The 70,440-nt window shown below is 41.9% G+C and overlaps 4 protein-coding genes, 2 long non-coding RNA genes and 1 pseudogene across 12 annotated transcripts in view; 5 read left to right on the top strand and 2 right to left on the bottom strand.

Moving 5' to 3' along the window:
- wdr4 (WD repeat domain 4) overlaps nt 1-8,829 on the bottom strand; it is a 17,454-nt gene extending 8,625 nt beyond the window's left edge. Inside the window, exons 1-7 of the mRNA XM_028591024.1 lie at nt 8,664-8,829; nt 7,396-7,464; nt 6,888-7,034; nt 6,548-6,704; nt 4,775-4,887; nt 4,259-4,319; nt 1,006-1,110 (exon numbers count right to left, since the gene is read on the bottom strand). Of these exons, the coding sequence (XP_028446825.1) occupies nt 1,006-1,110; nt 4,259-4,319; nt 4,775-4,887; nt 6,548-6,704; nt 6,888-7,034; nt 7,396-7,464; nt 8,664-8,746 (735 nt within the window). The 5' untranslated portion in view covers nt 8,747-8,829. The remainder of the gene's footprint in view (nt 1-1,005; nt 1,111-4,258; nt 4,320-4,774; nt 4,888-6,547; nt 6,705-6,887; nt 7,035-7,395; nt 7,465-8,663) is intronic.
- A 529-nt stretch (nt 8,830-9,358) lies between these two features.
- Nucleotides 9,359-22,635, top strand: si:ch211-140m22.7 (calphotin). The gene is made up of 7 exons (XM_028591022.1): nt 9,359-9,507; nt 9,751-9,812; nt 11,698-11,803; nt 14,268-15,545; nt 16,871-16,934; nt 20,990-21,114; nt 22,314-22,635. The coding sequence occupies exons 2-7, from the start codon at nt 9,765-9,767 to the stop codon at nt 22,343-22,345; spliced, it is 1,653 nt and encodes a 550-aa protein (XP_028446823.1). The 5' UTR covers nt 9,359-9,507; nt 9,751-9,764; the 3' UTR covers nt 22,346-22,635.
- A 1,689-nt stretch (nt 22,636-24,324) lies between these two features.
- Nucleotides 24,325-26,219, top strand: LOC114564564 (uncharacterized). The gene is made up of 2 exons (XR_003693770.1): nt 24,325-24,413; nt 25,898-26,219. It is a non-coding gene; the product is annotated as an uncharacterized LOC114564564 (long non-coding RNA).
- Nucleotides 26,220-32,683: 6,464 nt separating this feature from the next.
- LOC114564139 (uncharacterized) lies at nt 32,684-35,898 on the top strand. The gene is made up of 3 exons (XR_003693728.1): nt 32,684-32,844; nt 33,802-33,844; nt 34,869-35,898. It is a non-coding gene; the product is annotated as an uncharacterized LOC114564139 (long non-coding RNA).
- A 2,685-nt stretch (nt 35,899-38,583) lies between these two features.
- Nucleotides 38,584-42,094, bottom strand: LOC114563697 (uncharacterized; annotated as a pseudogene).
- Nucleotides 42,095-49,937: 7,843 nt separating this feature from the next.
- On the top strand, nt 49,938-56,803 carry ndufv3 (NADH:ubiquinone oxidoreductase subunit V3). Of its 2 annotated transcripts, none has more exons than XM_028591341.1 (4): nt 49,938-50,015; nt 50,914-51,025; nt 53,182-54,564; nt 56,493-56,803. In XM_028591341.1, the coding sequence occupies exons 1-4, from the start codon at nt 49,971-49,973 to the stop codon at nt 56,648-56,650; spliced, it is 1,698 nt and encodes a 565-aa protein (XP_028447142.1). In that variant the 5' UTR covers nt 49,938-49,970; the 3' UTR covers nt 56,651-56,803. The 2 variants fall into 2 exon arrangements, with proteins under 2 accessions (XP_028447142.1, XP_028447141.1); XM_028591340.1 differs by having other exon boundaries at nt 53,179-54,564.
- Nucleotides 56,804-57,289: 486 nt separating this feature from the next.
- Nucleotides 57,290-68,212, top strand: pknox1.1 (pbx/knotted 1 homeobox 1.1). Of its 6 annotated transcripts, none has more exons than XM_028591125.1 (11): nt 57,290-57,359; nt 58,964-59,076; nt 60,428-60,564; nt 61,093-61,264; nt 63,338-63,538; nt 64,501-64,618; nt 64,766-64,863; nt 65,060-65,188; nt 65,673-65,749; nt 66,176-66,342; nt 67,686-68,212. In XM_028591125.1, the coding sequence occupies exons 2-11, from the start codon at nt 59,026-59,028 to the stop codon at nt 67,865-67,867; spliced, it is 1,332 nt and encodes a 443-aa protein (XP_028446926.1). In that variant the 5' UTR covers nt 57,290-57,359; nt 58,964-59,025; the 3' UTR covers nt 67,868-68,212. The 6 variants fall into 6 exon arrangements, with proteins under 6 accessions (XP_028446926.1, XP_028446924.1, XP_028446925.1 ...); XM_028591123.1 differs by having other exon boundaries at nt 64,501-64,651; XM_028591124.1 differs by having other exon boundaries at nt 63,338-63,547.
- Nucleotides 68,213-70,440: the final 2,228 nt, after the last annotated feature.

The raw sequence follows: 70,440 nt of genomic DNA, 5'->3' as shown, positions 1-70,440 counted from the left end.
CGCCGCAGCTTCAGCAATGGAAACTTTGAACATTGTCCACTCGGGTTCAATGCCCCCAGCCTCCCACAGGGATGCAGCTCCGCTCCCGGAGGTGTGAGTTGAAAGTCTGTCGGACAGGGGCCTCCTCCAGGCGTTCCCAATTTACCCGCACTACACGTTTGGGCTTACCAGGTCTGTCCAGAGTCTTCCCCACCCCCTGACCCAACTCACCACCAGATGGTGATCGGTTGACAGCTCTGCCCCTCTCTTCACCCCCGAAAGTGTCCAAAACATACGGCCTCAGATCAGATGAAACGATTATGAAATCGATCATTGACCTTGGCCCTAGGGTGCTCTGGTACCAGGTACACTTATGAGCATCCCTATGTTCGAACATGGTGTTCGTTATAGACAATCCATGACTAGCACAGAAGTCCAACAACAAACAACCACTCTGGTTTAGATCAGGGAGGCCGTTCCTCCCAATCACGCCTCTCAGGTGTCTCCATCATTGCCCACGTGTGCGTTGAAGTCCCCCAGCATAACAATGGAGTCCCCACTGGAGCCCCATGCAGGACTCCAGTCAAGGTCTCCAAGAAGGCCGAATACTCCGAACTCCTGTTTGGTGCATATGCACAAACAACAGTCAGAGTTTTCCCCCACAACCCGCAGGCGTGAGGAGGACCCTCTGGTCCACCGGGTAAACTCCAACACAGCGGGCGCTCAGCCGGGGCTTGTGAGTATCCCCACACCCGCCCGCGCCTCACACCCTGGGCAACTCCGGAGAAGAAAAGAGTCCAACCCCTATCCAGGAGTATGGTTCCAGAACCGAGACTGTGCGTAGAGTAAGCCCCACCAGATCCAACCGGTGGCGCCACCTCCCGCGGCTGAACCGTCGAGACATTTTCACTCAAATGTCAACCTCACTGTGGAACTAGATAGAAAGTCAAGGGATCACCAAAGTCATCAGGGTATGCTAAAGCCTTATTGTTGTAAGTTAAAACATGCCGTGGTTGCCGTGGTTACCTTCGGTTTGTCAGCTTCAGAGCTCTGTGCCTCTGCAAGCTCTTTAAGGTCCCAGCTCTGCAGCTTACGGCCGGACTCATACTCCCACAGCTTCATGGTCCCGTCCTGACAAACACAAAACACACATTACACTCAAACTCAGCTGCACATTGGTTTGGCTTCATTTTCTCTGATGGAGCCTCTGGGTCAGTTTTGATATTATGCTGTGAAACGTTTCAATGTACAGTAGATCTTTGCTGTATTAAAATGCATCTAAAGTAGGCAGGGGCGTAGCATAAAATTCTGGGCCCTGTAGAAAGGCATTTTCTATGGGCCCCTCCCCACATCCACAGCTATTCATTATAGCATCTTTTTGGGCCCTCCTTACAAGAGGGCCCTGGGTAGTCCTAGAGCTGATGGGTTCGGTCTTAATTTCTATCATTTTGCTCGGGCTCGCGCTCCGGGTTGCACGGTAAATGAGCGGTCAGGTGACGCGTTTCAATTAGCGTGAAAACGGATGCTGAGGAGGTGAAACGGAGGCTGGCGATTATATTTTGGTTGCACTGGCAAAGAAAGCAAAGAAAACTTTTGACCACGTGCATAATGAGAAATGACTCATTCTTGACAAAAGGCAAAAGAGCTGTGTGTCGGGCTCGGGCCTTGTCGGGCCGAACTTTTAAGGCCCAATTACAGCTCTACTCAGTCCCCTTTGCACCCCCACTCTGACACCCCTGAAAGTAGGCTGGAACAATGGTAGACAATTAACAAAGGGTTAAGTTTGACTTTCACTGCACCTGGCGCTCTCCTCTTCAGAAAGAGAAATACTGAATGGTATGTATATTCCAACAGCACTCCGAATTAACGAATGGTCCAGTTTTTGCACGCTTTGCTGCTCGAAGTGACTGTTTACGAACACGCCCAATGTGTTTGTGAGAGAGAGACAGAGCAAGAGAGAGTGAGAGAGGGGCGTGAAGCTCCAAAAATGGATAATCAATATGTGGCAGCAAATGGTGATATTGTGGTGGGTCAGCAGAAACACTGGATTGCCTATGAAGAGCTTCCTAAAAATGATGGCTAAATATACAGTAGCACCATGAAAAAAATAATAACATTGCTTACCAATTCTGTATCTTGTTCTGTCACGCAACATTAAACTAGTAGAGGAACATTTTCCTTATTATTCTCACTTATTTAAACCTACACAGTGTCATTTTTTGAGTTTATTCTTAGCAAAAAAACATTTGTTCTTTCACAAATATGTGCTCATTCATGTGTAATTACTTCCTCCAACTAATCAAAGTAATCTCGTAAGCGTAGAATCTGACATTCAGAATCATTCAGAATACATAGCAACTCGCTCCTATGTATTACCATGTTGCGCCTCCATCTTTAAAATCCATTAGCCAAAGAGGGACATACCTCGGAGTTTCGCGCTTTTACACTCAGTGGCACCGTGCCGAATGCCAGGGAGGGAGGGGGAGAAGATTAGTTGTGACTGCCGGCAGATTTGCAAGCCTGTTGAAGATGGAGGATCACGCCTATTCTCGAGGACATGTAACGGAGTCGCCAAGGAAGTTAAAAAGAGAATTAAAACGACAACGCGACAGGCAAAGACCAAAGTTAATATTGGAGTGGCTTTCCAAGATGGAAAGAGCTCATGAGGAGCAAGATTTTAAAAAGGACGCCAAAGTTGTCTGCTTTCTTCCCAGCATATCTGTGTAAATTCTAAGTTCTATAGTTGCTTGGCTAACTATAGCATGGTTGTGTATAATGCTAGAACAACGTTTAGGATACTTTTCCTCGCGTCAGTGATGAAAAAGGATTGTCTACGTTGTAACATAAATGTAATCATATGTGTCGTGATTTCCCTGACAGACAACTCACGTCGTTAGAAAGTAATATTCAGTTGGTTGTCATATACAATATTCATCACTAGATGGGAGAAATTCTTGGTGGTGTAGTTTGGTATATAAATGATGTAGACAGATATTCTGCAAGATTTCTTTTCAAGTTTAAATATACCAAACATGTTAAGATCAAGACAATAACCCTCTCAATAAAAACAAATAAAAAAATTGATAAATTGTCTCCGTATGATCTCTTGTTAAAAAGTGTTTCAGCAGAAATCCAAGAATGGCATAAAGATGGCCACCAAATGGACAATGAGACAATATTTTGAGTAGGGAACTTCAAAATGTGTTCAATAGACACACCTTGCAGGATAATGAAAAAGCCAGTTAGAACAATATATGAATGGGTTGCATGGGGACTCTATCTTCCTAACTCACGAACCCAGCTATACTACAAAATGTAATTGTTTGAAGGTGTACATGACCACATGCTAGTATAGCTTTTAAGGCTCTTGAGAAGAAAATAAAAACATGCATTCAGACACAAACAGCGCTAAGCACAAAAGTTTGGCACAACATACAGATCTTTTCCAAAGTCTGTTGATTCTTTGTTGCATTTTTTTGATTAGATTTAGGGCTGGGCGATATGGACCAAAAGTCATATCCCGATATATTTTGGCTGAATATCGATATACGATATATATCCCGATATTTTTTCCGCAAAGTGAGAGCAAATGTTCAGTCAAAGTCAAAGCCAAATATGACATGTCACAAGTGGTTTCATAGCAACCAGCTATTTCAGTGAACAGTTACAAAAAATAATGAATAAATATTTAACAGGTTTCTTCACCTGGTTCATGGTTAAATGCTCAGCTGTTCAAATAACAATAAAATGTAAACTGTATAACATATAAATACTGTATAACAACAGGAGTACCTTTATTGAAATCAAAGCTCCATATGGTGCACATTTAAATAAAAAAATATCTTAAATAAAAAGCCTATAAAATAAAAGAGGCCAATCCAAAAGGATCAGCAGCTTGCTTGCTTGCTTGGAGCAAGGATCAAATTTGAACTATAATCGATATATGCGATATGGTCTAATTCCATATCTCATTTAAAAATATATCGATATATTTTTTATATCGATATATCGCCCAGCCCTAATTAGATTTAGTGACAAAGTAACAGCTACATGCTCTTTCACATCTGATTGGGAAATCCTAGGTGTTGGACTTAAGAACCATAACAGTTGTAGCTCAAAATCATCTAGCAAGTGGAAATCCAAGAGACATCTCCACCTGAATGTTAATGGACTATAGACTAAAATGGAGAATATGAAGCACTTAATAGTGATAAGTGGCCTGTGTGCATGATGTGCATGCATGTGTGTGTTACAGTAACTTTGCGAAATGCACACATACCCCTGATCCAGACAGCAGCCAGTTTGGATGACCCGATGGGACCAGCAGAGCACTGACAAACCTGAGAGAAAGCAGGACAAAACAGAATAACAGGAACAGTTTTGATCAAATCACACTTTTCTAAATCTCAATGAGGAAACATATAAAAAATATGGCGATACTTTGCTGTGTGGATGTTCCCGCTGCTGTAGTATTGGTTTGAAATAATGAGGACTCAACCAGAAATGCTGCACTTTAAATTTCGTATGCATGTCATGTATGCAACAGAAGTGGGTTTCTTTTTTTGTGCATAAAAGTGACAAAACAATCTCCTTTGGCTCTTTTGTCCTTACTCCTTTCCGACCCTTCCAGTTTCAAGTAAACTGATGGACAAATGTTGTCCACAAAGTTTAAAAGGCGACTGAATGTGATTTAGAGCCTAATGTTCAATCAGAATTACAACACAGCTATCAATGTGAGGAATATTGAAGTTTAACATAACACAGGGATTTGTCCCCTTTGGGTTGAGTTACTCACTGTTGATGTCCCAGGCAGAAGGACTGGATGTTGTACGGAGACCTGAGGTGGCTTACTCTAATCTTCTCATCACGGTCGGCTGTGATGATGTACTTGTCGTCCGGCGACATGCTCTGAAAGACAGCAGTAGGATGCAATCATTCAGTCAAACAACTCACTCTGAGACAACGGTACCTCAATAAGGCTACGTTCACACTGCAGGCAAAAGTGGCCCAAATCTGATTTTTCAAGTGACCAGGTCAGACTTCTTCAGAAGTTGTGTGAACACTCAAATCTTGCCCAGATCTCATTTTTTCTAATCAGATTTAGACCACTTCCATATGTGGTCCTGAATCAATTTTTCAATGCGGCTGCAGTGTGAACAACCAAGGAGGATTTGATGTGACTTTTACCTCAATCTACATCGACATTTGTCACAATGATGCGCCAGCGGGAGTTAGTCCTAGACACAGACAGTAACATTAAAAACTTGACTAGGCCTACAAAATGGAGAACAGTGATGGAGCAAGTCAATGGAGGGAGAGGGAGGTGTTAGACCTGATTGGTGTATGCTCATTGATGTTAGGGCTGCCATTACACAAACATTTTGAAATAAAAGCGACAATGCTGACTTCCTCCATAACCTCCCTAACTTTAGTGCAACAGCATGCTGCGTCTGATGTCATTGTTCTTTTGCGCATGTGGGTCAGTTTCGAAACCGCAAACAGTTCACACTGGAATCTGATATAGGCCACATTTAAAAAAAGGGTCATGTGAACAAGCAAACAAAAAAATCGGATCTGAGCAAAAAAAATCTGAATTAAGCATTAAGACTTGCGGTGTTAACGTAGCCTAAGTGGTCAGGATAAGACGGTACAGTTGCTACATTAACAAACACTAAATCACCAAATACAACTCTGGCCTAGTAATACCTGAGCATTTAACCCTTTTTGGTATTTGACATCACATATAGCAGATTTTTAGATGGAAGATACCGTTAGCAGGTCATTCTAAACCAAAACGGGCTAAACGTGTTGGCCTGAATATGTCTGAATAAGCATCGGGGTCAATTTTACAGAAAAGCCACGACGTCAATCTTACTAGAAGTGTTACTTTTCCGTATCCCCATCAACACAGCAGAGGCCTGAACTGAAAGCAGTCAGATAAATGTAAAGACTAGAGCACCACGAGGTTTGACATGCACAAGACAGAGAAAAAGGTGTCTTGTTCCGCCTTCTCAAACCATTTTATTGTAACTTATGCACACAAAGAAAACCATTACAACTGCATGGATATATAAATGAATATCCCTCAAAATGCTTTACACAAAGCATGTGAGAAAATAGGAATTAAACAAGAGATTGTCTTCTGTCCTAACTGACCAATTGAACCGCATCAAGTCCTAACTTAACATCCGGTCATTCAATTCCTGTGCACTGTTGGAAGTTTTAATCCATCACTGTACAGACACAGAAACACACATCTTCATCATAACACTTTTTACTCACAGCCTTATCCCTCTCTCTCTTTTTCTCACCGGGTGCCAGGTATTGCGTAAGCGTGCAGTCATATATCTGAATAACAAAAAGCCACTATTTTAACAGCTGCATGAAGGCAGCAATGCTACGTGTTCCATGTCTGAAAGAGGCCTATGACGGCAGGCTATTTTTTAAGATTATTTTTTGGGGCTTTTCCGCACTTAAATCGACAGGACAGCTAGGTGAGAGAGAGGGGGAAGACATGCAGGTCATATATATATATATAAAATTTGAATGTGAATCTTTTAACACTTACTAAAGCTAGCAACATGGACAGGTGGCCCATCTTCAGCTCTCCGTCCCTCTGCGGCTCCACCACTGAGAAGGAGTACACGTCTCCTGATTTGTCAGTCGCCAGCAGCTTGTCCTCCGCCTGGCTGAACATCAGGGAGGTGCACCTCCTCACTACCCACCTGGGACACAAACACACACGACATATCACATTCAGTTGTCTTGGTGACAGCTCATGTTCTCGTCGATCGCGAGGTTAGTGGAAAATGCACTGTTTACCTGTTCATACAAAACTGTACACGCACACGCACACAGACACACATCTGTACAGTACATAAAGCTGCAGGACAGAGTTGGAGTTGTACCTGATGCTGATACACTGCCATGAGGGCTCACAGCGAAACAGGACCAGTCTCTTGCTGTCATCAGTCAGCGCCACCAACTTTCCAGATGGCGATACGGCGAAGGCAAGGACTTTGTCACTTCCTGTTTCCTCTGAGGCACCGCCATCACTGAGGACAGAGGAGACAAAGCTTAAATTACAAAATTACAAGTAAACTTTATTAAGCTTTCCAATTTTTAATTGTGTTCTTTTTATCTTATTTCATTTTTTTTTTTACTTTTGCAGGTCATCTTTCCCTTTTCATATGCATTTTTCTTGGACGTGCCTTTCTTTTTGTTTATTTATGCGCAATAGTGAGGCATGTTTTTAGATGCATAAATGCTACAAAAATGAATGTTAAAATTAAGACTTCATTCATCAGAGATAACCTCACATAGCTCCTCACCAACAATCCATTAGGTCGCCTCCTTTGCTATACACTCAGGCTTTACCACTTACTTGACAACCATGAGTCACATGCTTGTTCTTACCTGTTGTTATCCTCCTTCGCATTCTTTGGCTTCTTCTCAGCAGTGCCGCAGTCAAACACAAACGATTCTCTGCAACAAAGTACACAAGAGCTAATGTTTTCAGTTTGGATTAGTTCCTGCACAATGCAAGTTTCATAATGTCATCTAGTTTGATATGAGCTCTGTACAGTTTACCTATGTCTTGTAATTACATGAAAATTAAAATCACTTAATTCCAATTGAGGTCCCTGTTGCAGCAGCAGTGGCAGCAAAAACTGTCCTGTCCTGTTAGTAGTGTCGTGTGACTCCCATGACTGTCCCGGGACAGTCAGACACTGTCCTGCACACTGTACTGTGACTCGCAGACACTGTCCGAGTAACAGGACAGTGTCTGGGAGTCACAGGACAGTGTCTGACTGTCCCGGGACAGTCAGAAACTGTCCCGTCAGTCAGACACTGGGACACTCCTCAAGACACCACTAACAGACTGCCACTGCTTCTCCCCTGTAGGTGTAGATTTAGTTCCTGGTTTGTATAACTTCACAGAGATCATTCTATTTTCATTTAGTAGATTATTAAGGAAAAACTTAAGAGAACGTTTGGTGACTGCGATTGAAAAAGGACTTAAATGCCTAATTAGTTATCAAAATAGTTACAGTTTACTTTCCTGCCATCAACAAATCAATCAATAGCACTAATTCAGATCCATGATTTCAATCCTAACTCTGCCAATTTGAAGCTTTATTTTATTTAGTCAAAGTTCTTGCACAGCTACTTGTTCACATTTAAGAACTGGCTTCTTTTGTAAATTAAAAGAAGGGTTTGTAAAACCTAATGTTTATATTTCTCTAGGTAAGATATAGACTGAAGTATTGTGCTGAAAAGTATACAGCCCTTCATACTAGCTGTCAATACAATTAATCTTTATCAACTTATACTGACATCTAAAGACCGTACTTTTGCAGGAGGATGATATTAGAAATACCCTACTCTTTCTACCCTGTGCAACTTACAATGATAATATTACTTTATGAAAACACGGCATCAAGCATGAGATGATAATGATGATAAGTGTCAAACCTTCACACACGTTTCCAAACGTATGTGCAATTTCATAACTTATAAAACCTGAAAATGAACCTAGACATTCCCCATGCCTTTCCAAACGTGTATTTAGGATGACCAACGACTGCCAGCTAGCTAACATGTGCTAGCCAGCAAAGATAACCTGATGCACAGGCAAATCATATAAATTTAATTATGAGGAAAACGCGGAAAGTCATTCAAACCTGGCCTGTTTGGAGTGAATTGCTACGAGTTTCTTGTCGCATGTGAAAATAAACCACTCTCCACAGAAACCGACAGCAGTCATGGCTGTTGTGTGTACATGCGACGGTGGCCCACGCGGAGGCGATTTCCTTGGATGGCAAAGGCATTTCCCGCCCCACTCTGCCTTTGATTGGCTATTCCTGCAATTCTTACCTAACCCTAGCCAATCACTCCTCTTGGCTAACCCTAACCAACCAACCAAACAACCATATACGTATATTTATGCGACCAACCATCCAACGAAGGCAACGAGTACTAGCCAATCAGAGGGAGGGCAGGGCGGGCAATTGGTATTTTGTCGCGTGCGAATTACGACACCAGCCACACACAACACACGCCCCCTCGGAAAAAGTACAGAATGTACACAAGAGAGCTGTTGATATGCCTGTTAGTGGAGAAAGGGTTTCCTATAGAAAATACCTACATATATATGTCCATATAATATATAAAACGAAAGTAGCATATTACTATAGCTCTCATTCATGACGCTAAATCACTTGAAAATATCAAATTTAGGACGAAAAGGATACAAGTGAGCAACAGCGTCCAAACACAGATGTATCTAAACAAAATGGACAATGGCAGAAATATAACCACATATAAGATAATCACAGACTGTAAAAATAAACAGATAAATTCACAACGGTCAACACATGCAGGGCTTTTGTCAGGAAGGGGGCGTCTCTCGCATTCTTGCGTTACATAAAAGGTGAAAGACTGCTCCATGTCCATGCTGCTGCTGTGAGCTACTTCTGGAGCACTGACCACCAGAAAAGAAGCATAAAATAGCCATTTTTTCAAAAGGTAACAACCAATACCTTTAATTGATAACAGTTAACGTTAATTGCACCCCAGGCTGTTTTATTTTATTTATTTATTTTTTTATATCTCACTGAGACTAGGTTGGAAGAGTTCATCGACGCTGGTTTTTCATTGTGGTTCTGTTTTCTTGCACGATGCTAATGCAAACAACTCCGGTTACACGATGATGTGTTGACGTCTTTATTAATGCCTTGTTTAATAGTGTGTTTATTATGGTTATCACAGGAAGGCTGCACGGAATGATGGCGGCTTCTTTGTTGAGGATAGGGAGACTGGGCTGTGTCAAGGTAACATCATTTCTAGCATTAACAACATGAATGTTTTATTTAATTTTTGGTGAAAGTCGGTCAGTAGACTTGATGTTTTGGTATGCCCCATGCTGCTTTAAATGTGTGGTTTTCAAAATAAAAGTGTGCATTTAATTTAATTTAAACCTGTGATTTATGAAACCTTGAAGCACAAACTTCAACCAGTAATTGCAGACCGTTTAGTTAGCTGACTGCACGCCTCAATGGAGCAGGCTTATACCAGACACACAGGCCTGGCAGCTCTACTCAACTCTGACGGTGACACTTGGCATTGGGGCGGGGGGGTGTGATTAATTGTCATTCGAAGATTGGTTGTATGAGCATAGACCTCTTTGTGTAAGGTTATAGTGAGCTTTCACTAGTATAGGGTCAGGGATTCCACTGGAAAGTGACCTTGCATAAAAATGGTAGGCTACTGTACATACCTTTTTTACACCCCACTGACCTACCAATGACACAACTCACGCTGTTCAGTCAGCCCGTTCTAGAGCCCTTATACTCAAAAAGGGAAAAATCCAATAAAGCAAAATAGGGACATTTTAAGAGCTTATGATTCCGTCCACACTGACAGTGTGGAATAAGCCCCTTCTTAAAAAAATAAATAAAGGGAGAAGTGTGTTCTAGTGTAACCTCGTAGTTAATATTAAGAGTAAGACATGTAGCTAGAATAGAATTAATGCTTTTATGGATCTATCGGTAACTATTCTAGCTACATGAACAGAGCCTTGCTTGCTTTCTCAGCATGTGCTCCATTATTCCTGATGTATGTAGGTAGGGCTGTGTATTGGTGAGAATCTGGCGATACCATACGTATCACGATACATGGGTCACGATTCAATATATTACAATATATTTCAATACTGTGCGTAAGGCGATATATTGGGATTTATTTTAAAGTATCATTTTAGAAAAACTAATATTTAAAAAAAAAAAGACATGAAGTTCATAAAAGTCAAAGATTACTTGAGGTAAACAATTCAGTACACAGAAAATCAAACTGCCAGTTTGGGATTGTAGTTCACAGGTTCTTAGTGAGCTAATGTTTATATGCTAAAGTAGGCCAAAGTTCAGCCATAGCTACATTGTTAGCTTCTAGCAAAAAGTCAGGCACTGCTAGGCACTGTTGGACAAGGACACTAGTGGTGGGTCTCAGCATAGCCATCTAGCAGTAGGGGGTTTAAACATAAACTTAAACCACTGTCTTGCATGAATATTTTTTAACGTAAACATTTTTTATAAAAAAAATCGATATTGTCTTTTTGAAAATCGATACAGTATTGCAAAATAAAATCTTGCGTTATTCAAGTGTATATTTATTTATTTATTTATTTATTTTTCTTACACCCCTATATGTATGTAACATCAGCCAAGTACACTGCCAAAGACGGATCTTGGACGTTTCATATGATGATGATATGATGGTGGGAACCTATGAGAAGCCTCAAAGACTTTGCAAAAATGAATACATTATTTCCACCCAAAAGCATAGTCAAAAGTGCACAGTCCCTCTTGGACTAATGTGAATGGATTACAAACTATATTAAAACAGAGATCCAACAGATATACCAGGGGCTGCTGCTCTGTTATTAGCTTAGCAGTAGTTTAAGACCAGTTTGTGTCATTTGGAACAAAATCTAATACTGTCTTAAACCCAGATGAGGTGTCCTGTAGACAGATCACCTTAATGTCACTAGAGGTTAAACCTGCTTTAAGGTTGTATACATAATCATGTTATCAACATACTGTCAGGGCACTCCCTCATACTCTGCTTCTGACTGGCTAGTAGTCCTTACGTGTGTGTGTGTGTGTGCCTCTGTGTGTGCCTCTGTGTGTGTCTGTGTGTGTGTGTGTGTGTGTCTGTCAGTGTTTGCAGGCTGAGAGCTGGAATACTCTGAGTAGAGCACCTGCAGCTGTATGCTTTAGCTCAAAATCTGGTGGTTCCAAGAAGTCGTCAAAAAAGAACAACTCAGGTAGGTTTCAGAGAGTAACTGCTTACTGTCACATCTGGCGCAGCCTTTATCAGCTCTTGAATAAAGCTTGCTCCGTTCAATTTCAATGTAGGTAAAACCTGTAGTTTAACGCAAGTAAAGTTATTTACCGCAACAGTACAAAAACCTTAGCCTTGCTGACTGCACATTACTGCCCATTGCTAATGCTTTTACCCCGTTCTGTGTTATTTTGAAATAGCTGATTGCCAAAGGCATAAAACTTTGATAAGATTAATCTAGTTCCATCAATCTTTTTATGGTATCTTTTTGCCTATTGGGTTCTTATCTGCCTCCTACTGGCAGTTATTAGGCATTAGATGACACTAGTAGGATCATTCATTCGTCTCCAGTCGACAGCAAATGTCAGCTCCGTTGTTTTCTGAAATGAAGTTTGCTTCGATCAGGGCTATGCTAACATTGTAGCTGCGCCGTCGACACAACAACCGGGGCATAATGGTGCGTTCTTTTTGTCTTGTAATCGCGACTAGTAGCTCGATTGTGACGTCACATCCGTGTCGAAAAACGAATAACCGCGGGTAGGCTACTGCTCTGCTTTCTGCTCAAGACTCGGCCATTGTCATATAGCAACCGAGCGTCTCTAGCCAATTTCAGCTGCACAAGCTACAAAATAACTAATTAGACGGTATTTAACTCCTAATAAGACTGTAGAGACATGCCTATGGGTAGCAGTATACAGCACTATGTGTACGACTTCTTCATTTGGTTACAACAAAGACAAAAGTGCTTAAAATTGTAGAAAACCACAATGTTTACTACGTGTGATGCACGACGTAGCCATCTTTGAAAGTGAACTCGGGGTCCTCTGAGTTCAGACGACTTGACAAGTCGTATATATACGACCTTGGTGGCGTTCTTTTTGCAACTTCCGGTTCGTAACTCCGGAAAACGACTCGTAGATCGACTTCGAAAGAACGCACCATAATTACAGAACTTACCAAGTAGTCCAACTTCACCGCATACTTTTTCCCCAAGAAGCTCCTTTTTCTTCTGGTCTCTGTAGTAATAATAATAATAATAATAATAATAATAATAATAATAATGAGGTACTACAGACTACTACCTTTTTTTTAAAGTAATGTTTCCAAAATCGTTTCAGTGGTTCATCAACTCGTAACTGAGTGAACGGCACTTCTGCATTCGCTTAAAAGTTTATAAAGACAGTACTGTTCACATATACACGTATCTCGTATACAGGCGGGCGCCATCTTGGGAAAGCAGTCATGACCAGTCGAACGCCGTGCAACCAGTAGCCAGTAACCCAGCTCAAGCACGTTTGTCTCTTTAATAAACGGTCTGTACACTTACAAAGTTCTCAATGCTTCAGTTTCCATGTAGGGACCCTCATTATGCTACTGTGGAAGTGTGGTGCTAGTTTGAGCCTTGTTAGTGGTATAGAGATAGCAATTTCTTTTTACTTTACCGTCTACCCTGACGACTAGCGTTACAAGCTAATTAGCGGTTTGGGATAAAACTGGTCACATTTGATTAGCATGAAAACATATCCCAGAGAACGGTCGACTCGGTACACATGTTATAACCCCTAGAAACCATGTAACAAATCAGAACATTGTTCAGTATAAAGGTGGTTTTCACCTTTTGTGTCTTTGACATTAGTTATGTAGGTTGGCGCACTGCTGGGGCACATGTAAAAGGAAAGGTCAGAAGGGAGATTCCAGCCCACATGGCTCATGTCATGGTAAAAACATGCAGCAGCTCCTTAGCCATGGCTGCAGTGTACGAGAGCAGTTGTGTAAATAAACGTCTATTAAACCAGCAACTACCAGCTGCTTTTGCAAACTTTTGAATATAATAATGGCAGATTTGTTGTATGCTCCGGTGGTGGAAACCATTGGTATTGGATAACTGAAACAAATTGTCCTTTCCGTTCAGGTTCTATATTGATGAATAATTTTACACTAGATGGCCTCTGTTTTCTTAAATAATGTATTTAATTAGTACTGCCAGGCAGTGATGATACACATGCGAAATACAGAATATTGTCCATTTACAAACCAATCAAACACGGTCAAAAATGGCATGGGTCTTCTTTGCTATCTAGACTAAACTACAGAATCATATGTCCACTTCTGGATTTCCTTCCACAGGTTTAGAAGATCATCACTTATTTCTGTGTGTAGAACATTTTGAATTATCTCAATATAAACTGTTGTGGTCAAGGTTACAATTGTTCTTTTCTGTTGAGTTTTCTTGAAACTTTTTGCTGTATCCCTTCGGCTTGTGATATTTTTCCTGTTTTCTTAGTTTTCCTGTAAACTGGTACATATAAAACCTTCCAGTATATCTTTGTACAAAAAAATGCATTTTGTTAAATGTGGGTTTATAGTGAAATTTTGATCTTTAACCATATACGTATGTTTAAAGAAAATAATGCATCTTATCTGCTTCCCCTCCACCTTTGTCCTAGACAAAGACCAGGCCAAAACATATTTCGATATAGAGAAACTTGTCCAGCACAAGTCCTATGAGTTTCCCAAGAAAGGCATGTCTCCGGCAGCAACCGCTGCAGCAGCAGAAGCTGCAGCTAAACCAGCTGCAGAGCCTGCGCCCTCTGCTGCTGCACCCGAGGCTGTTGCAACCAGCCCTGTGGTAGAAGCTGCCACTCCCACGGTCGAAGCGGTCTCGGAATCTGCCTCAGCAGTTGAAGCCACACCTGTGGTGGAGGCTGTGCCTGAAGCTGTGGTTGAAGCTGTCGCAGAAGCTGCACCTGTGGTCGAGGCTGTGGTTGAAGCTGTCGCAGAAGCTGCACCTGTGGTTGAGGCTGTTGCTGAAGCTGTCCCTGAAGCTGCACCTGTGGTTGAGGCTGTTGCTGAAGCAGTCCCAGAAGCTGCACCTGTGGTTGAGGCTGTCGCTGAAGCTGTCCCTGAAGCTGCACCTGTGGTTGAGGCTGTTGCTGAAGCTGTCCCTGAAGCTGCACCTGTGGTTGAGGCTGTTGCTGAAGCTGTCCCTGAAGCTGCACCTGTGGTTGAGGCTGTCGCTAAAGCTGTCCCTGAAGCTGCACCTGTGGTTGAGGCTGTTGCTGAAGCTGTCGTTGAGGCTGTCCCTGAAGTTGCACCTGTGGTTGAGGCTGTTGTTGAAGCTGTCGTTGAGGCTGTCCCTGAAGCTGCACCTGTGGTTGAGGCTGTTGCTGAAGCTGTCGTTGAGGCTGTCCCTGAAGCTGCACCTGTGGTTGAGGCTGTCGCTCAAGCTGTCCCTGAAGCCGCACCTGTTGTTGAGGCTGTTGCAGAAGCAGTTGCAGAAGCTGCGGCATCTATAGCTGAAGCCGCTGCCCCAGCAGCTGAAGCTGCCACCGCAGTCGCTGAAGCTCCTGTTGAAGCTGCAGCTGAAGCCCCGGCTGTTGAAGCAGCAGCAACACCCGAAGCTGCTCCAGCAGAACCTGCTGCCGAAGTTCCTGTAGAAGCTGCTCAAGAAGCCCTTGCTGCGGAAGCTGCACCAGTTTTGGAAGTTGCCCCTGAAGTTGCCCCTGCTGAAGCCCCAGAGCCTGCAGCTGCTGAAGCTGCCCCTGTAGAAGCTGCTGCAGAGCCTGTAGAAGCTGAAGTTGCCCCCATTGAAGAGGCTGCAGCTGAAGTTTTGGCCCCCGCAGAGAGCAGCGAGGAGCTGGTGGACCCTGCTCCAGTCGTAGCTGAAGCTGCGGGAGAGGAGGTGCAGGCGGACATCCCAGCTGAACCAGTTGAACCAATTGAGGGTACACACCACAACCTCCTCCCCCACAATCCTTCTCTTTTCCTCTGTGGACCCTGCAGTCTACCAGCAGTCATTTTCATCACCATTTTCTTTGAATTTACAGTAGTTGTTTGTGATGAGCGTAAGGATAAAGTGTAAAGATACCTGACATCACAAAGACACTTTTTTTTGTTCTAGCCCTGCGCAGGTTGTTCCTGATAGTCCCTAAATGATCCATTTTAGCCCATAACCCTACAACAATAGTTTCCCTTCTTCACGTCCTATTACACCCTGCCCCATGTGGTCAGAGTCATCTTTCACGTAGTTGCAGTTCAACTCATTGCTAATGTGTTTGGGCTTCATCTTGCATCCATCTTGCATATGATGCATGTCCTTAACTGCACAGCATTTCGGCATAGTTTATTTCTTTCCACTTTTTTTTTTTTTTTTTTTTTTTTTTTTTCAAGTTTTTGTCTTTCACTTACTAATGTCTGCCTGCTTGCTGCACTCATTTCTTTAGTTTTTCTAGAATTTCTTTCCACCTTTCTTCATGAGTCACTAGGATATGTTCTTGACACCTTTTTTTTTCTTTCTTTTTATTCCTGTCAAAATAACATATGCTTTCTTTGGTTTTGAGATCCCACTCTTCTTTCCTAACATGTTCCAACGTGATAGAAAGTCTTACTTCTATCATGTGTTTTATGTTGTGGTTTTATGGAGCTGTTCTGCTTGATTTTTGTATCAGTGTTGGATTAAAAAAAACTAAAGATAATGTTAAAGGTACTGTTTCCACTGGTGAAGGAGAAGATTGCATCCGTCACCTTATTTTTTATTTTAATTTTTTACCTTAACCTTCTCCTCCTTTTCTTGCATTCCTTACACCTTTCCCACTTATTTGGGAGTCTCATGGTAAAAGTAAAATGTAATCCATCTCTTCATGTTGGATCCTATTGTTAGGTGTATTTTCTTAATGGATAATGTGTAAATGGAAACTTTCTTTCACGGTAAAAGCACTTGATGAGGTCGCACGGAATTTTGGTTTGACTACTAGACTGTTGGCAACCCATACCTTCCAGCAGTGCTATACATGTGTTGCCTAGCATGACCTGTCACAGCAACCTTTTTAACCTGTCAACTGACCTCTCACACGTTCTTTCCTGTCTCTCTACCGTCCCAGGTGCTGTTCTGTGCATGAGGGTTACGGTTAAAATCGGGATTGGTTGTTCTTTATTTGTTCTAAGCAAATGGGCAGATGCTATCCAAATGGATGGTCCTGGTTTAGGAGTTTGTCTTTTTTTAAAGAGAAATTTATTTGAGTTTTGTTTCCCCCCCCTCTGTGACTCTTAGCTCAAATGGACCCAATTCAGAAGCTCTTCTTGGACTCCATACGCGAGTACTCCACAAAAAGCCAGTAAGTAAAACCACCTCCACCAAGCACATTAGAATTCCATCCCAGGTTGTGTGTTGCTGTTACTCTGTCATTGGCTTAGCTGTGTCAAAGAATTTCTAATAAGGGAAGAAGTTCCACTCCCTCGTTACTTCCGGCTTCTGAACTGGTTGCAGTTCCACTCTTTGTTCATTAGAGGGCACTCACGGGCGAGTGCAGAATGAATGGGACTCTATGGAGCTATACCCCTCAAAAAGTTTTGTCTAGTAATTTGAATGTTGCATTTGAAAGGGGAGGCAAAGAAAATACACACTGCTGGGTGTTTTTTAAAGTCGCTTCTTTTTCTAAAAGGCCTTGAAAAATGTTAATGAGGTCCTACACATCGTACAGCCAGAGATACTGCTTTACAGCAAGCTCAGAGTCCCTTCCTTCGTTCCCTCGAGGTATCGACAACACAGCTGACAGGTTAGACTCTCCCTGTCAATACACGTGCTAGAAAGAGGTTTGCTAATGTTTTAAAGAACACGCCGAAATATTCACTCTGACATTCTGGTTCTGCTTCAGATGCCATCAAGCGGGATCTCCGGTCGTAATCAGTCCTTCACTGACCAATCAGCATTCATTAGCAGAATGCTAGCGTGTTATGGGCAACAACGACTCAACCTGTAAGAAATCGAAAGGACACAAGTACTCGTTCATTCAACTTTCGACCTATAATCCATGTTGAATTTACAAAAACTACAATCAAACGACAATCGGGCGAATGAGACAAATGTAGCTGTCTAGCTCCATAGAGTCCCATTCATTTTGTTCTCTCCTGCGATCACCCCCAGAGGAACTCTGGTGGAACTGCAACCAAATTTGGTTCAATGGGGCTGAAGAAGGAGTGAACCTGCTCTCCGTAGACTGGCTTTGGCTGTGTGTTCGAACAAGCACAGGATTAGTTAGAGCTTGCACACTGCCTGCGCATCTCAGGCTCATGCCTGCTAGAAATAGAACTGACGCCTATTTTTCACACGACACGCAAGCGTGTTGGAAGCGTTTCCAGGCAAAATAGGATACGAAAAGATGTTTATATGTCGTTTACACACAAATACATATTAATAAATGACATTTTGATGTTTGAAAGTCTCTAGGTTTTGATATAAATGTAATTTAAAGGGGTGATAGAATGCAAAACCGATTTTACCTTGTCATAGTTGAATAATGACAGTTTAGTGGGTAACTAGGACATACATAGAACCTCTAAATCCCAATTACACCTCTTTCCTCAGCAAATCTCACAATTTGAAACTGCCTCTGAAAGCGGGCAAATCTCCTCCTCATTTGGCTCTAGTCTGTTTGTCACGCCCCAACATTTGCATAGGCTACACAACTGATCTGAGGTCAGCTTAGTCTTCTGAATAGGTCACGCAGATCTCAAGGAGTTCAGCGGCCGGTGCTGCCTGTGTAGCTGCCTCGCCGCCTGGCCTGCCTTCCTTCACACACCCCGGCCTGCTGTGAGGTAGATAGAGCTCTGTTACGTCTGGCAGCCCACGGCACTCCATACCCGCGCAAAGACACCGTCTTTTGGGCTAATGGGCTAATACCAAACGCCGCTGCTCTGACAGAGCTCCAGGGCCTGCAGCTCCCCTCTTCCTGCTAGCTAAATGGCCTGTGTGTGTGCGTGAGAGCGCGGTCAGCGAGCTTGTTACGCCAGCAATCTCTTACCACAGGTTCCAGTTAATCTTATAATGTGTGTAATTATAATGTGTTGAGTTATTTAAACAAACAATTTGGGAAATAAACGCCTCTTGCCCGCGAGTCTCATTGATAGAGCCTGCGGCTAGATGGAGCTCTATCAATGAGAGCTAGCTAGCCTCCTCTTAGAATTCCTCTGAAATTCACAAAAATTCTTTAAATTGAAATCAAACAGCGTTAGATTTGTAAGACCTTTAGGTAGATGTTGTCATAAGTGGCGTGACGAAGTTCAAACTATAAATATACTCGAATTACGCAGAAAATGAAACGAACTATCCTTGATTTGTAGCTACACATAACTAGGATTGAAGGGACAGTCGCAGTTAACGAAACCCCTAATCTTCACAAATATTCATTAACTTGAAATCGGACACCGTTGTTGTATAAGTGGCGTGACATGTGTGTAACCTGTGGTAAGAGATTGCTGGTGTAACAAGCTCGCTGACCGTGCTCTCACTCTCACACACCGGCCATTTAGCTAGCAGGAAGAGGGGAGCTACAGGCCCTGGAGCTCTGTCAGGGCAGCGGCATTTGGTAGGCCATTAGCCCAAAAACCGGCCGGGGTCTGTGAAGGAAGGCAGGCCGGGCGGCCAGGCAGCACCGGCCGCTGAATTCCGACACACAGTCTTAGCAAATTTGCAATTAGCCATCAATTTTCGTAAAACGGCCCATATTTGAGCTTTATATAGTTGATTTCTCGCTTAATTTAAAACAAAATAGCCCGACAAACAATGTATAACTTTGCAGTGTCTGAAATATGAGACCTGCTGTCGAGTCTCCCATGTGTTTCTAGTTTGCTCAAACCAATCAGCTCATTCTAAATATTCATGAGCATACCCTATTTGGAAGAAAAGCTCTTGTTCCAAATAGAGCCATATTCACAGGGTAGTTAAGGGTAATAAAATAGCATTTGGGCAATTTTCAGGCCAACCAATGTTACATACCCCATTAGAAGACCTTAAGGGACAGTGTAAAATACCCTATATAATCATTCTATCACCCCTTTTAAAAAAAAAAAAAAAAAAAAAAAAAAAAAAATCAATTTTCTAATATTGCACCTGTCAATACAGAACAAAATAGTCTGTAGCCTATTTTGCCGTCAATACTGCCGACGTTGTCTTTGAAGTAATCAAATCAGTATATATTTATGTTTAACATGGTATTTCATTTTATCAATGGGAAACATACATTGGTCCAGTAGGGCTGTCCTCGACTAAAGAAATTCTTAGTCAACTAACACTTATACGATTTTGTCGACTAATCGATTAGTTGATTTAATTGACAGAGCTGTGCGCTTTGAGAGGTGGTTAAGACTAGAAAAGCACAATATAAATGTAGTTAATTAATCATCTGTAAAACTGAGTTTCTCCACAATTAATCCTGCAAAAGCACCACTTTAAATCTTGTGTTTACCATAAATGTGCTCAGAAGTTTCTTGGAAATAAGTAATTAAGCATGAATAAGCATAAAAAATGACTAATCGCTAATCGTCAGACACGTTTCTGGTGTGTAAAGACATAGAAAAATCACGTTGCTGACACGCAACAGAAACGCCATGCTCACACCACGCAGGCAGTGTGTAACCGGCCTAAGGTTCACCCCACACAGCTGCGACCATTACAATTATTACGTCACACTTGACCGATTTTTGGTCGCACTTTGGAGGCCTGCTTATGTGTCCTGGCCGGGCCACATTAAGGAACGCCTACTCGACTGTAAGCGCAACTAATGAGAGTAATCACTGAAAGGGAATCGCGGGTGTCTCATAACTCAGGAATAAGATATATCTGGGTTTAGATGCACACCTTCCAAAGCCCAAATAATATAAATGGAGTCTGGAAAGGTTTACTTTTGCCACTCAACGTCGCCACGAGATTGCTAATTACCACGCTCTTTTGCTTTCGATTTATCATTTTATTTTTCCAAACAAGCAACGTGTCTACACGACACAGTTCCAAAACGGTATGCTCATCCAGTGTCAATCACCTCCACCCAGTTTACATGCATAATATCAGCACATACATCACTGTTATTGCTCTAACAAGGATTTTAGTCTGGAAGACACGAGAAATGACTGATCCAAGTTTCCCCTTGTTGTAAACAACTATTTTACTAAACTAAAATAACTGACACATGATTCTATTTCAATAAGTTTGCCTTGTGGGGGTTCCATTTTTTAAAAAAAAAAAAAAAAAAAAAAGTACTGAAAAGTCTGAATGTGCTGATTTGCACGGATGCTTTGACTGAGAATGTCATACTGTATCAATAAAAACGCATTTAATCTGGGAGCAAATGAAATGGAGCTTGGCTGATAACTGCTTGTTGTCCTCCTCCTGCAGGTCTTCGGGGGGGCTAGTGGATGCAGGTTCAGAGTACGAAAAGGCCTTGGCAGAGGAGGTAGCAAAGCTTCAGAGACTCTATGGTGGTGGAGACCTTGCATCTTTTCCAGAGTTCAAATTCACAGGTGAGTTAAGTTAATCAACTACTGGTCAACCATTACAACTAGGCCGTGAAGAGCAGTTCTCTATGTGTGCGGTTTAGTTCCTGCTGTTAACAGCTCTTCTTTTTTCTTTTTTTTTCTTTTTATACTAAAGGATTGTGAACCAAACGGCAACAATATATATTTTATTTATCAATATGTACCTAAAGTGATCTGCTAAATTTATGTTTGCCATGTCTCAGCACTAAGGCCACAGCTGTTTTCTTTTTCACTTCACTTCCATTGAACAATCTGCTTGCCTCAAATGGATACTGTACTGTCTGAGGCTACATTGACACTACTGCATTTTGGTTTAAATACGAATATCTTTTGCTATGTTTACGCCCGGCGTCCACACTACTGTGGGGTTTCCGAGCCCCTAAAACGGAGACATTTGGAAACACTGCTGCCCCCATTTTGGTTTTAAAACTCCAGGGTTGCTTTGTAGTCTGGACGGGCACAAACGGAGACATTTAGAAACGACGACGTCACTTTTTGTCGTACTGCACATTGCTGCAGCTCCTCCTTTCACCCTGTGTCGAGCTCTCTGTTTTAGCTACAGAGTGAGACATCTCTCTTCTGTTCCATCTTTGTTGGGAGTCGCACATGCTCAGTAGCTAGGTAAGGACTACTAGCCAGTCAGAAACAGAGTATGAGGGCGTGCCCTGACAGTACCTAGGTAAGGACTACTAGCCAGTCAGAAGCAGAGTATGAGGGCGTGCCCTGACAGTACCTACGTAAGGACTACTAGCCAGTCAGAAGCAGAGTATGAGGGCGTGTCCTGACAGTAGCTAGGTAAGGACTACTAGCCAGTCAGAAGCAGAGTATGAGGGTGTGCCATGCTAGCAGCTAGGTGAGCATTATAACGTGTGTTCCAAAGTGACCACGTTGGTCTCTGAAGTAAAGGCTGGACTACAATAGAGCTGTTTGGAGCAGTTGGTGAACAGTGTTTTCTGTTGGAGATGGTAAGTCCCTTTGGGGGGGGACTTTGGGCTTTTTCAATTTGTTAACCTATAATGTGCACAAAAAAGATATATAACACGATAAAGGAAAGGGGGGGAGCCAAAAAGCATAATATGAGCACTTTTATATCTAATAGATAGTAGCATAATGGACAAGGAAATGTAATTGTTGGTACATAATCAAACCTGCACTGAGTTAATATCTCTACTTTGTGTTTTCAGAGCCCAAGTTGGATGAAGTGTCCCAGAAGTGAACCTCAGCACTTTGCAGTTAACCTTTTTTCTAACGTCGCCTTTTCCCTGTACATCTGTGTCTGCTTAATGTCAAAGTTACAACAAACTGTTGTCTCTAGCTTTTGTATGTGAGAGTAGAGCTGTTTCAGTAGCTGGATATTTTAAGGGAATGGAAGCTAACGCATTAGATGTACATTTTGGCAGACAAAGTGAACTTAGCGCTGTGAAATAAGCTTTGTGCAGATTGATCCATGGCTGAGCTGAATGTGAATGAATAAAAACAATAAATTCCAGTTCATATGTCTTATTATACATGCCTCTTTCTGTCGCTGTCAGGTAACGTATAGTCCCACATTGCCAGACCTATCTCCACAGCGCTGCGGAGGAAGGTCTGGCTAATCCACACAGCATTCTGGGCTAGGAGGAAAACGTGCCAGACGCACGTACTCTGTAAAATAGTCTCGGGAATATTTTATTGTGGAACGTGTACGTAGAGCGGTGAGCTCTGGAATTAAAATTGCTATTGAGTGTGTGATGAGAATTTTACTCGAAAAAAAGATAAATATAAATTGATTGTCGGTTCTAGCTCGGAATACGTTTTCCGAATCGACCGGAGTTTAGAATGCCAATGTGAAGAAAGCGGAAGGTTAGGGACATCTGGACGAACCGGAACAATCCTGTAGATTAAAGGTCCCATGGCATGAAAATTTCACTTTATGAGGTTTTTTAACATTAATATGAGTTCCCCCAGCCTGTCTATGGTCCCCCAGTGGCTAGAAATGGTGATAGGTGTAAACCGAGCCCTGGGTATCCTGCTCTGCCTTTGAGAAAATGAAAGCTCAGATGAGCCGTTTTGGAATCTGCTTGTTATGTGGTCATAAGGAGGGAGGTTACCTCCCCTTTCTCTGCTTTGCCCGCCCAGATAATTTGGCCCACCCATGAAAGAGAGAGACATCATGTCTTTCAAACGAGCAAAGTGGCAGTTGGTCAAGGCCACACACCCCCTCCCCCCCTCCACCTTGCCCCTCCCACTCTCCTCCTCAATAGCTTCAGACACAGAAATTGCACATCCTAAGGAAAGCTCATTGTGGGACTGGCTCTAGTGGCTGTAGTTCTGCACCAAGGCTGAATTTTGAATTAGGGGACCACTAAGGTCTATATAAAAGAGACTTCAGATACAGTATTAGGGGACCACTAAGGTCTATATAAAAGAGACTTCAGATACAGTATTAAGGGACCACTAAGGTATATATAAAAGAGACTTCAGATACAGTATTAGGGGACCACTAAGGCCTATATAAAAGAGACTTCAGATACAGTATTAGGGGACCACTAAGGTCTATATAAAAGAGACTTCAGATACAGTATTAGGGGACCACTAAGGTCTATATAAAAGAGACTTCAGATACAGTATTAGGGGGACTAAGGTATATAAAGGGAGTATTAGGGGACCACTAAGGTCTATATAAAAGAGACTTCAGATACAGTATTAGGGGACCACTAAGGTCTATATAAAAGAGACTTCAGATACAGTATTAGGGGACCACTAAGGCCTATATAAAAGAGACTTCAGATACAGTATTAGGGGACCACTAAGGTCTATATAAAAGCATCCAAAGAGCTCTATGTCATGGGACCTTTAAATGTCCTCAATAAAGACTAGGGAAAGTGGGACATCAACATTACAATAGAACATTTTTATTTATATATAAATTATTATAAATATATAATATCACTCAATCAGCAGTTGGCATTTAATTTCCACAAACTGATACATTTAAACCTTAAACCTATTTTAACCTATTTCACTTAAAATTGAATAAAAAATAAAGCAGGCCAAATAAATCACACTTTAAAGTGAGTTTAGGGCTTCATTTATCAGGCTTTCAAAGACAATGACATACGGTTCCAGGACGTGAGCATTAGATATACTTATGGGAGGGGGCGTATACGGGGTAAAGACTGGAAAAAAAAAAAAAAGCAGCGGACAGCGCCCGTGGTTCGAACTCCTGACCCGGAGGTCGGTGGAATTTGATATCACCATTCGATAGAAGTAACCACTGAGCTACATCGCTACCGTCACTTCAGGTAACATGTAGACTTAATAAAGCTGAGAATGAGGAAGTACAGTCAGAGGTTTTTAGAGAATATTGGTACAATTAAACCGGTACAAAGTTTAGGCTACAACAATCCACTCGCGAGTTGATATTTTAATAGGCTACTTGCAATAAAAGAAGCAAATGTTTTATTTTAAGATAGTAGGCCTATATGTCGGGTAATGCTGCGTTCATTGTGATTGATCCAAGTGAATTAAGTGCGCCATCTAGCGAATTTAACGATTTAGCATACAACAGGGAGTACAAGTGTAATTTCGGGGACTCCTGAGCACGGTATGGTCTTCTCAACCTATATTATAATTTATATTAGAATGTAATGTGCAATAACACCCTTCTTTATGAAAAGCTGAATACGTTGACAAAATAAGTTGGGCAGTACTTTAAACAACAGAGGAAATAGGAGGGAACAGTCTGCCAAAAATGAAGGAAGTTCATTACCAAACAATTAACGAGAATTATCCATGTTATTAACCTACATATGTGTTTCCCAAGTGTTGCTTTTAAAAATTACTTCAATTTTTTTTTCAGTTTTTAAAAAAGGTGGAAAAAAATCAAAGTGCCTGACACCAGCGCTTTTATTTATTTATAGAATTCATGGCCCCGAGAGATCAATTCTTAGTGTCTTGTAACACCACCATCCCCACCATCTGGTACACAAGAAATATTAAAGCGCTCATATTATGCTCATTTTCAGGTTTATAAATGTATTTAGAGGTTATACCAGAATAGGTTTACATGGTTTTATTTTCAGAAAACACCATATTTTTGTCGTACTGCACATTACTGCATCTCCTCTTTTCACCCTGTGTGTCGAGCTCTCTGTTTTAGCTACAGAGTGAGACATCTCTCTTCTGTTCCATCTTTGTTGGGAGTCGCACATGCTCAGTAGCTAGGTAAGGACTACTAGCCAGTCAGAAGCAGAGTATGAGGGCGTGCCCTGACAGTACCTAGGTAAGGACTACTAGCCAGTCAGAAGCAGAGTATGAGGGCGTGCCCTGACAGTACCTAGGTAAGGACTACTAGCCAGTCAGAAGCAGAGTATGAGGGAGTACCCTGACAGTAGCTAGGTAAGGACTACTAGCCAGTCAGAAGCAGAGTATGAGGGTGTGCCATGCTAGCAGCTAGGTGAGCATTATAACGTGTGTTCCAAAGTGACCACGTTGGTCTCTGAAGTAAAGGCTGGACTACAATAGAGCTGTTTGGAGCAGTTGGTGAACAGTGTTTTCTGTTGGAGATGGTAAGTCCCTTTGGGGGAGACTTTGGGCTTTTTCAATTTGTTAACCTATAATGTGCACAAAAAAGATATATAACACGATAAAGGAAAGGGGGGGAGCCAAAAAGCATAATATGAGCACTTTTATATCTAATAGATAGTAGCATAATGGACAAGGAAATGTAATTGTTGGTACATAATCAAACCTGCACTGAGTTAATATCTCTACTTTGTGTTTTCAGAGCCCAAGTTGGATGAAGTGTCCCAGAAGTGAACCTCAGCACTTTGCAGTTAACCTTTTTTCTAACGTCGCCTTTTCCCTGTACATCTGTGTCTGCTTAATGTCAAAGTTACAACAAACTGTTGTCTCTAGCTTTTGTATGTGAGAGTAGAGCTGTTTCAGTAGCTGGATATTTTAAGGGAATGGAAGCTAACGCATTAGATGTACATTTTGGCAGACAAAGTGAACTTAGCGCTGTGAAATAAGCTTTGTGCAGATTGATCCATGGCTGAGCTGAATGTGAATGAATAAAAACAATAAATTCCAGTTCATATGTCTTATTATACATGCCTCTTTCTGTCGCTGTCAGGTAACGTATAGTCCCACATTGCCAGACCTATCTCCACAGCGCTGCGGAGGAAGGTCTGGCTAGTCCACACAGCATTCTGGGCTAGGAGGAAAACGTGCCAGACGGACGTACTCTGTAAAATAGTCTCGGGAATATTTTATTGTGGAACGTGTACGTAGAGCAGTGAGCTCTGGAATTAAAATTGCTATTGAAAGTGTGATGAGAATTTTACTCGAAAAAAAGATAAATATAAATTGATTGTCGGTTCTAGCTCGGAATACGTTTTCCGAATCGACCGGAGTTTAGAATGCCAATGTGAAGAAAGCGGAAGGTTAGGGACATCTGGACGAACCGGAACAATCCTGTAGATTAAAGGTCCCATGGCATGAAAATTTCACTTTATGAGGTTTTTTAACATTAATATGAGTTCCCCCAGCCTGTCTATGGTCCCCCAGTGGCTAGAAATGGTGATAGGTGTAAACCGAGCCCTGGGTATCCTGCTCTGCCTTTGAGAAAATGAAAGCTCAGATGAGCCGTTTTGGAATCTGCTTGTTATGAGGTCATAAGGAGCAAGGTTACCTCCCCTTTCTCTGCTTTGCCCGCCCAGAGAATTTGGCCCACCCATGAGAGAGAGAGACATCATGGCTTTCAAACGAGCAAAGTGGCAGTTGGTCAAGGCCACACACCCCCCCCCCTCCACCTTGCCCCCCCTCTCTCCTCCTCAATAGCTTCAGACACAGAAATGGCACATCCTAAGGAAAGCTCATTGTGGGACTGGCTCTAGTGGCTGTAGTTCTGCACCAAGGCTGAATTTTGAATTAGGGGACCACTAAGGTCTATATAAAAGAGACTTCAGATACAGTATTAGGGGACCACTAAGGTCTATATAAAAGAGACTTCAGATACAGTATTAGGGGACCACTAAGGTCTATATAAAAGAGACTTCAGATACAGTATTAGGGGACCACTAAGGTCTATATAAAAGAGACTTCAGATACAGTATTAGGGGACCACTAAGGTCTATATAAAAGAGACTTCAGATACACTATTAGGGGACCACTAAGGTCTATATAAAGAGACTTCAGATACAGTATTAGGGGACCACTAAGGCCTATATAAAAGAGACTTCAGATACAGTATTAGGGGACCACTAAGGGACTTCAGATACAGTATTATATATAAAAGAGACTTCAGATACAGTATTAGGGGACCACTAAGGGGACTTCAGATACAGTATTAGTGGACCACTAAGGTCTATATAAAAGCATCCAAAGAGCTCTATGTCATGGGACCTTTAAATGTCCTCAATAAAGACTAGGGAAAGTGGGACATCAACATTACAATAGAACATTTTTATTTATATATAAATTATTATAAATATATAATATCACTCAATCAGCAGTTGGCATTTAATTTCCACAAACTGATACACTTAAACCTTAAACCTATATTTCACTTAAAATTGAATAAAAAATAAAGCAGGCCAAATAAATCACACTTTAAAGTGAGTTTAGGGCTTCATTTATCAGGCTTTCAAAGACAATGACATACGGTTCCAGGACGTGAGCATTAGATATACTTATGGGAGGGGGCGTATACGGGGTAAAGACTGGGAAAAAAAAAAAAAAAAAGCAGCGGACAGCGCCCGTGGTTCGAACTCCTGACCCGGAGGTCGGTGGAATTTGTTATGAATATTTGGTAGAAGTAACCACTGAGCTACACCGCTACCGTCACTTCAGGAAACATGTAGACCTAATAAAGCTGAGAATGAGGAACTACAGTCAAAGGCTTTTAGAGATTATTGGTACAGTTAAACCGGTACAAAGTTTAGGCTACAACAATCCACTCGCGAGTTGATATTTTAATAGGCTACTTGCAATAAAAGAAGCAAATGTTTTATTTTAAGATGGTAGGCCTATATGTCGGGTAATGCTGCGTTCATTGTGATTGATCCAAGTGAATTAAGTGCGCCATCTAGCGAATTTAACGATTTAGCATACAACAGGGAGTACAAGTGTAATTTCGGGGACTCCTGAGCACGGTATGGTCTTCTCAACCTATATTATAATTTATATTAGAATGTAATGTGCAATAACACCCTTCTTTATGAAAAGCTGAATACGTTGACAAAATAAGTTGGGCAGTACTTTAAACAACAGAGGAAATAGGAGGGAACAGTCTGCCAAAAATGAAGGAAGTTTCTTTACCAAACAATTAACGAGAATTATCCATGTTATTAACCTACATATGTGTTTCCCAAGTGTTGCTTTTAAAAATTACTTCAATTTTTTTTTTTCAGTTTTTAAAAAAGGTGGAAAAAAATCTAAGTGCCTGACACCAGCGCTTTTATTTGAATGCGTTCATGGCTAGTTTGGGGAAACCTGGGTTGACTTTAATAATCCAAACCACTTGACATCTGGACGTAAATGAGTGACATCCAGCGGAACCTCCGGCGGCAACAATCCCGTAAATGAACCCGTTGATAAAGACTAGGGAAAATGGGACATCGACATTACAATGAAACATTTTTATGTTGAATATTAGCCTACTCCATCAGCAGTTGGCATTTTATTTCCACAAACTGATAAGGCTACACTATTTCATTAAACCTATATTACGCTTAGCCTACATTAAATAAAAAAGAAAGTAAGCCAAATAAATCACACTTTAAAGTGAGTCATTTATAAGGCTTTCAAAGGCCTTGACATACGGTTCCAGGACGTGAGCATATGATAGGCCTATAACCTACCTTTGAGGGGTATACGGGGTGAAGAGAAAAAAAGCAGCGAACAGCGCCCGTGGTTCGAACTCCTGACCCGGAGGCCGGAGATTCAACTAATATTGTTGTGAATAGAAGTAACCACTGAGCTAAACCGCTGCAGTATGCTCAGGGAACATGTAGACGTAATAAAGCCGAGAATGAGGAAGTACAGTCATTGGCTGGTTTACATAATCTTGGTAGGCTATAGTTAAACCGGTACAAAGTGTAGGCTGCAACAATCCAAATAAAAGTCGCGAGTTGATATATTTTAGGATGTAGCCTATAAAATGTTTCTCTATGTTAAATAGCCTACAGTCATCTAATAATTATTTCCTGTTTGCAGGCCTGCTTATAACTTAATTACTTCCAATAGGCCTATACAACAGGGAGTAGCCTACTCCACAAGTGTAATGTCAGGGGACTCCTGAGCACAGTAGGTCTCCTCTAAACCTATATTGTATATTAGAATGTAATGTGCAATACATCCTTCTTTATGAAAAGGTGGATACGTTGGCAAAAATAAGTTGTTAAAAGAAGAGACATTGAGATAAACATAAAACTAAATCTGAAGGAAAAAGTAAAGTTAGGGAGCAGGAAACAAAGGGAGACACCTTTATTCTTTACAAACCTGAGTGGGCAGTAGGCTACTTTAAACGAGAGGGGAAATAGGAGGGAACACGTTGCCAAAAAGGAAGTTCATTGCAAAACAATTAACCAGAATTATCCATGTAATTAGCCTAAGTATGTTTTTCGCAAATATCGTTTTTTAAGGTTAGTATTCTCAATTGTGTTGCTTTTAAAAATGACTTCATTTTTTTTTCAGTTTTTTAAAAGAGGTGGAAAAAACAAGTGCCTGACACCGCGGTGTACAGGGAGAAGGAAAAACAAAACAGCGGACAGCGCCCGTGGTTCGAACTCTGGTAGAGTTAGGTTCAACATTTGAGGAGATGAAGTAACCACTGAGCTAAACCACTGCCGTCGATACAGGAAACATGTAGACCTAATAAAGCTGAGAGTAGACCTAATAAAGCTGAGAATGAGGAAGTACAGTCAGAGACTGTTTTAGAGAATACTGGTAGGCCTATAGTTAAACAGGAATATAACCGGTAGAAAGTGTAGGCTACAACAATCCAAATAAAACTCGCGAGTTGATATTTTAAGATGCAGCTGCATCTTAAAATATCAACTCAAAACGTTAGCTTTGTAAGACCATAGAGTATGTGTTATATAAATGCCATGACGAAATGAAGGGACCGGACTAAGACACGTCTTAGTCCCTTCATTTCGTTTGACATTTATATAACACATACTCTATGGTCTTACAAAGCTAACGTTTTTGACCGATTACAATTTAATAATTTTTTGTGAGCTGGAGAGCTCTCCTTATGAGAAGTTAGCTATAGCTCTGTTTGCCATCATTCCAATGGGGAAACATCGCGGCTAGACTTTCGACATACATTGCATATATTTACACTTTGAATTTCGTCATGGTATTTATATAACACATACTCTATGGTCTTACAAAGCTAACGTTTTTGACCGATTACAATTTAATCATTTTTTGTGAGCTGGAGAGCTCTCCTTATGAGAAGTTAGCTATAGCTCTGTTTGCCATTCATTCCAATGGGGAAACCTCGCGGCTAGACTTTCGACATATGTGCTCGATTCGGGGGAAAGTCCTCTGGCGCCACTTAGTGTATCGCGTCGGGGTCACCACTTTGTGCGTTTCAAAATCCACTAAGTAGGCAAGGAGAAGATTTAAAAGTTTAACAAGTATTTATTTAAGTAAAATCATAAGAGCATAAACGTGTACACGGGTCCAATTGAGCAGGCACACAGGCTTCTCTCATCAGACTGAATTTTCTGGCTTATACATGAATTCATATATCAGTCTCTAAGAGCATTTTGATTTGTTTATTAAAAGTCGGAGGAGTACCGTGGTTTAGACTTAGCCTCCCCTGGTTGGTGCACAGACTGGTCCCAGTCTTTTGGCACACGCCCTCTTCATCAGTTCTTAGGCAGACTTTAACTATGCTGATGGTCAGAGAGAACAATGCGCCGCTGTTGCCTGTCACAGGTTGAGGAGTAACTTATTCTCATAGTCAAACTGATATCAAACTGATATTAACTTTGTTGCTGCACTCTTGTTGCTTTCTGACCACCGTCATTCAGTGCTGCTTTCTGCACGTACAACAGTATCCTTTTCTCATTTTGCATGACTAAGCTGTCACAGTGCTCTTCCACTAAACACAACTATAATGCAACTATGATTTGTATCCTCATAAAGCATAGCCAGCTTGACTGATTATTTTTATTTCTTACAGATCCCCCTTTTCACACCTCAGTTGTGAATACTACTAAGTTTAGGATTATATGGCCCTCAAACTGGTAAATAATTGGCCGCAATAGGGGAAGAAGAAGCAAGATTAATATAGCATAGCATTACATTGGTGATTCACTTCCTTCATTGTCCGAATCAGTCTCATCACCATCCTCCATCCCCAACAGGGGCATGGAGTAGGCTGGAGGAGCATCTTTCTGGGGATATTTTTTGGTCAGAGCCACATCAATCCATCTGTTCACCAGAGTGCGACAACAAGGGATGCAACAGCATCCACAACACACCAATATGCCCACAAACACTGCCACGGACATAAGCATGGAGAGCACAATTGCTTTGTATTTGCCAAAAACGTCCTCCAGCCAACTGGTGATGGGGTTTTCAGCCACACCCGAGTTCTCTGCTAGTTCGTTGGCTAGAGAGGTCAACCCCTCCAAGGCTCTAGTGATCCCAGGTAAAAAAGTAGTATACTTTAGTGTATTAGAAATATGAATGAAGTACATGAAGTATAAAACAAGTATGCTTCTACTTGTTGTGCTTTATTTAAAGAGTATTTAATATGTACTTTTTAAAAGTATACTTCAAAATAGATGTAATTAAGTTCAACTTCAGAGTCCAAAAAGTAAGTATACTAATTTACCAGTAATCAAATTATTTTTTAAATGTACTTTTTGAAAGTGTACTTTTTTGTTAATGTATTTTAAATTGTATAGAAGTTTATTTGGGTATTAAATTTGACATACTTAGAGTGGCAATTCAGTGTACTTATGGGAAGTATATTTTTTGGAAATTAATTGTTAGTATACTTTTTTAAAGTGTACTATGATCTCACTTCATTAGAAGTGTGACTTATGTACACTTTATACAGTACACTCTAAAATAAGTGTATTTTTAGTGGCATATCAGAGTACTTTCATAAAATATGTTAAAATACAAAAATGTATAGTGGTAACTTAGTGTACACTTATAGTAAGTACACTTATTTTTAATACAGAGTTAGTATAATTTTTGAAAGTGTACACTAATTTCACTTCATCAGTAGTGTAATCTTAGTACACTGTAAACAAAGTGCACTAAATATAAGTGTACTTTTATTAGCATGTCAAAGTACACTGAAAAAATGGGAAATAGCAGGTCTTTGAATTTACAAAAATGAATTTAGAATATGCTACGCAATTCATTTATATTCCTTTCAAGAACATGGTTCAATCTTGTAGACTTCATGTGTTTTTGTATAGATTCCTTTTGCGTTGATTGAAATTGATTGAATTGAAAATTTTAAATGATCGAATTAAGTTTGGTCACTACCGGAAATGGTATATTTGAATCAAATGGCGCCAGGAAATGTAGGTGGCACTTTTCGGGCACTGACACCAACCGTTTATATACTGTCTATAATAACTGTTTCAACAAGGACATCGCCAAAACAAGAAGAATGTGAAGAAGAATGTTGAGTATGTGTTGGCTGCGTGCAGGATTAATTCTACAGCAGCCATGTGTTGTCTTCTTCACGAAAAAGTAAGTTAACATCAATAAAAATGATTTTGTTCATGTTCATAATGTTTTTGTACTGCATGTAACGGTTACAAAAGTCCGTTCACTTTTATTGTGCATTCTATAAATATATCGGTTTTCTTGTAACTAAGTTAGCTAATACCATCACTAACTAGTAACTACTTAATTTAGCATTAATAATTGTGTTTCTCCCCCTGACGGTCCTGCTTCTAACAATGGTATTTCAATGTAGCTAACGTAATGTTAATGGCAGCCGGTGAAGAGGAGCCAGTCAGCCTCATGAGAATGAGTGTTAAGTGGTCGGGTTTAGTTCGCAACATTTAGATTACATTGATGCTGTTGTAACGTTTTTTGTTACGTTTTATGTAACAAAAAAAAAAGGTCCGTCAAGTTGTTTGGGCATAACGTTATATGTTGGTTTGCTAATAGCTAAGGTTAGCTAGCTAAGACCACAGGCTTACAAGTTCAATGTAACGTTGTGTAAGAACGAACGAGTGTTGTAGCTAAAAGTTATTCAGTTAGTGTGTGTGTGTGTGTGTGTGTGTGTGTGTGTGTGTGTGTGTGTGTGTGTGTGTGTGTGTGTGTGTGTGTGTGTGTGTGTGTGTGTGTGTGTGTGTGTGTGTGTGTGTGTGTGTGTCGGTTATATGCGGGAGGGTGCTGCTGACATGAAAATGTATCGGGGCAACTAACGTTAGCACAGTGTATGGGAACTCTTTTTTTTTTTTTTTTTTTTTAACCATGTCATTTTCCTAAATCTCTCTCCACTCCTGCACACTAAAGAAGCCCTCCATAAATCATTAAGTTTTCATATAAATGAAGCAGCGTTTTTAAGGTCGGACTCAAACTGGATTTTTAGACCCCCTTTGTGTCTTTGTTGTGTGCTATATTTTGTGTGGTCTTTTAATTATTGAGTCAATGTGCTTGGTTCACCTCACTGATTCTAAATGTTTTCTTTCATAGGATCCTATTTGAACAGCATACACAATCAAATGCGTTAAGTAAGGTAAGTGCTGTCAGTGTCATATTTCTTTTTTCTTTGTATATTTCCTAAAAAAATTGAAAGTTACAGATGGAAACATTTATTTGTTTCTCAATTGTTTACAAATAAAAATGGACCTACTCTCACAGATATCGCCAATTTAAACTTTAACAGTTTCAGAAACTTCTTCTTTTTTTGAAAAACATTAAGATTTTAGAATTGTGGAAAGGTTATGTAATGTTATAGGTTATATTTTACATACCACAATTTATTGGCAAGAACGGCAAGGCCCAACGTCTACTTATTTTTCATCTTTCTCCTACTATATTCATCTTTTTGTCTCAATTTTAACCTTTCCTCTATTTATTTTCTTACTTATCTTCATATTTGTATCTTTCTTTGTCTTTACTGTCAATCTCTTTCCTACGTGTTTGGAGTTGACAGCAAGGCTAGTACCTTTGTAGTAACCATGTTGTAATATTCTTAGAGAAATATGTACCCATAGGACAGTGTACAAACCAGTTGACTTCAAAGTGTAGTGTGTTCAAAAAAAACAATGCAATCCACATGTTTATTTATGTTTATTACAGTTAATAATAATTAAATAATCTAAGTACTACTAAGTGTGGTAAATCCACATATTTTTGCAATCTGCACTTTAGTTTGTGTGATTTGTTTCTGACTTTCATATAAATGTTTACACCAGGCTTGGTCAGTGCTCAATATACTACTGTGATTGAAGTAGTTAAATAAAATGTCATTCATATAAATTCATGCATCACCTAATTTCATCATCACATCCAGACCTGGCCTCCAGGAAATAATCTTAATCTATCTAATCTTGTGTTATATATATAATACAGAAGACAAAGAGCTTTAAAAATTATTGCATATTAAATTGCAATCACAATATTTGTGGAAAAAAATCACAATTAGATTATTTTCTAAAATCGTTAGCCCTACTTACTACTCCCTTATGATTTAATACTTGTGTATTTGTTTCTCGATTGGTCTTATTGACTGCCTTTTTCTTTTCTTTTTTTAATAGGGCATGGATGAAGACGCCATCAACGAGGCCACTGAAGAAACCAGTGTTGGGATTTATGTTCTTAAAGAACATGCTTCAAGTGATGAACCAGGGGACATTGGTATTGTCCTTGAAGGCATCAAGATGTTGCAAGATCTTTATAATGTAGCATTACCTGTTGTTACGCTGTTTGGACTAATGTACAGTATGCCCTGAACTTCAGCTACCCTGCTCGCCTTCGATCCAAAAGATTTGCATGGAACTTGATGGAGGGAAACTTACCAACAAAGCACTTGCTCTAAAAAACAGGCTCTTCCAGTGAAAGGGCCAGAGAGACTGCGCCGTCAACCAAACAGCGTAGTTGTCCCTAAAGGCATCGTTGGTATGGCTGTACTCTTTGGACTAGTTTTTGTTTTTGTTTGAATTAACTGGACAGGATTTGCATGGAGCTGCATGGAAATAACCTTTTGTAAACCAAGCAAAAGTTTTCTCTCTAGAAAACAGACTCCATTAAAGACCAACAGGCATCTTTGGTACTGCTATACCAGATGGAATTTTTTTTTTTACACAGGGTTAAAAAATGTTGTCATTTGAAAAACTATTTTGAAAACAGAGTGCACAATTTAAAGGGTAACTTCGGGTTTTTCAACTTGGACCCTATGTTCCTCTGTTGTTGTTACTAATGGGAACAACGATCTTCAACATTGGTCCAGTATAAAGCGAGTAGGCCTGTCACGATAACAAGTTTTGCTGGACGATAAATTGTCCCAGAAATTATTGTGATAAACCATAATCTTGTCGTCCTGAGACCATTTTCATCTAATATAATGATAATGGCATAATAATGCAGGTACACTTTTTCAAAGATCAATAAACTTTTATTTTTAACACTAGAACTGGAAGACATCGTCCACAGCGGCGTATGTCCGAGCACGGCGGATATCGCTCATATTCTTTCTTTTTTTCTCTTTACGCTGCCTTTACTGTTTAAGGGTCCTGCTTTTGCCAATATCTGCTTTTGTGTTTTACTTTTGTGTCAATAATAAAGATCCTTTTCTGAAATGCAATTTATAATCTGTTGATGTAATGCACTTGAACTGAATTGTAATATAATACACTTGTAGTGTAATAGCAACATTCATGCTTAAGTATAACAAAATGGGGATAAAAGTACAGATGAAATATACTTCAAACAATTTGTTTCTACCTTACACTATAATAACATTGCACTGAAAGTACGTGTTTATGATGTTTAGGTTGTAATTGAACTTCACTACAAACACATTATTATTGTCATAGTGGGACACTTTAAAAGCACTAGAGATAGTTATGAAGTGCATTTGTAGATCACTTGAAATATCACAGAGGCATACTAAATTAACATAGTTTATAGTAATTATAAGTATGATAGCAGTATGAACAAAATATACTTAAGCGCAACTGTAAGTTGCGCTGCAATGCCTTTTTAAGTGTATTTCAATAAGAATGGCAACACAATGCAATTGTACTGTAAGTGCTTAATTGCTCATGAATCTTGATTTTCATTAGTGTATTTTAGTGTACTTGAAGTTTAAAAAAAGTTGTTCCATTTTAGTATACTATTTGCACTTGAAGTGTAGTCAAATAGATGTTAAGTTGAAGTTAATACATAATTGAATACACTTAACTATACTTGGATTTGACGAAAATAGTAAAAAATTTAGAAAATATACTTATTACACTTTATTAAAGTATATTTTTAATAGAATTTTTTTTCACCTGGGATGCTACCATCCGGGGCAGTATTATTGGGAATAAATGTACAACAAGCATCTCCAAACATGTGGCACACACCCCCTTTTTCTGCCAACAACATGTCCAGTGCCATACGGTTCTGAAATGCCATGAGTGAGGAGGCGGCTAATTGTTCGGACACACCCCTCAGGCCATCCCTAGTCCGGTTCAAAAACCTCTGCTGGTTGTAGTATATATAATTTATCCAGTCCACATTCTTGTTTGCAGTTATCCAGGGCAGTATAGACTCAAAACCCTTTGCTATCTGATTCTGAGCTTTGAACTCCTCTGGTACACCCCTTGGTATTCCAATTGCATCTATATACACCCTACTATCTATAGACCCGAACGGGGTGCTTGGATCTCCCCATGTACCAAAACCCAAGTCAGTGTCTCTTTTAGCCCTCTTCAAGGAATGTTTGTGGTAGGTAGACTGTACTGTCTCCTCTAGCTTCCCTGCGCTAATAGAAAGCATGGTAATCGGCAATAATAGGGACACTAAGGCGCAGGTTCCCCCCCATTTAGCAGGTAAGGATGGTCTAAGGCGGGGCTGTGTCCCACACATCCACCAGACATCAGCGAGTCCCTTACTCTGATTGTTAAACATCGACTGTGTGACATTGGGAACGAACAAAGATGTGTTGTAGGTGTACATACAAAACTTCTTAGGTAGGTGTCCCACATTCATGGTAGACCTGTTGGGTTGTGTGATGCAAGTATAGTTACCAGGATAGGCGACCACTCCTGGAGGCGGTTGTATTGCACGCACTCTGGGATACAGGAGAGACAGGGTCCTGCAGACATCACTTTCCATGGTCACATTACTTTAAAGACTTAACATACAATAATAACCAATAAGGTCGTCCACAGGTGAGAGTGGGAATGGTACTGTCCCCAAATGAGGTCTTGCTTTAGCACAGATAACACAGTCAGACATTTTATGCGTTCTAGCAGTATATTTCATCATTTTGAGCCACGTGTTACTTGAGGGTGTGAAACCAGTTTCCATCTCCAACCTTTCCTCAATGGTAAAGTCCTCTAGGTTCAAATATTTTACTAATGGCCCTTTAGAGTCTTTCAGGACACCCATACCTGTGTTCATTGCATCAACCTGGGCAGTAATGGATGTGGACGGTGTACTATTACTCCATGGGTCTGTGACTCGAATGATGAACTGTCCTAATGGATCTTTCCCTTCAGCATACAATCCCATAACATAAGTCCCTGCATCCTCTGGTTTTGGATCCTTCAACGTCACATATATAGGATTACATTTCTGTTCCTGGCATCGTCCTTCCTGCTTTCTACCTACACTCAGTCTGGATTTCAGGTCCCTATGTGTTATCGTAAGGTGCATTGTATCATATGGTTCACATCCCACATTTCCCCAATCTGAGCTTGTGTTAGCTATGACACACTTCCAACTGCTACACCACTTGTCTGAGTTGGTCATGACGCATATGTATATGACTTCCTCTCTTCTGTCTTTGGTGGTGCATGGCACTATGTCACATAGGTCTAATAGGGCTGTGCTTGTGTGTCCCCTAATAAATGACAATGTGATCTGTCCGTTTGTTCTAGTGACCTGAACCTCCCTTCTTCCTCTGTCATATTTGGTATCTATGAACCAAAATAACAACATAACGAGTATGGCTGTAGATATTAGCATACCTACCCAGACCTTCCATGTGCATCCATAGTAGTATTTTTGTCTGGGTTCACTCCCTTGGCCTGATTGCCTAAGTTTGAACGGGAGCGGCATTGTTGATCAAATCAGCTCTAACTTCCCTCAAATCACGGGAAGGTGTAGGTGCTGGGGCACAATGTGGCAGGTGGTGCCAAGCAGCTCCTGCCTGGCCTTTTACTTGGACAGAGTGTGAGGTAACCTCCCTCACTTCGTACGGTCCAAGCCACCTGGGCTCGGCCCACTTTCTCTTGTGGACTTTCACTCGCACCCAGTCACCTACCTTGACACTGCTCTGGGGCTCCTCTTCTCCCGGGGTCTGTGCTCTGGCAACCTGTTCAGATAAAACTGAAGTAAACTGGTCAATGCCTTCATGTAGTCATCATATTCTTGTTTACACACATCCAGGGATGGCATATGACCTCCATCCCTGGGTGGGCCTGGCATTTTTCTTCCAGTCAGTAACTCATGAGGAGATAAGTGTGTGTCAGATCCTGGGGAACTGCGCATGGACATAAAAGCTAACGGCAGTGCTTCTACCCATGTTAGTTTTGTACCTTCACATGCTTTAGCGATTTTTCTTTTCAGTGTCTGGTTGGCCCTCTCCACTAATCCCTGTGATTGTGGATGATAAACTGACCCATATCTGTGTATGATCCCTAATGCCTCTTCTACTTTCTGTAGATGTTTGTTAGCAAAATGAGATCCATTGTCTGATCTTATTGTGCGTGGTACGCCATATCTGGGTACTAGTTCATTTTTCAGCCATTTTACAACTGTCTGTGCTGTTTCATCTTTACTTGGTATCGCTTCAACCCATTTTGTGAATCTGTCTACCATTACAAGGAGATACCTTTTTCCCCTACTCTGTTCTCTTGCCCCATATCTGTGAAATCTATGGTGATGTCTTGAAAGGGGGCTGTAGGCACAGGGAATTTTCCTGCTGGGGCCTTGAATGGTTTCTTGTTATTGTGTTTGTTGCATGTGTCACATTCTTCCACAAAGTTGGTGATGATGTCTGACATCCATGGGTGCCACCATAGTTCTTTCATGTTTGTAAGGGTTCTTCTGGTTCCCTCATGGGTGGGGCCGTGCATGGTTGGGAACAATAGTCGACATAGCTTTGCCGGAGCCACTATGTGTCCAGTGTGTGACCTCCAAATGCCGTCTTTATCCTTGCATGCTCCTTTTCTCTGCCATTCTGAATGTTCGTATGGTCTGGCCTCTTCTTGGATGTCTTTTATGTTTTCTGTGGTTAGTTCTGTTGGTCCTCCCTCTGGTTGCAGTGTCATTTGTCTGGGAGTGTACCCTCCAACTTCTTTGGCTCTTTGGTCTGCTGCTTCATTTCCTTTTGCCACCCTTGTGTCTGCTTTGTCATGTCCTTTGCACTTCATTATTGCCACTGCTACTGGCACTTTTACTGCTTCCAGTAGGGTTACCAGTTGATCCTTGTGCTTGACAGGAGTCTTGCTGGTGGTCAGGAAATTCCTCTTCTGCCATTGTGGTCCATCTATATGCACCGCTCCATGTGCGTATGCTGAGTCTGTGTAGATATTGACCCTTTTCCCTTCTAACCACTGCAGTGCTTTTGTGAGTGCCAATATTTCAGCCATTTGTGCTGATGCAGGTTGTGGTATTATTCCTGAGTCCACTTCGGTGTGTGTACCGTCTGCGTGTTGTTCCATCACAGCATAAGCAGTCACATTTCCATTTTCTCCTTTGTAGCAGCATCCATCTGTGTACAGCCAAGGTTCGTTTTTCAGGTCTGGCCTGAGTTTCAGTTCTTGTGTTGCCACTTCTTCACAGCTGTGGGTTTTTCCGTGTCCCATTTTGTCTGCCAAATTGATGGCTGAAGTTACAAAAGTGATGTGGGGTTGTCTCAGCTCCTTCTGTATTTTCAGTTTTCGTTCAGTACTGAACGTGAATGCATTGCTCTGCAGGAATGCGGTCACTCCGTGGTCCGTGTGGATCTGCAATGTGTGATGCATGACCAGGTGGGTAGTTTTTTGGACAGCTTTCAATAGTGCAGCCAGATGTTGAGCACAGGATGTTTGTCCTTGTTCAATAGTGTCCAATTTCGAGCTGTGGTAGGTTAGCACTAACCTGTCTCCCCCTTTTTTCTGGAAAAGAGCAGCATGAACATGTCCGTTCTTGACAGAAACATCAAGATGAAATGGAATGGTGTAGTTAGGCCTGTCACGATAACAAATTTTGCTGGACGATAAATTGTCTCAGAAATTATTGCGATAAACGATAATATTGTCATCGAGAGACCATTTGCATCTAATATAATGATAATGGCATAATAATGCAGGTACACCTTTTCAAAGATCAATATACTTATTTCTAAAGAATATTTAACACTGGAACTGGAAGACATTTTAAATATCCACAATATGTCTGTGATCTCCTTTAGTATGTCGTCTTTCACGCTGATGTACAGTTGTGGGATTGCCTTTTGTGACACGTAAGTTCTCAGACTACAGACTCTGTACTACATTTTACAATTATTAAACACTAAATATTAAATTTAAATAATATATAATTAATAAATTAAATCTATCTGTATGGCTATATGCCACATGGCCAGTAAATGTACCAAAATAGTTCTGTTTTTCAGTCTTCATTTTGGCGAAGGTGCGGCTTCTGCTCCTCTTCAGGTCGGAGCTTTGTGGGGGCGGGCCGACACACACACACACACACACACACACACACACACACACAGTCCGTGGACAGCTGTAGGCTTGTACCGTTAATGTTCTGTGCATTGTCGAACACATGCAGCCACTTTCCTGAAACCGCTTGCGAGACTGACGAGTCCAGCGGCGTGTATGTCCGAGCCTGTCTCCCCCCCCTCCACCTGCAGGTTGTCAGTTGCGTGGTTTGGAATGAAAGGAAGAAAACGGGACGCCGAGTAACACTGTGGATATCGCTCATATACTTTTTTTTTTGACGGCGCCTTAACTGCAAAGTGCTGCGGGAAACCCTGCTCCAACTCTCAACTAGCGTTTTTCTGTCTCTCTCTCTCGGCCTGGAGTCCCGCCCACACAAAGACCATGCGACTGACAAGAGGGTTCAGTCCTCGTTACGCTCAGGAACCGAGAGTGTTCCTCCAGTCTCTCTGGTAGAGAGAGACGAGGAAAACAAACAAACATGCAAATGGGAATTATCGCGGCCGGAAAAATTATCGAGCTCATTTTTTTTTATCGTGCGATAACTCTATTTATTGACTATCGCGACAGGCCTAGGTGTAGTCAGGTGCAGCCAATATGGTGGCCTGGGAGAGTGCTTCCTTAGTGAAGGAGAAGGCAGTTTCAGCTTCAGGAGACCATTGGAGGAGAGCATTTAGGTTTCTGTTTCCAGCTTCAGCCACTAGGTCTCTGAGTGGTTGGATGAGGAGGGTGTAATCAGGGATATAGTTTCTGCTGTACCCCGTCAAACCCAAGAAAGACAACATGTCCTGTACTGTTTCTGGGCGAGGATGCTGGAGAATGGATTCTCGATGTTGGCTGGATAGGGTCTGACCTGTGGCAATGACTTCTCTTCCCAGGAAGGCAACCTTCCTCCTGCAACACTAAACTTTTTCCTTCTTGACCTTAAAACCTTTGGATGCAAGAAATGACAGGATGGTTCCTGTAGCTTGCAGGCAGAGCTCAGCGGAGGGTGCACCAAGGAGAATGTCATCCACATATTGGAGCAGGATGATGTCTTCTGGCAGAGAGATTTGGGTTAGGTGTTCTCTGAGTACGTCATTGAAAATGCCAGGAGAGTCTCTGTAGCCTTGGGCCATATCTCTGTGTTTGAATGGCACATACACTCCAAAGTTGGTTGAGGGGTGTTCCATAATAGGGAAAGCTCCAGCCCCCCCTTTTTGGAGTCTGTCTCTAAGGTCATATACTCTTCTTGCTTCATCCATGACCTTCGCTTCTCCTTCAAACACCTTGCAGCTGCAGTTTCTGCATGCCTCCATCGTGTGGGGGACCCCTTTTGGTGAAGTGTTTTATAATTCTGTGCTGCTGTTCATCTTCATCATCAGTAGAGGATACGTCAGATTCCTTCAAGCTAACCGCTGAGGTGTGGCTGGAGAAGGTATAGTCAGAGTGTTGGGAGCCTTTATCTGAGGGGGCATACTCATTTACAAATCGATCAAAAGGTGGTCTCACTTGCAGACCCCCTCTAGGAGTGCTCTGGGACTGAGGTTGGGGCAGGAGTTGAGGCGTTGATTGTGATGGTGGCAGTTGGAGTGATGCAGTCGATGGTCCTGAGGGTCCTTGGCCTGATGGTGACTGTGTCCCAACCATGGATTCCCCCTTGAGCCGGCTCATTTCTGCTCTGGTGTTTTCCATTTGATTTTCTAGTTTGTCAATTGTGTCAGTCAGGTCGGCTGTGCATTTCACCAGATTTGCCAGGTCGTTGTGTTGGGGGATGTCCAGCTCCAGAACTCCTCCATTCACTTCCAGCACACCTCTCTTTACTGGCACCACAGGAGCTTGAACCACTGTTATAGCCTCGTAGGATGGAGGTGCTGTTGGTCGTGGTAGGGAAGGGTACACGCTGGCAGTGGCTGTGGTTGGGTTATTATTAGTCTTTTCTGGTACTACTTCAGTTGTGCCACCAGATGTTGCCAACTTATCATTTTTCCTTTTCAGTTTACCCAGCAGTTCAGTCAGCCCCCTTGTGACATCTTTCTCCACGGCCTTCTTTTGTATACGCCCCATGCAGGCCCCCACCTACTACTCCCTTTTTCTTTCCATTCTGTGTCTGCCACTCGTGCCTGACTCTCTGCTCTGATATTCAAAGTTCTCAATACACTCTCATCTCTCCCTATGTCTGCCAACAGTCCTTCCTTTTCCCACTTACAGAGTATCTTTTTCCCTGTCTCAACCCATTGTTTCTGCTGCCCCCCCGGTGCTTTCTTCCCCAGTTTCACCAACAGAAAAGCTTTCAGTTCTTCCATTTCAGCACTGTATGCACAATCTTTCACTTCTTTATGCCATGATACAGTTCCCAACAGCACCCGAAACACACTATATATAAGAAACCGTATATATTTTCAACGAACAATTGTCTCTGCTTTTCAAAGTGTCAATTTGACTCTGTAACGTCAGTCTGTCTCTTGTCCTGCTGTATGTTGCTCTCAAAATCTGAGTCTAGCTCTAAACTCACTTCGTCACCACTACCTGTTACTGTTTCACTCTTTTCCTAAAGTATTCTCCCCTGTCCGTTCGGACACTTCACACAATGAACCTTCACTAGTAATTGTTTCTACTTCAAGCTGTGCCTTATTAATTTTATCCTCTTCACAATATACTTCAAAATCTGCCTCCATATCGAAATGTAAAACGTTTTCTGTCATTGCATTGAATTCACAATCATTGGCTTTTTACAGTATCTACCAACCAACCGACTGAATAACCAACCATTGGCTTTTTACAGTATCTACCAACCAACCGACTGCGATTCCTCTAATTAAGTCAAATTAAACCAACTCTCCGATTTTTCTAACCAAGAGCTTTTTACGGTTTTATTTCACCCAATGTACTCAACTTTCCGACCAGTTGTAGATCAAAAGCTTTTTACGAGTCTCTTATAGCCAATTTATAGGTCTCGTCAGACCATTGAACCTTCGAAGGTTTACCTCTTTGATTTTAGTTTTGCCCAACTCTCCGGTCTCAATGAACCAAGAGCTTTTTACAGGCTAATTTAGATTTATTTTTTGTTGCCCAACTCCCCGGTCACTGCGGACCAGGAGCTTTTTACAGGCTAATTTAGATTTATTTTTTGTTGCCCAACTCCCCGGTCACAGTGGACCAAGAGCTTTTTACAGGCTAATTTAGATTTATTTTTTGTTGCCCAACTCCCCGGTCACTGCGGACCAGGAGCTTTTTATAGGCTAATTTAGATTTATTTTTTGTTGCCCACCTCCCCGGTCACGGCGGACCAGGAGCTTTTTACAAGCTTTCTTTAGATCAAATTTTTGCATTTTCGTTTTACTGTTTAGTTTTCTTTTATACTCTTAAGATTTCATTCAATTTACCAACGGCACTCTTGTTCTTCACTCAAAAATTTGGTTATGCTCAATGTGCAGAAGTTAGATATTAACAGGTTTCTGCTTACCTTATTTTTGACAGCGTGCTGTTTTGAGTGAAGGAAAAACTGGAGTCCGTCCTGTCTGCTCGATTCGGGGGAAAGTCCTCTGGCGCCACTTAGTGTATCGCGTCGGGGTCACCACTTTGTGCGTTTCAAAATCCACTAAGTAGGCAAGGAGAGGATTTAAAAGTTTAACAAGTATTTATTTAAGTAAAATCATAAGAGCATAAACATGTACACGGGTCCAATTGAGCAGGCACACAGGCTTCTCTCATCAGACTGAATTTTCTGGCTTATACATGAATTCATATATCAGTCTCTAAGAGCATTTTGATTTGTTTATTAAAAGTTGGAGGAGTACCGTGGTTTAGACTTAGCCTCCCCTGGTTGGTGCACAGACTGGTCCCAGTCTTTTGGCACACACCCTCTTCATCAGTTCTTAGGCAGACTTTAACTATGCTGATGGTCAGAGAGAACAATGCGCTGCTGTTGCCTGTCACAGGTTGAGGAGTAACTTATTCTCATAGTCAAACTGATATCAAACTGATATTAACTTTGTTGCTGCACTCTTGTTGCTTTCTGACCACCGTCATACAGTGCTGCTTTCTGCACGTACAACAGTATCCTTTTCTCATTTTGCATGACTAAGCTGTCACAGTGCTCTTCCACTAAACACAACTATAATTCAACTATGATTTGTATCCTCATAAAGCATAGCCAGCTTGACTGATTATTTTTATTTCTTACACATACATTGCATATATTTACACTTTGAATTTCGTCATGGTATTTATATAACACATACTCTATGGTCTTACAAAGCTAACGTTTTTGACCGATTACAATTTAATCATTTGTTGTGAGCTGGAGAGTAGAGATGGTCCGATACCATTTTTTGCTTCCCGATACCGATTCCGATACCTGAACTTGCGTATCTGCCGATACCGAGTACCGATCCGATACCAGTGGGTCATATATTTTATTATGTTTTAACAGCTGTATACTACTATCTCTGTATGGATGGGATATGATTTCTATCTTTGTTGTCTGTCTGGCTCAAGTTAAACTCTTTGTAAAACATGAACAAACACAAATGCCACAGAACTTTCTTTTATTTTCCAGTTTGACAGTCAGTTATAACGGAAAAAGAACATAAATAAACTACTTTAACGCAGATTTTCTTTAGGGCTTTATTACATGGTATTGGATCGGTGCACAAACTCCAGTACTTCCCGATACCAGCGTTTTGGGCAGTATCGGAGCCAATACCGATACTGGTATCGGTATCGGACCATCTCTACTGGAGAGCTCTCGTTATGAGAAGCTAGCTATAGCTCTGTTTGCCATTCATTCCAATGGGGAAACATCGCTGCTAGAATTTCGACATGCATTCCGGTGGCGTATTCCCTTAAGCTTTCCTTATTGTTTGTATATAACTGCTGACTCAATAAAACATGATTTTAGTTGGATCTGTTTGTCGGTCTTTAATTTTGCAGTGTTACTGTGATATATATGTATGGCTATAATTATCATTTTAGGCTAATGTAATAGCCCGTGTTAGCAGCAGGGTTACTCCTGAGTGTACCCTTATGGTTGGTTTATGTCTTAAAATAATGGCCAGGATTTCTGGGAAAAGGTACGATATGTTAGTTTCAAAACATCACTGCAGGTTGATTGTTTTTCGCAGCAGAGGTTGATTGTGGGCGAGAGGGCCATAACACTGTCTTGGTTAGCTCGCCGAAGCTCTACTGCCACTGTCTCTGCAACGTTAGCTAATTTAGGCTAACTATAACCAGTTAGCTTTGTATGTAACGTAACAAAAACCCACCCATCTCAGAGGAGCGAAGCTTAATATTTCATTCAATACAGTTATGTACAAAATAAGCACTAACGCCACAGGTCTTATGTTGGCAACGTGGATGCAGACGACTGCCTTAGGAGTTTACTATATTGATATAGTAAACTCCGAAAGCAGTCGTAATATTTACCTAGTAGGCTAGGCTAACACTGTTGCGCTAACGTTAGCAAAACATCGGCGTAGCTTTAGCTAGCTGTCTAAACTTGTCTCGAGTCCGGACCTTTAATTGTCTATGGTCCGGACTCGAGTACCACAGCCCTGACAGGTAGATATCACTTAGCTGAACAACCACAAGCTGCAACTTTTCTGATTGATACATGACTCTTGCATATGACCCCAATCTGCCCCTCTTATGGCTTGAAGCCATAACCTCCACCGGTTTTTGACAAAGCATGCTTCCCCCTAGGTATGTTAAACATCAGGCACCCATCACTGGCTCTGTTTGTACAATTAACTACGCAACAACTCCTTGGCATTTTGACTTACGCGATGCCTCTACTAGCTAGCTAGCTAGCTACACAAAACACGTCTTCTTTCTGCCCCCCGGTTGCGTGCGCAAGCAGTGATGACGTTGACAATAAACCCATGTATGGAAAGCATTGCTTGTTGTCTGTCTGTGTCACTTTTCCATCTCTTCACCTCGCTACACTTGCTCCTCCACCTTGTTGTGGTCCACGTCCACAGTAGGGGCCACCTGCATAGGCTTGCAGCAGCCGGCACAGACGTACTTGAGGAAGCAGAGGTAGGCACTGCCAGACACGATGACCGTAATGATGATGGTGGCGCCCCCGACTGGCAGCGTTCACATGGTCGGGATGAGTGTTCTTCTTCTTCTGTTATTTTGGCGTTTGGCATAACAACTTTTAGCATGACTGCCACCAACGGTTGGCCGTAGCCTAGAGCATCAGGGGACTGTTTCACAAAACCAAGATAAGGGATTAAGCCGGGATTTCCTGGTTATCCTGGATGAATTTAGCCTTGACTCGGTTTCACGAAAGCAGAGGCACATAAATCACCATGGAGATTTATTCTGTGCAGCTAGCCTGGTCCTGACCAGGCTAACAGCCAGGATTTATTTAATCCTGGAACCTTTTCTGTTCACTCAGCAGTGGTTTTACACTTTTGTTATCAGCCTGGATTAAAATACAATAGGTGCATATTGCTGTTCACTCATTCATTCATTCATTGTTGTTACTGTTATATTGCTGTATGAAGACTGCTGTTCATATTGTTGTAAGAAGTTTGATGAATATATTATGGCAGTTGTTGAGATAATTAGAAAAGGCTGATAACATTTCAAATGAGTTTTAAATAAAAGTCTGTTACTAAGGGCAATACATACAATGCTGTACATTTCTATAGTTCCCCAATGCACCTTAAATTATTTTAGTTTATAATTTCTTTTTTTATTCTTTAACAATAAGGATCAATTTTGTTCTGCTTCCATGTGCATTGTATTTGGCATTCTTAGCACACAATTTGAGTTGTCCAGTAAACTGGGACTATAATTTGGGAGGATTGTACAATTTTAAGAACATATCCTAACTGTACAATCCTCCCAATTTATAGACTTAGTTCACTGGACCAGTAACTATCTAGTGTTATAGGCTACTGTACATTCATGTAACAACAGGGAGAGGACACCTTAATGGTTTTTGACCTTCTATTTTGCCTGGGGGGAAATGACTGATGAATATACTCTGTTCCATTCATGTTTATAGTGTGCATGGAATTTATCACTTTATTATCTTTATAGTTTCTAGATTTTACAGTGCAATTTCTTCAGTGTCTTTATTTTCTATGTCCATATATACCAGGGAGCAAGGCATATAATATGTAGAGAAGGAAACTCGTCCTCTATAAAAAATTTAAAAAAACGCGAGAAAAAGCGTGACAGATAATAGCGGACGACTAAATGATAGTCTAAAAATATACATTTATGAACTACTGCTCTTAAATGAAACCATTCAATGTGTCACTTGTCATTTGCAAAAACAAACACCTGTACACTTTGCATTAAAAGCGAGTAGTGGAAGTTAATATGACTTCCACTATGAGGGAGGTACAGAGTGAAAGAGATATTTACGCTTCATATTCTAGCGTTATAGAAAATGGATCTTCATGGTAAATTTCCTGAGTTATCTTCTGCTTACTTTTAAGACAAAGAGTACAATTGTTAATTTGTGCAAATGATTAGTAGCTTAATCATTGAATGGTAGGATTATGACGGTTTCCATTCAGAGCAGTGGTCAGTTAATGTATATATTTAGGCCGTGATCGTCTGCTACGCTTTCTCTCGCTGTTTCAGTACAGCGGCCGTGTTATTTTCTTTTTATTCAAATAATGTGTTTCACGTCATCATACTTCCACAAGAAGCTGCTGCTCACTCTGTATAAAGTATGTACAATGCGTATTCTCCATTTTGGCATCAGTAAATCTGTGATCGACTTCGCGGTCTTTTGAGGAAATCCGTGGAAGCGCATTTATCTGAATTAGTTCAGCCTGGCTCGACCAAGTCGCTCCTCCTCAGCCTGGCTTGGCCTTTGTGAAACGCACCAAGCCAGGATGCACAGATTAGACTAGGTCAAGCCTCGCTTTATCAGTTATCCTGGATTTATATATTCTGCTTTTGTGAAACAGGCCCCAGGTGTGTGAAAACATGGAGGCCACAATAACAAAAAGATTTTCTGCTGTTTTCTTATACGAGTATCCAAACAGCACATCGCCATGTGTTTGTTTGTGTTATCTGCAGGACAACCAACGGGAAAAGACACGGATAATGTGTTTTTTTTTTTATACATAGGCCTAAGTATGAATAATTTTAAACATATTATGTCTGTGTATGTTTCTTGGCAGAGGCATTTGTCCACAATAAACAGTTTATTGTCATTAAAATATGTTCAGTAAACCAAAGTCGTCTCCATCAAACGTCAGTTGTCAACAACGCGTCGCCAACTCGGGAACTCGGGTATCAAAATCCAGCCCGAGTTTCCCACCTCTGATTCCCACAGGAGCTTACGTGAATGGTGACGTTTTCACTCGGAAAAACGTTTTTCCGATGTCCATGAACGCACGGTAAGGGCCTCTTTACTGTGAGAGACGGATCAGGGACCCCCTTTGTATAAAATTAAGTTGCATATTAAACCTGGCCTGCAATAATGTAAAAGGCGGTGACCTAACGCCTTTATACATAGCTTTTGCCATAGAATAGCCTACTAAGCTATTTAAATAATAATCGTTGACATGATTTTATTAATCCAGGACCCCCTGTTAAAGATCTCTATTCTCTTCTATTTCTATTAAAGCCCCACCCTTAGCTTTTAGTCACCTAAAAACCCGGAATAAGATCAATGGACACATGGGCTATAATCATAGACAGTATATAAGAAGGCTATAGCCTAATAAATCAATGATTGAAAAGTGAAAAAAAGTCGAAGTAAAGTCCACTGAGCTAAATCTCCGCAGTTGGCTTGAGCGCCGAAAGAACTACAATAAGTTCCAAAGTACATTGCTGTGTTTGTTTATCTAATCTTTCAAAATATTTCTCTTCAGTGTTGACATTGTCAGATTATAAATACAAGGGACACCTATATTATCACAATACAGTCCTTAAAACTGACAGAAACCTTTGGTTTTGTTCATACCAGTATTTATACTTTGTGGAACCGTTGTGTTTACCTCACAGTTTCCAGCCGGAGCATAACACTGGGAGCACGAAATGGCGACCTCCTTGCTGCGGTTAGGGCGACTGGGTCCCCTCAAGGTAATAGTAATTGAATTGCCTTCCAAACGTTAAACATATACTCTGTTTGTTTACCCCACCGTAATAGGGACCAGGGACAGTTTTATCCGAGACAGTGGCGGTGAAATACTTGACTCTATGCGGCTGTCTCCTTCGTACTGACCCCGGGACGTCTTCTACGGATCCCAGCACCGATAAAGGGGCAATAGACGGGAGTTATTTACCTTAGGCACACCCGTCGTAACGTTACCTCTGGGCTACTACATTTAACCATAACTATTTTACAACATAACACATTATTAATTTAATGCGCAAACCAAAACCTTCCGGTTGGAAAAGGCAAATCTCAGAGCTTCACACGACCATGGTGGTGGAATCTGCGAAAAATGGAGTTCACGTTAGCTGCTTTTCTGTGTACAGTACAAAGTGATGTGGCTAACTAGCTTAACACCGCAAGACGAAAACAAATGTCAAAACACCGAACACTACAATTAGCATATACGTGTTCTCTTTTCATTTCATTTAGTTTTATGTCATTGAATTTGTAACTTTTAAGTAGTTTTGCTATGTTATAGCAGTGCCGCAAAAGCATTCAATATAACCTTAAATGTAACTTGAATTGTACAACAAAATACAAAAGAAGAGCCCCAGTAAAAATACTGTGACTGTTGGTGAAACCAACACAGCTACCACCTGGATCCAGCACATTACATGACTGCTACATCTATTAAATAAAAACCTCCGCATGATAATGTAGGATGGTCTCAGGGCAACATTATATGAGTTGACTTCAACGGTAGTGAAAGGGAGCAACATCCGCAGTCCTTGTTCTGTTTTTGCGGCATTTTTCCATGTTGAATGCGGTTGCCTATGTATGTGTTTGGCACTCCTACCGAAAGTTGTCTGTGCTCTTCTGCAGTGTCTCCAGTTGGAGAGCTGGGATGTCCTGAGGAGTGGCTCGGCTGCTTCCTTCTGTACTCAGGCTAAAGAGCCCGCAAAGCCAGCGAAGAAGACAAAGGCTGCTGGCAAGAGTAAGGCCATTTGATTGTTTTCACTTCGTAAAGTTTGAAATTTAGGGTTTAAAATTTTGCTGTATGGTTGCTATTGTGTTTATGTATATATTTTACCCATTTTTTTCTTGTACATACTATAGGTGTATGTATGGGTTATGATTTAGTAATGCTGATTTCAATTGTAACTAATGTTTTCTTACAGTACATCAAATGTGCCTTAATATAAGTTCTACTATACGTTCTAAAATGTGCTTTCTCTGCCAGTCATCCATTCCATCCAGAATAATTAAATGTTAAAATTAAGTTTGGAATTGCTTGTGTTACGGATTGTGTTTATTGTGAATATAAATAGTGTACAGTATAAACAATTATAAACCATAGTTCAGGGTTTCCCCCAGAAAAGTTGTATAGCTCGGTGGCCAGTGTCTTTTTTTTTTTGTTCGACGAGGGCCCAGCTGGAGCCAGTCCCAGACTGATGGCAGCTGCAACGTAGAGCCCAATACTGTAGTTTCTGTAATAATGGACCAAATTGCGAAATTGAGAATTTAAAACGCTATTTGACAGATTCCACAGGGCCCTACATTTAAGTGCTCATATTGTGCTTTTTGGCTTTTTCCCTTTCTCCAACAGAAAACACTGTTCACAAACTGCTCCAAACAGCTCTATTGTAGTCCAGCCTTTACTTCAGAGACAAACGTGTAACAAACGTTATAATGCTCGCCTAGGTGCTAGCATGGCACACCCTCATACTCTGTTTCTGACTGGCTAGTAGTCCTTACCTTGGTACTGTCAGGGAACGCCCTCATACTCTGCTTCTGACTGGCTAGTAGTCCTTACCTAGCTACTGTCAGGGCACACACTCATACTGTTTCTGACTGGCTAGTAGTCCTTACCTAGCTACTGTCAGGGCACGCCCTCGTACTCTGCTTCTGACTGGCTAGTAGTCCTTACCTAGGTACTGTCAGGGCACGCCCTCGTACTCTGCTTCTGACTGGCTAGTAGTCCTTACCTAGGTACTGCACATGTGCGACTCCCAGCAAAGATGGAACAGAACTGAGATGTCTCACTCAGTAGGTAAAACAGAGAGCTCAACACACAGGGTGAAAAGAGGATCTGCAGCAATGTGCAGTACAAGAAAAATATGGTGTTTTCTGAAAATGAAACCACATAAACCTATTCTGGTACAACCTCTAAATACAATTATGAACCTGAAAATGAGCATAATATGGGCACTTTAAGTCAGTGCTAAAAGCTAACTGGAGATTTTAAAATATATGATATATAAGTTTCCAACTAAGCCACCCCACTGTAACTGTAGTTTAAAAAATGACTTAAAAATACTTAGGCCTGGTGGGGGGTAACTTAGGCCCAGTGGGCCACCAGGCTTACAATACACTGGGGAAACCCTGTAGTTTATGTATTTTGATAAATGAATATTGTGTTGCTGTAAACTAATTTTTCTAATTGGAAAATTACAGCAAATCATCTTTTTTTTTTCTTCTTCAAAATAGCCTTTTTTCCCCCCCCAATAACAGTTACCCACGAGAAAGAGAAGCAAGGAAGCTAGTTTCATCCTCACACTACACACGATCTTTCCGGTGGTGTACTCTAGGACATTCATTAATTTAACCATTGTGAAGGATGATTTCCAGTTTTGTAGAATACACTTTTCCCAGCTGTGTCCGCAAGTAATATAAGGTATCCCGTTTGGACTTCTGCAATGGAGTCCTGTCTGGGGTCCACAGCAAAACCCGAGACAGGCTCCAGTATGTCCAAAACTCTGCCGCCAGGGTCCTGGCAGCACAATGTTCTATCAGTTATTAAACTGTATTAGTCTAGGTTTAGTTGAGATTAATACAGTCAATTAACATCATCGTAATTTCATGGGTTTTAGGGAACTTGGATTCTCTTTGGAATTGTAAGTGTCTGTTGTTGTTGTTGTTATTATTATTATTCTTTTAGATAATTTTTTTTCCACCTTTTTAATGGACGGGACAGCTAGGTGAGAAAGGGGATAGAGAGAAATCATCACAGGTCGGACTCGAACCCTTGTCCTCTGCGTCGAGGCATACACCTCTAAGTATATGTGCGCCTGCTCTACCCACTGAACCAACCCGGCCACATGTTTGTTATTATTTAACTACTCTTGTCCCATTTACCATTTTCCTCAGCAGCAGAGGCTCCAGATGACAGAGCAACCTTGCTGGCCTACAAGACAGCAGTTGCCTTCCCAGTTAAACTTTCCGAGCCTGGGGCTTTCCCAACACAGTCTCTAGGTGTAACTGAACCAGTGGCCAGCCCTGCTACCACTGCAGAAACGATCGTAGCCGCAGCATTTGTCACTGCTGCCAGTGAACCAGCTTTTGCTGACCCAGATGTTGCTCAGGTTATGTCTGACACCGCTCCGCCTGTAGTCGAGGCAGCCCCCCTAGCTGCTGAGCCCCTGGTCGACGCAAGCGGTAAAACCTCCGCACCAGACAGCACTCCAGTCGCAGCCTCCGCCACAGAGGACGCAATCCCGGCCACCGCAGCCTCCTCTGAGCCTGGTGGTCCAGCAGCTGACTGGTCGTCCTCTTCATCGTCCAGCGATTCGGACTCAGACTCAGACTCAGACTCTGAGGACGAGAACTCACAAGTGAAGACTGAAACCAAGACCTCGCCACCACAGGTGTCAGAATCCACTGTGAAAGAAGTCCAAGAGGTTGCATCAGAAGTGAAACAAGACGCCAATGAAGCAAAGAAGGAAGTTCCACCGGAACCTGAAGTTACTCCCACTTGTGCTGCTGAGGCTGCAGCAGTGCCCACAGAAGCAATTCAAGCCATCGTCGAGGCTCCCAGCGTTAGCTCCGAGGAGTTAGTAGACCCCGCTCCTGAGATCGCCTCTGCCACCAAAGACACCGTGACCAGCCCAGAAGTTCCGGTGGAAGCTGCGGTGGAACCTACTCCAGAAGTAATAGAAGACGTTGCGTCTCCTGTCATCCCCGATGCGCAAGTAGAAACTCCAGCTGAAGTTGGGATCGAGGCTGCAACTCAAGAAAAAGCCCCAGCCAATGCTCCCGTAGAAACCACAGAGCCTGCCTCTGCCCAAGCCCCCTCAGAAACTACTGAAGCTGCCCCTGTAGAAGCTGCTGCAGAGCCTGTAGAAGCTGAAGTGGCTGCTGAGGCTGCCGCTGAAGTTTTGGCCCCTGTGGAGAGCACCGAGGAGCTGGTGGACCCTGCTCCAGTTGTAGCTGAAGCTGCCCCCAGTGAAGTGGCTGCCAAGGCTGCAGCTGAAGTTTCGGCCCCCGTGGAGAGCACCGAGGAGCTGGTGGACCCTGCTCCAGTCATAGCTGAAGCTGCCCCCACTGAAGTGGCTGCTGAGGCTGAAGCTGCCCCTGTAGAAGCTGCTGCAGAGCCTGTAGAAGCTGAAGCTGCCCCCAGTGAAGTGGCTGCCGAGGCTGCAGCTGAAGTTTCGGCCCCCGCTGAGAGCACCGACAAGCTGGTGGACCCTGCTCCAGTCATAGCTGAAGCTGCGGGAGAGGAGCTGCAGGCGGAGTCCCCTGTTGAACGATCTGAGGGTACACACTTCACCACAATATTCCTCAAATCTCTACCTCTCCCTTTCCTATTTATGGATCTTTGAGGCCATACAGATGACCATACTTTTCTCTCTATTTTTTCACAACACAGTCTGTGTACTGTTAGAGTTAACCAGGTGTCAACTCCCTCACATACAGTAGTTGCTGTTGCTTTCACAGTTTTTTTTATAATATAATAATTTATAATATCATCCCTGGATTATTTTAAATATCCTTACGTTTAGCTTCTGTTCCATCACTATGACATCTAACATCCCATTGCCCTGATTTTGAGTTTGTTTTGCATGAGGTAGATTCAGTGTGCATGTACTTTAACCCGGGCTCTGTGACGTATTTCATTTCCCTAAGCATTTTCTTCATTTTTCTATTTCTTAAACTTTAAATTTGCTTTGCTTGCATTCTAATTGAAGTTTGTCTTTGACCCTGCCTTACAACTATGTTGTTGCTGTCAACGTATAATCAAGGAGATGTTGCTTGTGCCACTAATTCTGCTCATATTTCTGCCTTCTTCTCCACTTTTAGTGACTCAGGAATCTACCACCTGTCTTTTATTTTAACCCCCCTATATTTCTCTCACATTTGACTCTATTTGATATTTTGCCTACTCATTGTTGTCGTTCATAATGTCTCTTTGTATGAAATATGGGTTACAGGTTTTAATGTTAAGGTGACAGGTAATAAATAATGCCATTGTTTGGATTCATTGTGCCGGGTAATGTTATTGCTAACAGTAATGTTAGAGTGCACATGGTCATACTGTGTTAGGGTTAGGGTTACAGTGAAGATGTGTTAGAAGGCCTCCTGTCCCTCATAGCAGCTGGACGAGTAGAAGCTGGGAGTGGTTGGAGTCAGAGGAGGTATTTCAGGAAGCAGGATTACACGGTTACCGAGATGTTTAGAAAACATATCCTTCGATCATAGTCATAATATGAGTATTCTATGTCCAACTGATTAGCAGCTCCCAACCAGTGCTAACCAATGATTAAGATCCTAATTACAAATACATTCCTGCAACTACAGCCATTTGTTACACCTTTTTTGCCCTACACTTCTCTGACCAACTGGGTAATTATGCTTCCTGGTCAACACCCTCCACACACTGGTCAATAATTTGACCACTTGTTAAATTCCTCTTTTTTTTAATTTTAATTTTTTAAATTTGTGCATCCGTTCTTTACCTGGAAGCCTGTGGGATAAGCATGGTTTTGATTAATGAAAATATGAAAATGTGTCTTCAATTTATGTCTCTGTGATTGTGAATGTTTTTTTTTTCACTGCCTCACATGTTTATAACATCATTGTCACAGCATGCTCAGGGGGTTTACCAGACCGATTTAGATGTCAAAGTAAATTAAAGAACATTATGCACCTGTTTAATCAAAAGCATCAAAGCCTAGTTTCCAACCCACACTTTGATTTTTGACTTTGTGCCCTTTTTAAAATCCATTTCATGCGTGCCTCTGCCAGTATCTTTATTGTTTCTAGTAGGAGCTGTCTCTATTGTCTGCAAGCATGTTAACCTTCACATACTTTGTCCTCACAAACACGATCCTTGAGGCTTTTCACACCAGTGTGTCTCCACACTGTTGGGGGTAATGAGGCCTACCGCCATAGGAAATGCCCCACAATAAACCACCTTTGTCAGCAGGTGTGAATATGTAAATGGGCTGTTGCTTAAAAATCTTTGAAGATATTTACAAAGTAAGCCACATTTTTATTCTCATTTTATGGCTTATTAGAAATGCCTAGACCAAGTCACAATTACAGCTTGTGTTTCCTGAAAATCAGTAACAGTGACAAGGACAGAGGATAACCTTGTGCTATGTTTGTTGTAATGCACAAACTGCTGGAAGATTTTTACCTAGCTTACTTATATGCCTTTTTTGTTTCTTTCCCTCCTTGTGCAGAGGCTCCAGCAGCGGCACCTCCAGAGCCCGATGAGCCTTTTGACAACAGCACTTATAAAAACTACCAGCACCACAACTACACCCCCTTCACATTTGCAGATCTGGATGTAGAGATGGCCAAGTTCCGTCTCCCGCAGCCCTCCTCCATCAGACACTAGAAGAGTTGACCTGGCTGCAAACTGTTAATGTTGCTGAAAGATAATGGTGATGGTGTTGTACCTTTTTATGATGATTATCCCCTCGACTGTCAGATCAGCATGACATTCTGCTGTTAAATGTTATATTATTAAAGTACATAAATGAGAAATGAAGTCTGTTTTTGTCTGGCATGATTGTGTTTTGTCTTATATAAAGGAATAATCATAAGGGAAAGGCACAGATCAAAAGCTTCTTTTATGCTGCTTTTCTGCCTTAGGCGGGTCATTTGAATAGAGCTGAGTGTGCAAGTGGTTTATCGGTGTTTCTATTTTAATTATACAATTTTCCCCACTCCCTTAGCCTGCCTGCTTGCACATAATGTCCTAATTATCATAGCTATATGCGTTCTTTAAGGGGTAAACAATCCACATATATTGTTCTGTTTGTGTATTAATGTGTATTTAATAAGAGAATATGCATAAAGGAGTGTAAAGGTGGAGATGTACAGTACATAGAAAATGTGTTGTGTAAACGGGGGCAGTGAATAGCGTTTGCCAAGCAAAAACCCAGGAGGGCGAGGGACAGGCAGCAGGACGTCATGTCTCCGCCCACCTCGTAAATATGCATGAGCCGAGCGCCCCTGCGTGCCCTTACGCGATGACGCAACGCGACAACTGCGGGTCCCGATTGCTGCAGCCGCTTGTCAGTGTGACGAAGATTGGCACTCAGGTAAGCTGTCACTCAAAATCCCTCTTTTTCCGTTCCCTATCAATCAAACAATCTGGGCCGCACGCAAAAATGCCCCGGGGCGAGGAGCGCGGACCTAGTCAGAGCAGCGGGGGTGTTTTTTGAAGGGAAGCAGAAGCGGCAGAGCTCCGGGAATAAAAAAAAATCTGTATACACGGGAGGGGGGGGGTAAAAAATATGTCGGCGTTTTTGGGGCAGAGGAGGATTGTGGAAAAGCAAAAGGCGAGAGCTAGAAACGAGGCCCGACAGTTGTAATGTTAGCGCTGAGGGGAGGGGAAGGAGAGGGCAGCTGTCCCCGCTTGATTGATTGACTGATGTGGGAAGGATTTGAGGATCAACCGGGGCTTGCCTGGTGTGAAGCCACTACTTCTTAATATCATTGCAGACGAATTACTATATAATGCTGGCAAGAAATGCATATTCATTTAAAATGTTAATTCAAAAATGCTAACGCTCCTGGAGCTGTTTTGTTATATGGGCAAAGGACTCGCTTCGTATTAATCCGCAGCGGAGTCTTTTTTTGTACCTGGCTAGCTAGGTTAGCTTGTTTTTTTGGCAGTGACCCCCCCCCTTGCTAAATATGGCGCTACACATTTGGCCTCATCGTACCAGCATGAGAAACATTTTTAAGTTAACCGTTAGCTAACGTTACCATACTAACGTTAGCAGTATCTCGGCCAGACGGTTGCTCTTTTGGGTTAACCTTAGATTGGGTTCGCGAGCTAATTCCAATGTAGCTTTAACGTTACAGGCTAGCTAATACATATTGTGGGGAAAAAAACAATGCTTACTCCTACCGAGCTGCTTTGTCTGAGAATAACACTAACGTTATGTTAGTTCAAGGATAGTTAGCTTATGTTCGTCAAAAGGATTTTGTAAACTTTTATCTTCCCTTGCCGCCACGAACGGGGGGCAGCTAACACAGGGCTACAAGCTAACGTTAAGTTTATGGTGGTGGGTGTGTTAGCAGTTGCAGGGTAACATAATAGGGTCATAAGCTCACTAATAGGCTATAACAACGCACCTCGGGGTCGGTATATCCATCTCCTCTTTGTTCTTTAAGACCGGTATGAACACAAGTGTTTATGGACGTTGACGAGATATAACGTTAACGTTGTTGAAATAAATTACACCACGCAGTCCCTTTTATATAACGTTAATGTTACTCAGTGTATTTTTGGATAGCCCCACTTTTTCTTGTTTTGCCCAGACGTGTGTGCATATATCAGCGCAGAACATTAAACATTTTAGTTTTACATATTTTTGTTCTCATTACTTCCGATTATTTTTTCCTACATGTCCTTCAAAGGCTGCATTTGACTTATTTTAGAGGAAATAATTGATCATAAGTCAGTGTGTAATGCTTACCCAATAAGCGTTATGTTATGTTCAAATATCAATTATTTGTAGTATAAAAATAAGCTTGTATATCCTTGTCACACCCACCTGTTTACAAAGCTTAAGATAATCTTTCTTTCATCCTGACAATATGCTGGCTTGGCCACATTATTATATTAAAAGTTTTCCTGCCTACACTTCAGGCATCTCTTACAGGTAGTCTAACTGGAACTTTGTGTATTGTGTAGGTTGGCCACCTGTCCCTGCTCTCTATAATGCCCCAGTGTTTGCAGCAACTGCAGTGAACGTGATGGCAGCCCAGTCGGTTTCCATAGACAAGTACCCAAAGGGAGAGCAGCAGGTGGGTGAGATGTTGAAATTCAGTCTGGACTTGGATGCCCTACATAACTCGCTGCAACTAGCTGAACTGCACTTTTTTGCTTGTTTTCCCCCCAAAGATAATTAACCACCACAGTCAAAAAGGACAGTGTTCATAATAACCCCTAAATCTTTAAGGCTACAACCTTCAGTATTCTGCCCATGGATCCTCCAGTTATTTTTAGTGGTGATAAGTCAGCCTGGATCCCCAAACAAAGGGAAACACTTTATGCATGTAACACTAGAACACAAGCAATGTTAATGCTGTTACATCAGCTTTAGTAATCTGTTGGCGGCATGCTTAATACATCACTGTATTAGAGACACTGATGCAGTATAGAGCTCCTTTTCTGTCTAGTATTTCTATGCCTGAGTTTATGTAAATTGCTTACAAAACATCATTATTCAAGTGCCAAATTTGGGGGTGTCGAGAGCTGAGAACCATCTATGACTAATGAGAAATTTTCCACCCCAAGCAAGTGATTATTTTTAGCTACTTTTGTGCTCAATCTCATTCATTGTTGGTCTCAGTCACATGGTTAGGGATGGGATTTATGCTCCTGGAAGGGATCCTGGGTAGGCAGGCACGGTGTGAAAATGTGTGAAAGTAAAGAAAAGAGAACTTGGCTCCTAATCAACAAATGTGCCTTGAGTGGAGTGTTGCAGAGGCTACAGTCACATTTGAATCTGTTCTTGCATTTATATTAGGCTATGTGTGTGAACACAGTTTCCGGATTATATTCCTAGTTGCAGTCGTTTCACCTGATATGTTTTTGTTTAGGTCTGCATTGCAATTTGAACACAACACTGACTGGATATAGTCTAGCAATAGTGTGCTCACAGAGCAATGTCGAAGAGACTTGAGGGCATGAACAAATGCAGACACTGTAATTGCATCTGTCCACAGGAGATGCATAAGTCCATTTTTGGTCAAATGTTACTCAAGTGCATCAAAATAAACTCTAATCAAAGAGTGCAGGTGATTGGCAGTGGCTGATACTGGACTAACAACTCATGGAACAACCAATACCACTTTCTTGGTGTTGGTCACAGTAAAAGAAGTCTTCATTCTTACAGAAATTAAAAATAAAAACAATAGTCTTGTAGTCTTGTTTTTTTTAGACCATGTCCTCATGACTTTGTAAAGGGTTCATATTGAAGCAAGGCTCTGTGTTAAGCTTTGCCCTCCAGCTCCTCTTGGTCTTCACATGATGTCTTTATGTCTCTCATTCTCCGCCTTTCTCTTCACCTCTTCTGTCAGTTTCTGTCCCCTTTTCAGCTTCTGTCACTCTTGCTTTCTTCTTGTCACATCTCTGTTTTCTCTTTTCCCGCAGATGCAAGGTGTGAATGTGATAAAGGTAGGCGACGATTCTGAGCAGAAGTTTTTAGAGGGGACGTTGCCAGAGGCGCCCAGCCCGGCACCCACAGAGCCACAGACACCCATGGACGCGGACAAAGCATCCATATATCGGTAGAGCTAATTCTGCATGTGTTTGTTAATGTGGAAAACCCAGAACACCCCTCTATTCCTAAATCTGTGTTCTTCTCTTTCCCTTCCTTAGTACTAAACTATCACTAGAAAGATCCCATGGTTTTTATGACAAGTCCTCCCCTTTGTTCATGTGACTGAAATATTGCTCTCTGGCATTTGAAATGTGGAAGTTGTTTAAATTTTTTTTTCTGATGCATTTTTGTTCATGTTCACACTGCCCATTTGCAGTATAATCAAACACGTCACATGGTCTCACAAAAAGCGACTATTATTAAGTGTTAGTAATCTAACAATCTGTTAATACAGCAGTTTACCTTCACTTCATTTTGACATGCTAGGGTACCTGTCAGCACCTGTTTTCATATACACTTAATGCCTTCTGTTTTTGTCTTTGCATGTTGGAAGCCATGTTCTCTTACTGGGAAGAAAGAATAATATGTTCTTTGAAATGGAATTTAGCAACTTTTCCTGTTCTCGTGTGTGTGCGTGTGTGCACGCCTTCCACAGGCATCCCCTGTTCCCCCTCCTGGCCCTGCTGTTTGAGAAGTGTGAACAGTCCACGCTGAGCTCTGATTGCATCACCTCGGCGAGCTTCGATGTGGACATTGAAAACTTTGTCCGCTGTCAGGAGAAGGAGGGCAAACCCTTCTTCAGCGAGGACCCTGAACTCGACAACTTGGTGAGATACCTCCTGCATGTCAACTATTTCAACGGAGAACTCCATAGATAGATACTCTGCATGTCAGGGGTAGAAATTATTAGATTTCTGGTTGCTGATTTTCATTTTGGTAAAGGAGTTTTTTTTTTTTTTCTTCAACTATTTAAACAGAGAACTCCATACTTAGAGTGCATTTGGATGTAGTTGGCAGCATAAATGGTTCAAAAAAAGAAACCGAATAAAACAGCTTCTTAAAACGTGTGTTGAATGCAGGAGAAGTCACAATACTATAACATTTATACAAAAAAAGAGCATGTTTTGGCGCACAGTTTTGGGCAGACACAGACAACATTAAATAATCAGGTTTGACTGGTGGTAATTTCCCACTGTAGGTTCAGTACCTGTTGGACCCTCAGCTCCCATTTACATCAAGTGAAAGTTTCTAGTTTAGACTAATAACATAAGCACGTGACTGAAAAACAGTTTTAGGTCTTTAGGTATTTGTCACAACCAAAACAGAGGGACATGAGGTATTTCACAAAGAAATACAAAATGCAACCCCCAACTCACAACGTCACTATTCAGAGGCTTTTAACCTCAGCAGCACAGTGAGATAAGGTCCCGTCCACTGCTGTCGCCTCTTACCTAATAATTCAGTTCAGCACTTGAGTGATGCTTACTGCCGCATCACATCGTGCAATTACTAATGTTAAATCACATCCTCTTGTGTAATATTGCTTAAAGTGATGGTTCGGAGTAATTTCACCCTAGGGTCCTTTGCACCATGACCTCGAGCCAAACACCCCCCCCCAGAAGCTTTTTTCACCTGGGTCGAACATTGGGAGAGTTAGCGTAGAGTAGCGTTATCAGCTGAATAGCTTAGCGCAGGGGCTAATGGATCCACGTTTGTATCTCGTAAGTTACCCCACTAATAATGCCCGAAATGATACCAAACTTCTACACTAGTACAACTAGGTTATGTACTCATAAAACGATGGATTGGAAAGTTTGTAAGTACACCAGAAGTTTATGAACACTTGCCTGCTGGCTTCTGCTCTCTGTTGCTGCTGCTGCTGCTACCTGCAGTAAGACGAGTGCTTAGGGCCGTCTACAAATTACAACACCGAAAAGAGACAATAAAAATATTTATTAATTTAATGATTAAATAAGGTAATGTCTCCAAACTTACCTCAATTATTACTTGTCTCCTGCTAGTTATACTACAGCACTTACTTTAAAAAAGAAGTTAAATTAATAAATATTTTTGTTGCATCTCTTTTCGGTGTTGTAATTTGTAGACGGCCCTAAGCACTCGTCTTACAGCAGCAACAACAGCAGAGAGCAGAAGCCAACAGGCAAGTGTTATTTACATAAACTTCTGGTGTACTTATAAACTTTCCAATCCATCTTTTTATGAGTACATAATCTATTTGTACTAGTGTAGAAGTTTGGTATCATTTCGGGCATTATTAGTGGGGTAATTTACGAGATACAAACGTGGGTCCATTAGCCCCTGCGCTATTAAGCTGATAACGGTAACTCGTCCAATGTTCGACCCAGGTGAAAAAAGCTTCTGGGGGGTGTTTGGCTCGAGGTCATGGTGCAAAGGACCCTAGGGTGTAATTACTCCAAACCATCACTTTAACTGTGAGTATTTATAATAAAATATTTTTAAATTCAGGTAACGTTACTTGGTAAATTCTTTTCTCAGGCTTCAAATCCACACGGTTTTTGCATTACCTGACTGTGAAGTTGGCATTATATTTTATCCTATGTGGTATTAAAATGTCTTAAATGTACCCTGGTGAACCCTGCAGAAACCCTGTAACAAATGCGCTTTTTATGAAAACAAGATGGGGATAAAATGGAAAACCCATGCAAGCAACATTACATCAAAGAGGAATGAAAAGTATAAAATGAAGTAAGACAGAAGTAGGCAAGAACTAAAGTAAGACTGATTTTCTAGGTTAAGTATCCTCAACATCAGACCTTTTAGAGGACACATAAATGGACAAACATTCAGCTTGAGAAGACTGCTTCTCTGTAGACTGCAACAAACTTTTTTTATCTTTTTTATTTCCTTCTGACCTCTAGATGGTGAAAGCCATCCAGGTGCTGCGGATCCACCTGCTGGAGCTGGAGAAGGTGAGTGACCTGTGTAAGGACTTCTGCAGCCGCTACATCGCCTGCCTCAAGACTAAGATGAACAGCGAGACTCTGCTGAGTGGAGACCCCGGGAGCCCGTACTCCCCTGTACAAGGACAGGTCCAGGGCTTTTCACCTACCAAGACTCCGGTATGGACTGTAGGTGGACAATACACATCACCACTAGGGATGCACCGAATCCAGGATTTGGCTTTGGGTTCGGCCGAACATTGGGCTTTTTGACGGGGTTCAGTTTCTGCTGAACCTAAGAATTTTTTTCCACCGAATCAAACCCTACGCTTGCACTACGCGCGCTACACTCTTTGACGTAATGACGGCGCCGTTGATTACGGGAAGGTGTTTACGTAGGTGGAGCGTTCAATGCAGTAGGCTGTGAGAAAGTGGAAATGGAACTGGTGCGCAGAAAAAGTTGTTGTTTGGCAGTACTTTCAGTCAAAAGAAGGCCATTCAAGTCCAGCTACATGTTCAATTTGCAATGCTGATTTGTCTCGTGGTGGCAAGGACCCTAAACTATACACAACATGGCTGCTGTTAAAACATCTGGCATGAAACATCCGAAAGAATACGAGTTGTGCATGAAGGAATCTCCAGACAGCAGCCAGAATGCAGCAACTTCAGGTACGGCAAAGGAAGGACAGTCCCAGCTAAAAACTGGTGTTAACCAGACTACCATTACCAGCTTTGACACTTACACTGCTGTGGACGTTGTTTACTTCATGAATGTGTTTACTGTATTAATGGACTGAGGATGGGAGGAGGAGTCGGTATTCCGTTTTGGATTCGGCAGAATCTTAACCAGTGGATTCGGTAGTCGGCCGAACCTCACAAATCTGGATTCGGTGCATCCCTAATCGCCACTAAACACATTTGGGTCCAAGAATCAACTATCACAAATAGTTGGATTTGTTATTGTCTTGAGTGACAATGTTGATTTGATTCTTTGCATTTATGTATTTCAGCCTATTTTACTGCTCTAACCTGTTACACAGTATTAGCAAGTTCAAAATCAATGTGCTCTAAAATTAGAGCCATCAACATGGAAAACATAATGACTTTGGTCCACTCTGTGTTGCATGCTCTATGTTCTGCAGACCCCCAGCTCTATCTCAGGGACCATCAGTCCCCAGGGTCAAATTGTGGTGCCAGCCTCAGCCCTGCAGCAAGGGAACGTTACGGTAACAGCCGTCAACCCCAGCCAGATGGTTGCAGGTATGTCACCATGGCATACAACCTCTCCCTCAGGTACTATACTGGCTGACTGCAGCTGACATGTTGTCATGTACCAGTGGGGCACTTTGATCAGAGCATGTGTGTGTGTGTGTGTGTGTGTGTTGTGTGTGTGTGTGTTAATTCCAGGTGGCACGGTGTACCAGCCTGTTACAGTCGTCACTCCTCAGGGCCAGGTGGTAACACAGGCTCTTTCTCCCGGGACAATACGCGTCCAAAACAATCAGGTTGTACATCTCTCTTTGACTCTGATTCTGGTGTTTATTCAAAATCAGTGGTTCCTAAAATTGAAAGTTGTTGGCAATTCATTCATTGTTTTAAAATTGAAATTGTGTGGAAAAGGGTTCAAATGTTAGCATAACAGTGTGTTACTGGTGACATAAACAAACAGAAAGGTGGCTAAATGAACGTCTGTCTGCTCAGCTCCAGCTGCAGTTTCACCAGGACTTAAACCTCTTTAATCACGACGACAACTCAACCAAGAACAAACGTGGCGTTCTACCCAAACACGCCACCAATGTCATGCGCTCGTGGCTCTTCCAACACATCGGGGTAAGTCTGTGTGAATTACCTGTCATTTAGCGGACTCTTTTATCCAGAGCGACTTCCAATTAAGTGCTTTCAACTTTGAAGGTGCAAACTCCAGACAGCAAGTAGTAAGAGCAAGTACATTAGCTTTAAATAAGCAAAGCTACCAAGAGTCCTGATGTCAATAGGGAGCTCATTCCACCATTTAGGAGCCAGGACAGCAAACAGTCAGGATTTCGTTGAGTGATTAGTTGTCCCTGGTTGACTGATGCAGAGCGGAGTGGGGGGTTGGGGTGTAGGTTTTGACTATGTCCTGGATGTAAACTGGGGCTGATCCGTTTGTGGCCCTGTACGCGAGTACTAGTGTCTTGAAGTGGATGTGGGCAGCAACTGGTAACCAGTGAAGAGAGCGGAGGAGCGGTGTAGCGTGAATCCAAATCTTTGCCTGTGTAACTCTTCAATTCTTAATAAAACACTAATGCATTTCTTCCCCCGTTCTCTTGTGTAGCACCCGTATCCAACAGAGGATGAAAAGAAACAGATTGCTACTCAGACAAACCTGACACTTCTGCAGGTCAACAACTGGTGAGTGTGGCCCACAAAGGCACAATCCAGTACCATTAAAATGCGCCATCCCAACGTAATGTCCGGCCAGGGACGTTCGTCCTGTCATTCCCTTTTCTACCCACCGTGGAAAACTTTAACTGGTCAGTCGGCTGATTGTCTGCCCGCACGCCTGAAGAGATGGAAGTTTACCTGCTATCTTTTAAAGGCTGTGATGAACCGTTTCTGCTTCTACTTGCTACAATTGATTCTGAAGAAAATGCACGTCATTGTATTTGCCCAATCCTTCTGAAAGTTGAAAGTCAAAATTGAGCTGTTTTGGATAACAGATTTCATCACAGCCAGTCAGGACTAGAGGTGTAAAAGGTCTGCTACACCTGTAAGAAACTACAGAAGCACACATTTCATCCAGTGGCGTCACAGATCTGAGCTGTCTCATGTCTCCAGGTTTATAAACGCACGGAGGCGGATCCTGCAGCCCATGTTGGACGCCAGCTCCTCTGAGACACCCAAATCCAAGAAGAAGACGCCTCAGAACCGGCCACTGCAGCGCTTCTGGCCTGACTCCATCGCCACAGGGGGAGGCACCCAGCAGCAAGTTACCATGCCAGACGGTACGCAGCAGTGTTTTCTATGTACAGTTTGTATACAAGTTCAATAGAAACTAAAATTAAATAACAATGAAATAGTCTCTATCCTGTGTCTTCTACACCAAAACACAATGCCAATAAGAGGTATAACAAGACATGTATTTCACTGAGTGCGTTTGTGTGTTTGAGGCAGAGATTAATTTGGAGATGCCAACAAGTTGTCTGCCTCAAACTACAGCTGTAAAACACAGTATGCGTTGTGTTAGACATTGTCAAATTGAAAGTCAAAGTCTCTGGAGTGCAAAAACTTGTAGTTAATTGTTACGTATATAGTCCTGGTGAAATGTGTGTAAAAATACATATGAATATCCTTCTTCTTTGTCATTTTAATAAGTCCCATATTCTACAGTCGGGTCTACACAAAGGTTGACCGGTACCAACAACTATACTAATTATTGAACCTGTCAGTCACACAGGGAAAACCCAGGAGGAGTGTTGATGATGATGCAAATGAAAGCAACAGAAGGGTGGAACTGAACTGTGTTGACAATTTTGGTAGAGTTGAAGACAAGATCCTCACTATTAAAGTAGTGGGGAACTGGAATTCAATACCTACAAACATTAGGGACTTAAGAACAGTCAGTGTTTAAAACCAGTCTCAAGCTTCAGCTAAAGTAAGCACAAAAGTGTCACCTTCAGTGATTGACCTATATTTATTGTGTTTATTATACTGATCCTGTCTCTCGCACAAATGGATTTTTATGTATTTGCTGTTTTTTTCTGATACCTGCAAGGGAACAACCGATGCAAGTTAGCTGCAGGCTAACTCTGGTGCAGTGACTTTTACATTACATGTCATTTAATGTAATCCAAAGCGACTTCCAATTGCTATAAATGGCCGTTGTCATACGTCAGGGTTAAGTGTCTTGCTCAGGGATACACTGGCTGATGTATCGCAGTGGGAATCGAACCACCAAAGCCATGTGTCATATCCACTGCGCCATCACCACCCTTATTAGTGATATTGGAGGATTGAGCTTCTTATGGCTTTAAAGTGCAACTGAAATGGAATAGTATATCTGCTCTGTAAAGCAGATGAGCACACTGAGCCAGACAGCAGCCACAACAACTCCCAACTCACTAGGCTAACCTAATAATAACTTGTTCTGCACCTTACCAAAGAAAACATTCCACCGGGGGCCAGTTTGCAGGCTAGATAACTTATGAGCTGCTCGGCTTTCGCTCTCAACAAAATGAATATTTTTGTAGAGGTATTACCTTGTTTTTTTTGTTTGTTGTTTTGAAATCGCTTCAACGTGCACTAGTTATAGGCTTTTCAATCCGTAATTCTTTTCTCTCGTTCCCAGGTACAATGGTGACGATGAACATGGAGGGTCTGCAGAGCCTGACGTCAGACGGCGCCACACTGGCGGTACAGCAGGTGATGATGGGAGGCCACAGTGAAGACGAGTCGGGGGACAGCGGCGATGAGGACGACGATGCAGACATGGCCGGGCTGGGCCTGGACAACAGCGACTCGTTGCAGTAGAGGACACACTCCCTCACACTCTGATCTACACATACACGGCCTTGCAAAAGTATTCATCTCCCGTTTTTCTGACGTTTTTTCCCCCTATTTTGTTTCCATTACAACCTGTAATTTAAACATTTTTATTTGGATTATATGTAATGGCCACATAAAAAGTCAAAGGGGCTGAAATCCTCTCTATCAGAATGTAGGTGCATCTCACTTCTTAAAGGTGCTCTAAGCCATGTTGTGTGACGGCACTTCTTGTTGACATTCAAAGTATCATCAAACAAAATGGAGGCTAGCTCGCCCCTCCCTCCTCCTCATACCGTCCCCTCCTTTCCGCGCACTAACCCCCCAACCCCCACCCCCACCCCAAATCCTTCTTGTCGGTTATTGGCTGGAACACTGTTTATGTTTGGTGGTGCTGTTTGGCCAGTTTGTTTTTGTTGGCGTTTGTGGAGCAAACAGTGTGTTCAGGGGACAGGCAGCTAGTGGATAGCGAGTTTGCTGTATGTGACTAAAAAATGTTGTAGCCTAAAAAATGCGTGAAATCGCTTAGAGCACCTTTTAAATTGGATCCCCGGCTCCTCCACTTGCCTCCCTTCCTCGCGTCTCAGTCCGTCCCACCGAGGAAGCACGGGAGGAGAGAGGAAACAAGAGACGTCCTTTCCTCTGAAGTGTCACGGGAATTTGTCAGCTGTATGGGCGGAGTTAGCAACTCCTTCAGCTGCTAGGCTTCCGGGAAGGCTCCTCTCTGCATCCCTGCTTATAGGTCCTCAGAGATCCATCCTCTGTCCTCGCTCCTCGGGGCAGGAATAAGAGCTTTGAGACGGCCTTCACCGAGGAGGGACAGAGCAACTTCCGGTTCAGCCGAGGAGCTATCATATAAGGGAAGCGAGATGCACCACGTGTTCACTTTTATTCTGAATCTGGCCTTGCCCTCGCTTCCTTTGGGCCCCCACGTTGTTCAGACAGGATGCTCCGCGGCCGGGGAGCAATAGTTTCGGCGTTCTTGTCTGAACTCAACCTCAGTCGGACTCCAATGAAGAGTCTGTTGTGCACTAAAATCGGTGACTAGAAGATGTGTCCAAATGGTTAAGTGTAGTTAGCATCTTTTGTTTGTTTCTGTTTGTTAACTCATAAACTGTCTGTGGCAGACAGCTACGATGACAGTGTGTTTTTGCTCTCTGTACTGACTGTCTTTTGCGTATTAGACAGAGATTGGTTTACGGATTAGTGACGCACCTAATCTAGTTTGCACGGGGTAGGTTTGAGCCTCAGATTTCAGGGAATTGCACAACCATCTCCCCATTCAGGAGAGGAATGTGACACCTCTCCGGTGACAAAGTTTGCACAGATCCGAGCAGGCCTCCTGGAAGAGCTCTCTGCCTTGGAGCCAGTTTTGTCCAGTGGCCACTAGCAGTATCACAACAACTTATACCGCTAATTCGTGGAGTTTTTATATTTGAAAACCTCCCTAGATCTGAAAAAAAGTTTTTTTTTTTTTTTTAAACTGTGATGTCAGAGGGAGAAACACTACTGCGCATATTTAGTGGGAGCAGCTTCATTAAACTGAATAGGTGCCATTTGGGGATCAGGTATCCAGTTAATAGAATACGTAAATAATATATAAATATAATATATCCATGGATAGTCAAAATCAGACATTTTAGAGGTCATGGACATAAGAAAACAATGTTTAAGTGGAGGGGGACTCCTCCATAGAGTGTAGAGTCCTTCAGGCTCATCTCTGGTCTCTCTGTTGCTTCTCTGATGAACGCCATCCTCGCCTGCTCTGTGAGCTTGGCGGGCTGCCCTCCCCTTGGCAGATTTGCTGCGGTGCCATATTCGTTTTATGTCGTAATAATGGATTTAATGGTGCTCCATGGGACGTTGAAAGTTTCGATAGCCCACACCTGATCTGTGCATCTCCAGAGCTTTGTTCCTGACCTGTTGGGAGAGCTCCCATGTCTTCATGGTGCCGCTGTTTGCAGGCTCTTTCAGAACACACCGGTCATGTGACGTGGACTCTGTTAAACTAATTATGTGACTTCTTTAAAGATTATTTTTTTGGTGCTTTTCCCGTTATTTGATAGTGACAGTGGATAGACAGGAAAGGGGGGAGAGAAAGAGAGGGGATGACCCGCAGCAAAGCTCTTACTGGCTGAGCTAGAGGCCGCCCCAATTATGTGACTTCTGAAGGTTAATTGATAGCACCAGATCTTATTTATGGCCTTCATAGCAAGTTGTTTTATTATTTCACTTAACCAATGTAAAGTGTAGGTCCATTACATACAGTCCATTTAAATTACAGGTTGTAATGCAACAACATAGGAGGAACGCCAAGGGGGGTTGAATACTTTTGCATGGCACTGTAACACACAAGACATGCGTAAATAGGTCTACATATAAAAGAGTGTTTTCAAATACACAATGAATCCTAGTCCAAACAGACAGACACACATTAGGTTTACATAGAGCACAAAACTACAGGCCATGTGGGTCCTGTACTCTTCCAACCCTCCACCCTGCTGAACGGCGGTTTATGCTGCGTGTGTGTACATCAGGAGTTTCATTTCAGAAACCGTTTT

Source organism: Perca flavescens, chromosome 11 (genome assembly GCF_004354835.1).
Source record: "Perca flavescens isolate YP-PL-M2 chromosome 11, PFLA_1.0, whole genome shotgun sequence".
In the NCBI taxonomy this organism is placed as follows: domain Eukaryota; kingdom Metazoa; phylum Chordata; class Actinopteri; order Perciformes; family Percidae; genus Perca; species Perca flavescens.
The sequence above is the reverse complement of the archived record's forward strand: the minus strand, read 5'-3'. Positions and strand labels throughout refer to the sequence as shown.

Bases quoted from the DNA above. Each gene is read 5' to 3' on its own strand.
- si:ch211-140m22.7 (XM_028591022.1), top strand. From the start codon at position 9,765: ATGATGGCGGCTTCTTTGTTGAGGATAGGGAGACTGGGCTGTGTCAAG. The intron at 9,813-11,697 runs GTAACATCATTT...TGTGTCTGTCAG, and splicing joins GGAGACTGGGCTGTGTCAAG to TGTTTGCAGGCTGAGAGCTG. The intron at 15,546-16,870 runs GTACACACCACA...TGTGACTCTTAG, and splicing joins ACCAGTTGAACCAATTGAGG to CTCAAATGGACCCAATTCAG.
- ndufv3 (XM_028591340.1), top strand. From the start codon at position 49,971: ATGGCGACCTCCTTGCTGCGGTTAGGGCGACTGGGTCCCCTCAAG. The intron at 50,016-50,913 runs GTAATAGTAATT...GCTCTTCTGCAG, and splicing joins GGCGACTGGGTCCCCTCAAG to TGTCTCCAGTTGGAGAGCTG. The intron at 54,565-56,492 runs GTACACACTTCA...CTCCTTGTGCAG, and splicing joins CCCTGTTGAACGATCTGAGG to AGGCTCCAGCAGCGGCACCT.
- pknox1.1 (XM_028591120.1), top strand. From the start codon at position 59,026: ATGGCAGCCCAGTCGGTTTCCATAGACAAGTACCCAAAGGGAGAGCAG. The intron at 60,565-61,092 runs GTAGAGCTAATT...CGCCTTCCACAG, and splicing joins GACAAAGCATCCATATATCG to GCATCCCCTGTTCCCCCTCC. The intron at 64,864-65,059 runs GTTGTACATCTC...CTGTCTGCTCAG, and splicing joins TACGCGTCCAAAACAATCAG to CTCCAGCTGCAGTTTCACCA.